General features: G+C 40.3%; 1 protein-coding gene across 1 annotated transcript; it reads right to left on the reverse strand.

Annotated features, from left to right (window-relative positions):
* Window positions 1–270: 270 nt before the first annotated feature.
* Window positions 271–57,775, reverse strand: LOC146636238 (Fc receptor-like protein 5). The gene is made up of 17 exons (XM_085350311.1): window positions 57,652–57,775; window positions 55,864–56,133; window positions 54,975–55,241; window positions 53,221–53,485; window positions 51,661–51,929; window positions 51,260–51,538; window positions 39,437–39,700; window positions 39,032–39,314; window positions 37,291–37,550; window positions 36,890–37,168; window positions 10,469–10,735; window positions 8,814–9,113; window positions 8,327–8,584; window positions 7,846–8,094; window positions 7,579–7,698; window positions 7,197–7,247; window positions 271–515 (listed from the first exon to the last, which is right to left on the reverse strand). Exons 1-17 carry the CDS (start codon window positions 57,773–57,775, stop codon window positions 271–273), a joined length of 4,050 nt encoding a protein of 1,349 aa, XP_085206437.1.
* Between the last annotated feature and the right edge of the window lie 14,314 nt (window positions 57,776–72,089).

Consider the following 72,089-nt stretch of genomic DNA (forward strand, 5'->3'; position numbering starts at 1 on the left):
GTTGCAGTGAAGGAAGTTTATTTACAGTGAAAGGCTATATACAGGGAAGGAACGTATTTACAAGACAGGACATGTATGGAAACACGGAGCGAGGACGTGCAGGGTGAACATGCACTGGTGGCGCACTTGATCTCAGGGGGAGGGATAATAGTGTTAGTGGTGTTTTGCCGTAAACCGAAAAGAACACAAACGGGAAAATAAACGAGAACTGGAGAGCTTACTTGATACAGTCTGACATATAGACACTGGGGAAGTTATTAGAAGCCAGACTTAAGAGGCACGGAGGGAGACTGAGAGGTGAGGTGCTGGGACATGAACTGAATCTCCGTATAGACTCGGAGAAGATGATCTCCACAAGCTCCGGTAGGCGGGCGAACAGTTACACAGACACCCCTGAAAAGGACAATACTCCGACACTAGACGACCATCGTGCAGCTCCTTAGGAACGCTTCTGATGAAAGCGTCTGACGAGTAGCAGGTGTGCCAGAGGCTCAGTGAATTGGTGCCCTGCCTACCTGTGCCATAAAAAAGGAGACAAAAAAAACAAAACAAAAAACACAACAATAATCCAGCTCCACAGTTGACATTATCCTGCAGTTTCTGTAGTCCCTGATCCAGCCTGATCCAGAAGTGAGAACACTACAGGAGTCTTTTACACCACCCACCAGGACTACTAATCCTTCTGCTGGTGGCTGTTGGCCTCCTGGTGTGGTCCACCAGCTGGACCCCCACAGTTGACATGATCCTGCAGTTTCTGCAGTCCCAGCTGGAGGTGATAAATGTGCAGTTACCCTGCGAGGCATGGTGGCAGCAATCAAGGCTGTTCTCTTGGGTCATTTAGCACTTAATGAGGCCGACTCCTCCTTAATTTCCCAGTTTCAGATGGACACCCAGTGACGTACAAGTAGAAGGACTGGAATATTTAACAGTCAGCCAAGCAGATTAATTCATTGCAATAAATAACTCAATTGCGCCCTCTGTTGAATACCAGCTCTAAACACAACCCAGTGTTTATATTGGAGAGGTGTTTTTGCATGAGAAAGATGGAGAATGACAAGGATCTGACTGTCTGAAGTTACACAAAGATCTGGTTTTGTGGGCAAAGAGAGTGACAGATTCTCTTGAGATTTCTTATTTCAAATATAATTACACTGTTGCAGTGACATGATGTAACCCAGGGACAGGGACCCTAGAAACAGTACAACAGTAAATTATTTCATTTTTATTTTTAATGAAAATTATTAACCTATGCCCATAAATGTGAAAGAGAGATCTATATGTGCATGCAGCTAAATTTGTGCAGGTCCACCACGACAAACAGTCACGTGTTAGAGAGCACAGCTCATGCAGTGAGAACTATGCGCTGTCCATGGTGCTGAAATTGTAACAGTTTAATAAATTTAATATTTCACTATTTCTGGACGTGTGCAATAAGATGTGTGTGCAAGATTTGATATTAATCTGATACCAAGTAAAATACAAGGCCTGTATCACTGATACTGATACCAGTACCAATACTTTTTAAGTATTAACTACATCATCAGATTGCTAATTCTGAATGAAGGAGTTTTCATGACCATTAAGTTTTTTTCTTTTGTCCTTTGGATTATTAATTAGTTAAAACCTGGGACTGAAATAAAAAACAATAATCTAGCACATCTAATAGTATTTTAACTACAGTAATCAGACAGTATCTTTTTCACATTTAGCACAACAGGGTAATTATATTGAATTAAATCTGAGTCATACTATGTTTGGTATATTTGTTTCAATTCCTGTAATTGTTTTCATTTAAATGTTTCAGTCAGATAAATGTATTATATCAATGTTTTAGCATAAATGACACTTTATGAGTAAGAATCAGCCAGTCCCACTTTGAAAATTAAAGTAATATAACTGAATTATCACTATTACCACAGTTATCTACATAGATATTCTCTGCTTACTGCGTTGCTGGATGGTCCTGGTTAGCTGAGCACACTCGGTTACTTGTTTGCCTGGCACTGCTGAGTCAGTGACAGTAAAACATAAAACACAAGAGAGGAGAAGCAAACTGTGGCTGCTCTGTGACACCTGAAAGTAGCAGCATTTACACAGACAGCCAGGTTGCCTCTTTGATGAAACTGCAGCGGTGCACACAGGAGAACAGAAACTGAAGCATCAAGCTCATTACACTCGTATTGATCAACACTGATACAAATGCTGGTATCAAAATTATCAATATTTGAATCAATCTGCACATGATTACTATTTATTTGAGTCCAATAAAACTTTATTAATGAAACTGTATTTTTAAAGTTTGTTAATGTAAATGCTTTGATCACTATGACATCCATCCAAGGCCTGATTATTTTCATGATAGGGTCCAAAGTCAATATCATTCCTCTGTTCTGTCTGTTCTTCAGTCATATCAACATGTTCTCATTCCTTACAATAAATTATAAATGGATTAATGTCTCCCTCTATTGGCCACCAGCTGTAAGCACAGTCCAGTGATTGGACTTGGAAGCTGTGTTCAGAGTTTGACATGGGAAATATGGGACAAGGAGCTATAACTTTATATCCACACTGACACTTAAAGCCCGTCACAGGACTGACCTTGAACACTGATGTCTCTCTGATGTGGAGAATAGATGACTTCAAATGTTCTGTTCGCAAGATTTCGGGGAGCAATGAAGTGAAAACAGAATATCTAAATGAACATATCATAAATAATGATAAGAACAGCTGTTAGGAAGCTGGAGTTCATGGAGGAAACCCACACAGATGCAAACTAAAATGAATGTGCATCTAAAAAGTAAAATATGAGAACTTACATTAAACAACGACTTGAGAGCTTCAAATGTTTGAGTACATTAACCGACTTGATGGTTCTTTGACAATAAATAAATAGCTTCAAATGTTCGAGTAACACATGTAGCAGTAAAGTGAACACAGAAGCACTAAACGAACAAATCAAACAGCTGCTCATGAAATTCCCGCTGTGCTCCTTGTCTGAACTCCTTGTTTCCTCTCTGCTGTGTGAAGTTTGATGAGAACATGAATCAATCATAAATCTGCTGAAAGGAAGACTTGTGGCTCAAACCACAGGCTGTGTTTCCTCTTCTCTATGTGGCTCAGTCAGAAATCAGGAGGTCCTTTAATTTCAGTGCATAAAAAAGTCATGAAGCAGGAGAGAAAGTTAGAAACTATATTGTAAGTAGTTTAAAAGCGATTTGATTTTGATTTATGTGTCACACACAGAGTTATCATGGTCTTGCTGAACATGTGATTGACACTGTCAAAATGAATCTGTATTACATGAAAGTACAGGCCGGACCACCTCGAGAAAACTGGAAAAACTGCTACACAGTAAAAAGGCTGCTGAGCATCATCAGAGCAGTTGTTACTTCCCATCATGTTGATAGCTTTAGTTCATTTTGGAGGGTTTGAAGCTGTTTTAAATGACAATGAGTGATTTTAAATGAAAGCTCTCTTTCAGTGGATTCATGCACAACACTGAACAGCTGTAACATGTACTCTCAGTCTGACACACAACAACAACAACACACTTTATTTATAACACACTTTTATTAACAAAGTTGCAACGTGCTTCACAGAAAGACATTTATAATATATTACAAATAAAATAAACAATTAAAAAGATAAAAAAAGATCTACAGTACATTAAAGTAAATAAAAATTATTATCTAAGGGGAGAGAAACAAGTGAAACACACTAAACGATTCTTTCTGAAGGAAATATAAACTCAGGCATCAGGATCATTGCTTTGAATTCAAAATCTTCTCCTTTTCACTCAAAGTGACTTAAAGTATTTAAGAGACTTTAAAGAGAAAAAACAGCTAAAGAGCTGCTGTTAAGACTTTAGAGCTGTGGCTGAATTTGGATTTTGTCACAATCTGTGGCTGCAGACTCTGTGGCTCTTTGTAAGGATCCAAATGCAGACAACGAGAGGCAAAATCAAAATTTTAACAAAAAAACGTTTTTCATGGCCAACAAACATGAACCAAATCAGGTTAACCAAAAATAAATAAAGAAAAAAAAAACTAAGCTGGGAAAGCTAAAACTTAAACTAACAGAAAATGTGGAACACTGGGAATACCTTGAAACACCTTGGAAGGATTGAGAGATGATCAGTGAAGTGGAAACACATTGGAAAACAGCTCTGATGAATTGAATATAACGAGACAGGGAAGCCAAACCAAACACACTGAACACAGGATGAAATGCTTTCAAACTAAAACAGGAAGTACACGAACGCACGAGCTTGATGCAGAAACGGGGATAAACAAACAGAGAGACAAAAGACAAAACACAAGGAGAAGACAAAACACACTGACACAACTAAGACACACGGAGGGCGAGTGAGCAGAGGCATGGATGACACGACAGACTCTCACAAGCGACACAGGGATGAGACAAACACACAAGTGGAACCTCACAGACAACAAACCATAAACTGGAAATACAAGAAAACTCAGAAACACAGAAAGAACTAAACTCCTGCTTAAACTGTATAAACTTAAACCATCTTCACACTTTCACAGAGAGACTCACAAAAGCAAAATAACCTCAGAATCTTTGGTCAACGACCCAGCACCCTGACAGATTGACATTATTGTAGTCAGAGCTCTCCTCTGCGTCACCACGTTGCCCTGTTGAGGTGATCAAATGAAAGCATTTCAAAACAAACACCTTCTGTTCTCTGCTTAAATGCATTTATTATCAGTGAGAATAATTACCAATAGGGATGGGTATCGAAAACCGGTTCTTGTTGAGAACCGGTTCCCACTGTTTCAATTCCTTGGAATCGTTTGCCATTTTTGCAAACGATTCCCTTATCGATTCCAGTCGCCCCGAATGGCGTCACCACGTTGCGGAGCGTCATTTACCTGGCAGGAAACGGCGCCTAAGCGGCTTAAACGCTCAAAAGTTTGATTATACTTTATGAGAACGGATGACAACAGGGCAACTTGCAATACTTGCAAAGTAGATATTTCATTTAAGGGAGGAAACACTACGAATATGCAAAAGCATTTGCTCACAAAACATGCGATGACCTTAGTCGTGATTTTAATTCCGCTACGGACTCGTGAATCTCAACCCAGCAGCAGCGGTAACGTTTGCACGTCCTCTCCCGTTAACACGGCAGGTAAATAATCAACTAACAGTGCATATTATGTTAGCGCGATCTGCCTTATTACAAAACCTGCTATTACTGTTCATTTAGGTGACCATGATGAGAGAGACAGACAGAGTCTGGCTGGCTCAGATGCTTGCAGTTCTCGCTGCAGTCTACCGGTAGCGTCTCCTTTCAGGCCAGGATAGACGAATGTCACCGAGCAGTGACTAAGTTTGTGGTAAGAGAGAGGTAGCACAGTGGCTAGCACTGTTGCTGCACAGCATGAAGGTCCTGAGTTCAATTCCAACATCAGGCCGGGGTCTTTCTGTGTGGAGTTTGCATGTTCTCCCCGTGTTTGCGTGGGTTCCCTCCGGGTACTCCGGCTTCCTCCCACCGTCCAAAGACAGGCAGTTTGTGGGGATAGGTTAATTGGATAATCCAAATTGCCACTAGGTGTGAATGTGCGAATGAATGTGAGTGTGAATGGTTGTCTGTCCCTGTGTGTTGGCCCTGCGACCTGTCCCGGGTGTACCCCGCCTCTCGCCCTATGACAGCTGGGATAGGCTCCAGCGCCCCCCGCGACCCTGAAAAGGAGAAGCGAATGGATGGATGGATGGCTTGCACCCATTTACCACAGCAGATGTCCCTGATTTTCGGTAAGTGACTGTATTTAATTGTAGGAAGGGACATTACTGGATATTCTTGTGTAATTGCTACAGAAGAATGTTTATTTTATTATTTTACATTTTTTTTCCCCGGGGACCCTGTGACACCCCATTGAAGAGCCATAGACTGGATCTCTTAAGATCTCACTGTTGGGTTTGTAAGGCCATGCTACTCCTAAATTTCTATCTTGTTCAAAGAGAAGATATAAAACAAAGTTCTAAGCTAATCGACCTTAGTGTTCTCCTTTTTTTAAAAAAAGAATCAATAAGAGAATCGATAAAGAATCGAATCGTTAAACAGAATCGAAAATGGAATCGGAATCGTGAAAATCTTATCAATACCCATCCCTAATTACCAATGTACATTTTGCATTTAAAATCTCACATTTTGTGCACTCACTTGTCTTGTTAATGACTTTGAGCTGAATCACAGATGCGACATTGGCAGCAATGAAATAATAATCTTACTGATGTTAATGTTCCCTTCCGTGAATCTCTAAATTATTATGTTGGAGGGGTTTGTGTGTCCCATGGATCCCAGGGGCTGTGTTGTTGTTGGAGGAGGGGGGAGGGGGGGAGGTGCCTCCTGGTAGGGTCTCCCATGGCAAATTTTATCCGGTCCCTCACCCAGGACCAGACAAACAATAATAAAAAAAAAACCTGAATGAAAGGAACAGTTCACTCTGCCCTTGAAAGGGTTAATGGGGTCCCATGAAGCAAGGTCTGGGGAGGGTGCCTAAGAGCAAGCACCTGGTGGCCAGGCATTGGTCCATGGGCATTTTTTGGGCATAGCCCAAAAAAAGGACATGGGTCCACCCTCCTATAGGCCCACCACTCGCAGGAGGAGAGGGGAGTAGATTGGTGCTACATCCACTGTACCGGTACGTCAAGATGAAGAGAGAACTGACCGTAAAAGTGAAGCTCTCAGTTTACATCTCTACCCTCACTTATGGTCACAAGCTCTGGGTTAGTGACCCCAAAGAACAAGATCGTGGATATAAGCAGTGGAAATCAGCTTACTTCAAAGTTTGGCTTGCATCACCTTTAGAGATAGCGTTAGGTGTTTGGCCATGTGGGAGGGGCTCAGAGTAGAACCACATTTGAGGTGGTTCAGGCATCTGACAAGGATGCCTCATGTGTGATGTTTTTCAGGCATGTCCCACTGTGAGGAGACCCTGGGGCAAAACAAGGAAATGCTGAAGAGATTATATCTCTCGGCTGGTGTGGGAAGCCTTGGTGTTCCCCCAGACAAGCTGGAGGATGTGGCCTCTCTGTTTAGGATGCTGCCCCCACGACCTGGTCCCAAGTGTAAGAAAATAGTTGGACGCATGGACTTCAATGTTAAACACAGTTATTATATAATCATCCAGCGTCCACAAGCTCAATATTAATGAAAGTTTATACTTTACCATTTTCAGAGTTTTCAGACCTTCTGATTATCTCATAGCCACAACGATCACCTGCAGGTCAGAGAAAATCAGTCACCTCATGTCTGTGATGTTATTTTAAACACAAATATTATTGAAAATAACATTTATATTAAAAGCTGCAGCAGATTTAATAAGTACAGTCTTGTTGCAAACAGCAGCATAATATTATAACTGGATGAAAAACTAACCAGCAAGAAGAGAGGAGTACACTTGCTGCTGATGGTGTTGATTAAACGTCTGCTCATTAACAGCACCTTTATTAAAAATGTAAAATAAGACTTTTGCTTTTAAATGAACCTCGTGATGGATTTGTGTCTTTGAAGGATAAAGAGTTTGTGTTAAGTAAAGGAAAAGGTCTCACTGTTGGTTGTTGTGCAGCGATACAACAAGAGCAGGAGAATAATAATGAGAGAGACTCCACAAACCAGTCGAACAATCAACCACACAGGAGATGAAGAGCTGTCAGCTCCTGACACAGTTACTGTGACAACAAACAATAAAGTTTAATTATACTTTATAATTCATAAAATCATTTTAGGAAACTTCTCAGAAAATAAAGCGAGGTGACTTCAAGCCTTAAAACAAAATTCATTTATAAAAATCCATCACATGTTTTGATCCTGCTCACCTTTAACTGACATCCAGCTCTGTGCTGACTCTCTTCCTGAGTACTGACACTTGTAGAAACCTTCATCAGACTTTGACACTGCAGAGATCTTCAGCTCCCCTCGGGGATCATTTTCAATAAGTTTGTCATTGTGATAGAAAAACACATTGGAAAGTATTTTTTGTGTTCTCAAACTGCAGCTCAGACTAACAGAAGCTCCCTCAGTCACAGGATGAACAGGACTCACCAGGATAGGACCATTACCATCATCTGTGACACAATCACAAATATTGTTCCAGTCACATCAGCTGATGCACACTTTTAGAAAAAGCTGACAAACAATAATAAGAACAGATTGTACAAATGCTCATCATGAAGATCTGATCTTGTACATTTAAAGACTACGGTACAAATACTGTATGCCACAAAAAAAATAATGGGAGAAATACACATTTGATGTCTAACTCATTAAAATCCAAGTAGTAAATGTATAATAACATACTCTGTACAGTGATGTTGACTACACTGCTGAACTCTCCTGATCCAGACTCACACCAGTACACTGCAGTATCTGACTTTGATGTGTTGATGTCACATGTGGATCCAGTCATTCTCCTACAGTCAGAGAGTCGGCCGTCCTCAGAGAACTTCCTCACTCTCCACTCAGTGAAGTTTCCCTCACAGGTCAGTGAGACAGAGTCAGAGGTGAAGTGTTGCACTCTGTCAGGACTCACGGTGAGACACACTGCTGAATGAACATCTGGAAACGACATGCAGTGAAGACACAAAGCTCACAGATGTTAGCATTCAAAATATCACTGTGAAAATATTCCTTTGCTTTAATGTTTAAAGGTCAGTGTTAAAAGCAATGTTCGTATAATTTTCACCTTCAATGCTACCCCCCCCCCCCCCCCAAAAAAAAACCCCCATCAATTTACATTTTTTTGCTGTTGCATTACTTGAAAAAAGATAAACAGAATCAAACTGACCTGCAGACCAGACAAACTTTGGTTGACTGTGATCAGTGTGATACTCTGGGTCTCCTCTTCCAGCTCTGCACACATATCCTGCTGTGTGTGTCTGTCCATGAATGATGTAGGAGTCCTGTGCAGTCCCACTGCCATCAGGTAGCAGCTCATAACTGGAGGATTTCTCTGATAGATCAGGAACAGCTTTATACCAGTAGAAGCTCCATCCTGCAGACGGATGTTCAACCTCACAGTTCAGAGTTACTGAGGCTCCAGGACTCAGCCATGATGGAGACACAGTGAGGACAGGACGGGGTTCATCTGTTCAACAAAGATTTTCTCTCAATCTTTCGTCTCTTAACTCTGAATTCAATGTCACTAAAATGTTGACTCACAAATATTTATGATGAACTTTAAGAGTGAGACTATCTAAACATGTCAAATATCTCAACATGTACTAATATAAACACATTTTTACAAACTGTTTCTATTTCCAGGTTAAATGAACTATGACTCTACTTACTGTCAGAAACTGTCAGTGTGACTGAATCACTCCACTCTGTTGTTTCATGCTGTGAACTTTTCATTCTGCCCTTACAGCGATAGTTTCCACTGTTGGATGATGAAGCAGATCTAATCCTGTATTCATTTTGATTTGGAGCTTTTATCATGCTGTTTGTTTCCCACTCATAATCCCACTCAGTGTCTCCTCCATGGATCTCACATCTGACAGTGATCGTCTCTCCTCTGTATATCTCAGACCAGTTTGGATACAGAGTCACAACAGGCCAGTTTGAGGCTGTTACTGTTCAAGAAAGTACAATAAAAACACATGAATGTCAAAAATGTTAATGCCTTTTGTTCTTCATCTTCCTCCTTAATCAGGAATTTATCTGACTTCATGTTAAACTCACCAGTTTTCCCAATCCTGACTGACTGGCTGTCCTCTGTGTAGTAAACTGGGTTTCCTCTTCCTCCTCTGCACCTGTAGAGTCCTTCCTGTGAGACACTGATTTGTCCATTTGAGTGGAAAACTGCATCTTGTGTGGTCAGGGCTTCAGAGGATTTCTCATCTCTGTACCAGTAGTATTTCCATCCAGATGATGATGATGGGTTCACAGAGCAGGTCAGGGTCACACTGCCCCCTACTGGAACAGCTGTGTTATCAGCTCTCAGTTTGGCCTTTGGTTTATCTGCAGTTCAGTTTAGAAAAAGAACAAAAGTCAATGACTGAATCAAACCAGTTGAAATAACTTGGTGGAAATATGGAAATAATAAATATCACATAACTTTAATGGTGAAGCTACAACAAACTGTACAACTATCACACAAACACAACACTAATCTTTCATATTTAATTTGCTGCATTTCTAAGTTAAAAACACACATGAGGAACAATCAGTGGATTTAATGTTTCTTAGTGGATGTGGTGGAGCAGCTGAGACAGATTCAGCATTTGTTCTGCATTTCATCTTTCATGTATTAGAGCTGCACAGCAGAGAAGTTACTCTCATATGTTTTGTTCTCTTCACGGTGAATAAAAAGCTGCTGTTCAGGTTTTTGTTGTTGGAATAAAAACTAAACATTTTACTGACCAACATGAAAGACAGTTATAAAGCTGTAAGAAAGAAGAAGTGCTTTTTCCTTATTTAGATACTCTGGATGAAAGATCTTACATGATACAGTCAGTGTGATGATATCACTCCACTCTGAGAAGAAATAGTCCCTCCTGCCCCGGCAGCTGTATCCTCCACTGTCAGACTCAGTAGCTCTGATGATTCTGTATTCATTGGATGTTGGATGTGTGTTTAACTTGGCTGCTCTCCATTCATACGTCCACTGAGCTCCTTCACCTCCCTGAATCTCACATCTAACAGTGACTGTCTCACCGCTGTATATCTGAGTCCAGGATGGCTGCAGGGTCACAGTGGGCTTACTGGGAACTGTTCACAGAAAAATATCCAGTTAGAGACAAATAGAAACATAAAAATTCAGCTGTTTAAAACATGAGAGTAACGTGAGTGAAAAACAAATCAACCTCAAACAGGCTACAGGGTTAAACCACACCTCGGGCTAGTCTGACCACTGATAACTGTTTTTGATCACGGCCACATCCCACTTTGTAAAATAGCTCTAAACAGCACAAAGACAGTCAAAACCTGTCCAGAGGCAGGACGGCTTCATCAGGATGCACTGAGATATTCTCAAACACCCTGACCTGTAGCTGGTTTTTGATAGCATACTGTGCTACATGAAGAACTGTATAGCACAGCTGCACAGTAGCACAGAGGAAATAGCTCCACAGGGTTATACAGGTCACCCAGAGGATAGTCGGCCATCCTTTGCCCTCACTTGAAGAACTGCACAGCTCCCGCAGTCTCAGGAACACGAAGAAAATCCTTCAGGATCCATCTCACCCAGGTCATGCACTGTGTGAACGTCTACCTTCAGGCAGACATTTCAGAGCCATAAAGACAAGAACTAACAAACTAAGGAACAGCTTTGATCCCTCAGCCATCACCATGCTGAACACTGAACAATCAGATCCAACACAACTCTCATATACAGTGTTTACATTGTTACAGCACAGTCTCATGTTTACACCTGCAGGTACGGCTGGTATTTACATCAACACTGTAACAAAGAAACAATTGTTTTGTTGTTTGTTATTAAAACAAAATATGAAATTTTTCTCCTCAATTTGAGGTTTTGTAGCTAAAACACATTTTTTAAAGGTCTGAATTATTTTGTTGATGTTTTTTGGAGAACACATTCTCTGTGAGGGTGAGTCCTTAATCTCACAATTTTGGACTTAAATCAAAAACAAAGTTGAATAAATGTTTCTATTTTCCCACCTCTCCAAGTAATCTTAATGAGCAGAAAACGTATCTGAGGGTTAATAAACTCACAGCTATTAGATAAAGTTGTTAGCACACATTACATAATGACCTCTTAGTGTTGTAGAAATAAAATAATTAAACTCACAAGTTTCTGTAACTGTGACATCACTGCTGTCCTCTGTGTAGTAAACTGGATCTCCTCTCCCTCCTCTGCAGTGGTACAGACCTCCTTGTGAGACACTAATAACTCTGTTTGCTTCATTTCCTCTCATGAGCTGAGCTTTAGAAGAGACTGAATCACGTCTGAACCAGTCAAACTTCCAGCCAGCAGAGCCCTCCACAGAGCAGCTCAGTGTCACACTGCCCCCTGCTGGTAGGATTGAACTTTGTGCTGTCAGTGTGGCTCTGGGTTTACTTGCTGTTGAAGAAACAAAATAAGTAAAACATTAAAACATCATGAAGAATAAACTTGCTACAATACTGATCACACTTTAACCATTCACTGATTAATTTATCTACAAACACAAACAGTAATTAGTAATCCTGCATGTAGGGATGGGAGTAGAGAACTGGATTACAGCATACAGGATGAGAGTGATGGTAAAGTGGAAACTGTTCTAGGACAGAAACAACTGCATTCAAATAATCACCTGTTAACACAACTTTGGCTCTTTAAAGCACAGCATGCTAACGCTAAGCTAGCCAAGAACCCAGAGTGACGTTAAAGCTGAGTGAATGCTGACCCCAGACCAGCACTGTGAGAAATGAGTTGTGATTTACAGTAAAGCTGCTGCTGAAATTCAACAGGTAACAAACTGATGAGCAGTCAGGCTGCAGCTCCGTTTCTACCTGTTCAAGTTTCTACAGTAAAATCACCATGACGACCGCTTTAAAGTCTCTTTGTGCTGATTTTGTGTAAGAACTTTTTTGCTTTAATTTTTTTGAGAAATGATCCCAACACTGCTCCCAACAAAGAGGGGAAATACCTCCAACATGCACAAACATTTGACCACGAAGCCTCTAACTAATCTGCATGAATGTCTTTGATATTCTGCTTAGAGATGGTGGCGACTCTCAAAGTGGAGCCAATGAGAATCAATAAATTCTTATCAATTACCATCCCTACCTGCATGTGACACATTAGACTGTTTAACAAACTAAAGATTTCACTGATTTATCATTCTCTTATCAAACTGTCATCTCTGTACATTCCTCTTTAAATTGCTGATATTTTAAGAGCCTCCATGGTGTCTCTCCTTTCTGTTTGCACAGTGAGAAAAACTGTTGTCCTGAGCTGCCTGCAGACAGCTGGATCATTGTTGGAGTTCTCCTGTTAAGACAGATGTAAACATGAAAACATGAAATGTCAGCATGAATCATGGTCCAACTCACATGAAACTGTCAGTCTGAAGGCATCACTCCATCCTGTTAAGAGATAGTCACTGCTACCCCGACATCTGTAGTCTCCACTGTGGGACACTGAAACTCTGCTGATCCTGTATTCACTGGATGTTGGAGGGCTGTTTGTGTTGGGTGCTGTCCATTCATATTTCCACACCTTTCCTTCACCTCCCTGAATCTCACATCTGAGAGTGATTGTCTCACCAGTGAATATCTGAGACCAGCTGTGCTGCAGTTTCACAGCAGCCAAAACTTTCCCTAACAAATAAATAAACACAAATATTAAATTGAAAAAAATCATAAATCAATTGTTACTTCAGTTTAATCATGATGTTTCGTTTTATTTCACAACACAATTTCACCCTCACCTTGTTTCTGAATTGTAACTGCCGCACTGTCCTCTGTGGAGAAAACTGGATCTCCTCTCCCTCCTCTGCAGTAATAGATGCCTCCTTCTGAAATACTGATTGTGTGCTCTGATGTTCCAGCTCCTATTTTCTGAGCTCCAGAAAACTCTGAATCACGTCTGAACCAGTCAAACTTCCAGCCAGCAGAGCCCTCCACAGAGCAGCTCAGTGTCACACTGCCCCCTGCTGGTATGACTGAACTTTGTGCTGTCAGTGTGGCTCTGGGTTTACTTGCTGTTGATGTTACAGGAAAGACAAACATCAGACTGTCAGTTACTTCAGGAAAAACTTTGTTATATAACAAATAAAGATTTCAACATAAAAACTCAATAGTAATTTTTAATTTTATTAATTTATGTATTTTTTTTTTTTTTTTTATTCAATAAGTGCTTAATATGTCACAACCCTTGGTAACCTTCCGATTACTCCCAACTCTTGAGCCACGATCGCCTAATGTGCATAACCAACGGTCAGTCAGCAGCATTTATCAGTCATCATAATTTACACAGATGTTTTTCATACTGTATGCTATCCCCGACCCCAACCAGGGCCGTGATGTGATAACAGAACTCTTCTCTGTTGATGATCAACCTCAGTCAAGTTGAATTACAAACACCACCAAGTGCGGCACATTTCCTTACTCTTAAATCCCCCAAATTATTATCTAAAATATACAGAACACTTTCTAAATTAGATGAATCAATATCCCTTCCTATTGCAAAGTGGGAAGCAGATTTATCAGTCAGTTTAGACCAAAACTTCTGGTCTCAGACTTGCTTAAAAACGTTTAAATTGATTAAAAATCCCAGTCTGCAATTAATACAATACAAAATACTACATAGAGTGCACTATACAGGTCATCGGATGTTCAAGATGGGCTTTACATCTTCCAACAACTGCTCACACTGTCAAAGCAATACACCAGACAATTACATTCATGCTCTTTGGTTCTGTCCACCAGTGCAGAAGTTTTGGCGCGAGATATGTGAAGACTTATCAAAGTGTCTGAAATGTAACATTCCAACTTCCCCCTTAGTGTGTTTGTTGGGCAGCTTAGATAATGTCACTTCAGAAAAGAATATAGCCCATATGGTTTTCACTGCCCTATGCATAGCCAAGAAAACTGTCCTCATGAACTGGAAAAATAAAAACAATCTTAATTCTAACCAATATAGAAATTATCTATTAGATTACATTAGTTTTGATACAGCCTCGGCCACCACATCAGATCAATTGCTCTGGGCTCCTTTGATCGGCTCCATCACCTGGTGAGGGTGGGGGGTCATAGTTTGGTCCCGCCTTTAATGTTGTGATTGGTGTGGGGGTAGGGACAGGCTTAGGGCGTCGGGGGGTTCCCCGGAGGCATCTTCCTTGGGGGGCTCAACCCGGGGTAGCGATCATGTCCGGTTGGGGGCTCTTTTCTGACTATTTCCTCGTGGCTGCGTGCAGCGGGGCTAGGGGAGGGTCTGTGATGATGGACGTGGGTTACTGACCTGGTAGCCTGTCTGCCCCTGGGTGGGTCCGGGATGGGTGTGGGGGTCTGGGGGCGCTCCATCTCTGGGCCGGGGCCCTGGCTGGGCCTCGGGGCCTTGGGTCCTGATTTGTGTGTTGCCGGGGTTGTGGGCGGGTGGGTGCATGGGGGCCCATCCCTGGCGCAGGGTGCCGCCGGTGTGTCGAGTCGCCCGTGGGGCTCTTCAACCGGTGGGGGAGATTGTCACACCTTGCAGGAGCTTTCCTCCCCTCAGGAACTCTCCGCAGGAGGGGGAGATATAGGAGAGGTGGAGGAAGATCTCAGCCTGGGCGTCTATTGTCTCATGCAGTCTGGAAGACGAGTGGATGGTGGGGTGGGTGCAGTTTTCTCTGTGGTGGGGTTGGGTGGACTGTCCCGGGCTCTGTGGGGCCGGGGGGCGCTGCTGCGCTGGGCCCCGGTCTGGATGGGCCTGGGCCCCCTTTTCCCTGGCGGGTCGCGGAGTATGGGAGTGCCTACTGGGGTCAGCGGGGGAGCTGGCCCCAGGGAGGGGTCACCTGCCCCTCCCTTCCTTCCCTCCCCATCTCCAGCTGCCTCCCTCCTCCCACTCCACCACAACCACCCACACATGCTGGGCCTTGGAGTAGGGGTATGTCACCAGGGTGCAGAGGAGGCTACCCCCCCCCCCCCCCCCCCCCCTCTGTCCCCTCCTGGCTGCCTCTGCCTCAATTTTATCCCACAACTTAGACATTCACATTACTCACACCCTCATTACACATACATATAGGATCTTGGGGGTGGGCACAATACACGGAGCCCAAGTTACCATCAGGGTGTACACCTCACCCCTGGCATCGTTGCCCACCTCTCAATTTTAAATACACATAGACATTGAGGGCTAACAGGAGGGACTATGCGCTTGCCTGCTGCTCTCTGGCAGGTAGCTCCATGCCCTCCTGGGTTTTAATTGCACCTTAGAACACACATGCATCAACACTACAATGAGCGGGTGGAGGGAGGTTTGGAGTCTTCTCTCACCCCCGTTCTCTGCGGCCTGCTGGAGCAGGGGGGCTAGGAGGAGTTGGCCGTCCGGCTGCGGTCTGGGGTGTGGGGCCTCCCTGCTGCTGCGGAGTCGGGGCGGTCTGCCTCTCCCCACCGCAGGGAAAAGGGTAACACCACCTGGGTCTGGGTGCGGTTCCCCCCTCCAGGGGCAAGGGTACCTAGACCCGGTTTATAGAGTATGCTTGGGGAGTGTGATCGTGTATACAGCGTCTCTTTATGTCTGTCTCCACGTCGGTTGAGTGTGAAGTGCACATGAGAGCATGAGGGTGGGAATGGATGTTTGTGTCTGTGTGTGCCTGTATGTTTGTGTCTATATGTCAGGTTGGGTATCAGACGCCACCTCTCTGGGGACATCTCGGGCCTTCCAAGGTTTGGAGGCCTATCTCCACCCACCACCACTTCCCCTGCCGGTGGCGGACTCCCTCAGGTGTCGGTGCGTTGGTGGTTCTTTGTATCTGGGGGTGGGCGTCCGGGTACACACCGGCTCACTCCTTGGCGGCCGCTTATTGGGGCTCGCTCGGGCCATTTCGGAGGTGGGGTGCCCCCGGCCTCTCGGCCTGGGGCTCGGTCACTCAGCCACAGCTGGCTGCCGGCGGAGCTCACGGGCGCGTCACTGCAACTCCCCCTGGCTTCTGCTCCGCGGCTGCTGAATGAGCCCTCATCTGGGACTCTCCTTAGCTCTTACTGGGACAGTGGCGCAGCTGCCCCTCTGTGGGTCTTCCTTGGTCTCTTGTGTTCTGGGGGCCTCTGGATGTCTGGAGTTTTGATCTCCTCCATACCTGCTTGATACCATAAAGGACAGGGCTGTGGCTCCCCACACTCCCTAGCAGATCATTTCATGGAGAAACCTTTGGAATGCAAGCATGCTGATCCACACAGGTATGCACACAGGTGTACACATGGGTATTCACAGACGCGGACTACAGCTTTCTTGGCTGCTGCCTCAAAGCACACTGTGCGCTGTCTATCTTGCATGTTGCACAATATCGTTTATTATTTAGTAACTATTGATATCTATGGCTAGCTAGTTTATTATGATGATGCTTTTTTTTTCTACTATTATGTTGCTCTTTGTTGTTTGCTGTCTCCTCTGTTTTGTTTTTTTCTCCATACAGGTGACCCAGGAGTTGTTTGTTTGTTTTTTCTCTCTTCCCCCCCTTCTCACCGTCTCTTCTCCCCTTTGGTTTTCTTTCTTTCTCTCCCCCTCTTTCTTTCATTCTTTTCCCCTGTCCTATCCCACAGTTATGTCTGTCCCGTTTGAAACTGAAAATAAAATAAATTCATAATTATAATAAAGGTCAATCAAATGGACCAATATGGCAAGGCCATGATGATCCACTTGGTAAAATAAATCTGCTTGGCATCTTTCTTGGCCTCAAGACAACAATTCTGATGGCTATAGATCCAAACGGGACAAAAAAAACAAACCAAAAAAAACTGAGTCATGCAGTATCACAATGATCCCAAGCACAGCAGCCAGTCTACATCAGACCGGCTGGAAAAGGAAAGAAACAAGGTGTAAGAATGGCCAAACCTCACCCTGCTTGAAATGCTGTTGTTTAGAGTTGTGCATGAACATATGCCCACAAAGATCAATGAACTGAGGCAATATTATAAAGATGAGTGGACCAAAACTTTTAGAGACCGATAAAGTCATACTAAAAATGATTACTGCTAAAGGTGTTAGCAGCTGCTACAAGCTGCGAAAAGAAAAAAAAAAAAAAAAAAAAAAAAGATGATCAGCCTTTTTTTTTTTCAGCATCTGTATTTCCATCGTCAGACAGCAGCTCTGCTCATTCTGTGTTTATTGATCATGTTTGATCCACAACTTCAAATAAATTATAAAAACAAAATAATTGTGTCATAATTCTGAGCTGCAGTGGTGGAAACTACACATGTGCAGGTACTGAAGAAACTGAGATCATCACATCTGTGTTTAATATTTGTTACGATTTTCTCTGATTTTGTTACTAAACTAAAACAAAGAACAATATGACTCAATGAAATGTGTCCAACTTACATGATACAGTCAGTGTGATGAAGTCACTGCACTTTATATCAGCTATGGTGCAGCAGCTGTATTCTCCACTGTCAGACTCAGTAGCTCTGCTGATTCTGTATTCAGATGTTCGAGGTCTGATTAATGTGCCATCTCTCCATACAAACAGCGACTGACTTCCTTCACATCTGACAGTGACTGTCTCACTGCTGTATATCTGAGGCCAGGATGGTTCGAGGATCACGGTGGGCTTATTGGGAACTGTTCACATAAACACATCAAGTTAGAGATTGATGGAAGCATAAAGTCATTTTGAAGCTGAACTGATTTTTATTGCTGCTGTTAAGAGTCAAAAGATTTACTGCATCCTGGTGACATTTGGACTTGAAAACAATAAGATGTGTTTTTATGAAACAAAGTAAAGCAGTTAATTAATATTCTGAGTAAAACCACAGAGTGACTGCACAGACCTGCAGGTTTTAACTCACTCACTGTTTATAAACCCATTTAGTATCTTAAATAAAACGATGCACAAACAGAGAAACAGGATGTGATTTAAAATGGAGCATGAAATATGAAATATCAGATTAAAATTATACATATTTGATAAATGTGAAGAAAAGAAAGAAACATTTCTCACCTTCAGCATTAATGTAGAAGAGAGAACCGAGCACTAAAGTAAAGATTAAACATCATCAGGATCAACTCAAAACTCAAAATGAACAAAAGTGTTTTTTAAAGATTAATTTTCACATGACGCAGTTACTGCTCATCACAATCTTTCTGTGCATAAAACACTATTAATACAGGGAGTGCAGAATTATTAGGCAAATGAGTATTTTGTCCACATCATCCTCTTCATGCATGTTGTCTTACTCCAAGCTGTATAGGCTCGAAAGCCTACTACCAATTAAGCATATTAGGTGATGTGCATCTCTGTAATGAGAAGGGGTGTGGTCTAATGACATCAACACCCTATATCAGGTGTGCATAATTATTAGGCAACGTCCTTTCCTTTGGCAAAATGGGTCAAAAGAAGGACTTGACAGGCTCAGAAAAGTCAAAAATAGTGAGATATCTTGCAGAGGGATGCAGCAGTCTCAAAATTGCAAAGCTTCTGAAGCGTGATCATCGAACAATCAAGTGTTTCATTCAAAATAGTCAACAGGGTCGCAAGAAGCGTGTGGAAAAACCAAGGCGCAAAATAACTGCCCATGAACTGAGAAAAGTCAAGCGTGCAGCTGCCAAGATGCCACTTGCCACCAGTTTGGCCATATTTCAGAGCTGCAACATCACTGGAGTGCCCAAAAGCACAAGGTGTGCAATACTCAGAGACATGGCCAAGGTAAGAAAGGCTGAAAGACGACCACCACTGAACAAGACACACAAGCTGAAACGTCAAGACCGGGCCAAGAAATATCTCAAGACTGGTTTTTCTAAGGTTTTATGGACTGATGAAATGAGAGTGAGTCTTGATGGGCCAGATGGATGGGCCCGTGGCTGGATTGGTAAAGGGCAGAGAGCTCCAGTCCGACTCAGACGCCAGCAAGGTGGAGGTGGAGTACTGGTTTGGGCTGGTATCATCAAAGATGAGCTTGTGGGGCCTTTTCGGGTTGAGGATGGAGTCAAGCTCAACTCCCAGTCCTACTGCCAGTTTCTGGAAGACACCTTCTTCAAGCAGTGGTACAGGAAGAAGTCTGCATCCTTCAAGAAAAACATGATTTTCATGCAGGACAATGCTCCATCACACGCGTCCAAGTACTCCACAGCGTGGCTGGCAAGAAAGGGTATAAAAGAAGAAAAACGAATGACATGGCCGCCTTGTTCACCTGATCTGAACCCCATTGAGAACCTGTGGTCCATCATCAAATGTGAGATTTACAAGGAGGGAAAACAGTACACCTCTCTGAACAGTGTCTGGGAGGCTGTGGTTGCTGCTGCACGCAATGTTGATGGTGAACAGATCAAAACACTGACAGAATCCATGGATGGCAGGCTTTTGAGTGTCCTTGCAAAGAAAGGTGGCTATATTGGTCGCTGATTTGTTTTTGTTTTGTTTTTGAATGTCAGAAATGTATATTTGTGAATGTGGAGATGTTATATTGGTGTCACTGGTAAAAATAAATAATTGAAATGGGTATATATTTGTTTTTTGTTAAGTTGCCTAATAATTATGCACAGTAATAGTCACCTGCACACACAGATATCCCCCTAAAATAGCTAAAACTAAAAACAAACTAAAAACTACTTCCAAAAACATTCAGCTTTGATATTAATGAGTTTTTTGGGTTCATTGAGAACATGGTTGTTGTTCAATAATAAAATTATTCCTCAAAAATACAACTTGCCTAATAAATCTGCACTCCCTGTATATGAACTTGTACACAACAGTGAGTCAAGTGCAACAAGCAGCGATGTATCCAACACGATACTCAGACTAAACTGAACCAAGGAACCAGCCAACATTTGTCTGTAACTTTCATAAACATCACAAATATGCTTTGTTCAAACTCTCACATAAACACTTCAAACCAGTGATACACTCTAATTCTCACACATGAGAAACACTTTCATTAATCAGTGCCATTCAAACAATGTCACAAATGTACTTACACAATAACCCCGTCATGCAGAGCAAAGAGTGCCCCATCCTCACATCCAGCCCTGCTGCACTCTGATCCTCAGCTGATCTCAAACACTTTGACTTTACATCAATAATAAAAAGAGAAGCTGCATTTAATACAGATAAGACCAGAGTGTTTCTTCTGACTGTGGCCTCTCTGTGCTTCCTTTCCTTTTATACAAACCTCAAACAGCTCCTGTAGCTTTGACCACAGCAGTTGTGTGACGTGTTCACATTTCCTGTCCACTGCAAACATGCAGGCTTGCTTCTTGTGTTTGCTTCTTACCTTCTGTTGTTTCAGGTCAGGTGACATATTTACCAGCTCATAGTCATGTTTTATTATTATTTATTTTTATTCTTTTATGTGATTTGTGCAGTGCGCTGTGTGGTCATCATAAAGCTGAAATATTTTTTCTCGAGTCATCTTATCAGTCAATGTTTGTGTAGATCCACAGACATTTATTGTGCGATACATGAATGCTGTCTTCCCAAAATGTGTTGTTTTCAGTTTCTGGCCACCACACTCACTCACTCTCCAGGATTATGCACAGACAATGATCTCAAAATATTTATTTGGTTTCATCTGCTTCCAATATCATATCAAATATCACTCATACGAAGGTGCCAGTGTTCACATTTTGAAAGAGGAGTGAAAAAGTACATCTATGTCCACTGTGGATGACCAGAGGTGGTGCCTTATGGCATCAGCTGTCAGTCACCTACAATGTAGTTTTGAGATCCCTTCCTTGTGCCACAACCCCTCCATGGTACTTTCCTCAGGTGACCTCAGTAGGTTACATGATGGGTGGAGGCAAGGTCTCAAAGTGTTCTTACCCCAAATCTCTGGTGATAGTTTTTGAATAAGACAGAAGTTGGAAATTCTGAGTTACCAGTCGAAAGGTTTTTTTGTGGAACACAACTCACATTTACCGCTTGGAAAGTCTGAGCAGACACACAGACTGTGAGTTAGCAATCCAAGATGGCAGCACTGAACCTAAAACAACAGTCAAACTGTAAACTTTTATTTGTACTGCCACTCTTTTGTATTTTTGAATCACTAAATAAGCCAAACACAGAGCACTGATTAGGTTTGATTCATGAATGTGTTTTTTAACTCCAAAAACTTATAGGTCCATAATGACCCACACCTTTTTTCACAGCTTGGCTCATGTGATGACTCACGTCATTAATTGTGGGTCTATGACCCACTTAAAGTAAAACCCTCACTGAGGTTAAAATACCTGAGACTCTCTACTGTTTGCTTTTAGAAATGAAAAAGCCTCTTAGATGAGAGGTGACACATCTTCAAGAAAGTTAAAGAAGTTTAGTCACTTTCCTTCCAAACTTCTTAGACCACCATGAGCTGAATGACTGTGGTTCATACTGTTGCCTCAAAGGAAGAAAGTTGTTGGTTTGAATCCACCAGCTGGGCTGTTTGTGTGAAGTTTGCACCTTCTCCCTCCACCTATCTGACTTCTCCCCAGAGTCCAAAGTCATATATTATTATGTTAACTGGTGATTCAGGTGATTGCCTGCAGGTGTGAATGTGAACATGAATGGTTGTCTGTCTCTCCATAACCTGTCTAGGTGGACCTCATCTGTCACACTATGAAAGCTACTATAGGCTCCGCCCACATTAGAGTCCAAAAGGACAGCAGAGCACTGAATGCTTTGTGTGGTAACTTTGTGATTGGCTAATCCCCTCCATATAAGAATGCAGTGTACCTCAGTTTCTCACTTCTCATTCTCAAGATACAGTCTATAATATTAATAATAGTTAAAGCATGTAAACACAGCATCTATCCTTATTCTGTCAAACACTTTCTTACAAAGGTTACAGTTAAGGTTTGTTGCAGTATCATCTACACACACTCACAAACATGTTGATATCCAAGTGTTTTAGATTGTTTTACAGCAGGTGTGTTTTTCCTTCCCTCCACTTTTCTGTCGGAAAGGAAAAATACATTAAGATGTTACTTCTTGTTTTTTTGTTATTTGCAGTTTATATGTTAACACAAGTGCAAAAGTTTCAGTACATATCAATATGTTATGAGGCTTGAAGACAGCAAGTCTCTGTGATACTGCAGAGTCCAGCAGACAGTTTGGAGTCAAACACTGACGTCATCATCACAGGTGTAGGAACCATTTCTGTAACAGCAGCCAAACAGACACATTAGTATCAGTAGGTTTAGATGATTTACTGGCTCCTCTGCTGGTTACAAAGCAGTGATTATACTTTGGAGTTTTGTGTTATACTGTGAGGAACTGGCCTGTTTGGAAGTTGCAGTAAGAAGAAAAACATGTCTGTATATGATGTTGTGGACAGAGAGAGTGATGGATGATTTTATTTATTTCAGAGATAAATGAACATTTACAGCACGTCCATGCAGAGACTCTTAAAGACATGAGCGTGAGAAACAAGCTTTTCACCGTTTCTCTTGATGCCCACATGCTTTATTTATCCTTTAGTCCAGCATGTGTCATCACCACAATAAAGCTACTTTTAACCTGTTTTCACACATTGTCATACCTGCACATTTCCACTGTGCTGTGTTGAGATTAAAGAAGACAAACGTTAGACTTCAGGCTGAAACCACAGGCTGCATTTCCTCTTTTCTTGGAGGCCCAGACAGAAATTTTGTGGTATCAGATTTTCAACAGATAAAAATAAACCAACAACAGTCTTTTACACACATGAAGTCTGTTATATTTCCACTGTAGTGTCAATACACTATTAGAGCTTATGCCGAGTCAGACTGCACACACAATAGTTTGTTTACAAGTTGACTTCTTCTTTTTATTGGGAACACAGAAGTAGCACACACACACAACTGAGCGTGGTGCCCCCTACTGGCGATGGCTTTCATAGCACACAATAATTCTTGGCTCATACATAACATCTCCTCCCCAGTAAGCTATGTGACCGTGGCACCACCCGCAGAAACATTTCCCATAACAAAAGTAGTACCCTTTTTTTTATTACAACATTCATGAAAACTGGAACTAATGTTGCTTTCCGTATGAATTTCTTTTTAGTTGAGAATAATGTCTCTGAACGCCAACATTCTCACTGAACTACTCAATACGCTCACCCATCACGATAACGAGCGGGTGGCTTGGTGACTCTCACTGGGTAACGTCTTACAGACTCTGTAACCTGTGTACAGTCAGTCGGTGATGATTTAAGAGACTGGGGTGTTTCTGGAGGTACGGTGGTCCCCATAACTTGTTCAACAGTCTCTTCCAGCAGAGTTGTACAAGGGTGAAGCATGGTGTCACTACCACTCTGGGCTGGTGACATCTGAGAGCTTGTCGGAGGATCCACTGTGACCTGCTGAGATACTGACTCAGGTCGTGTCAGCATCTGATCCACATGATGTTTCCACACTCCTTGGGCTCCCACATTCACCTTGTATGACACTGGCCCAGTCTTCTCCAGTACGACACCGTGCGTCCACTTGTCCTCTCCCTTCCTATAATCGCGCACCAGGACAGGCTCGCCAACAGTGAACTGTCTGTCCCTGGAGTGTTGCTGTCGGCATTGTTGTTGTGCATCTTGTGATCGACGCACTGCTCCGGCCACACTGGGCTTCAAAAAATCCAGTCGAGAGCGCAGCTTGCGTCCAATGAACAATATAGCTGGCGTTTCTCTAGTTGTTGCATGGGGAGTGTTGCGATATGTCAAGAGGAACGTGTCAAGGCGTTGTTGCACAGGTGCTGTACCCCTGGAAGCTTTCAGTGCATGCTTGAATGTCTGCACAAAACGCTCAGCCAAACCATTAGTGGCAGGATGGTACGGCGCGGAGCGGATGTGTTTGACTCCATTCGCTTTCAGGAACACCCTGAATTCCTCAGAACAGAACTGCGGTCCGTTATCACTCACCAGGACGTGGGGAATGCCATGGCGACTAAAGAGACCCCGTAGCACTTGTATGGTTTTACCAGCTGTGGTGCTATCCATAATATGCACTTCAGGCCACTTGGAATGTGCATCTACCACCACCAGGTACATGTGACTTTCAAATGGACCCGCAAAATCCACATGGATCCGTTCCCACGGACAGGAAGGCCACAGCCAAGGGTGTAAAGGTGCTAACCCAGGCTCTTTTTGCATACGCTGACAAGAGTGGCAGGCTTTAGCTTGAAGCTCAATTTGAGAATCAATGCCAGGCCACCAAACATAGCTGCAAGCTAAGCTCTTCATCCTCACCATCCCTGGATGTGCAGTGTGTAGCTCTTTCAGGACATGAGAGCGCAGCTTAGGTGGCACAACCACCCTCACGCCCCACATAAGGCATCCCTGCTGTATTGTGAGTTCATGTCTGCGCATCAGATAGGGTGACAGCTCTTGATCTGTGTCCTTTGTTGCTGGAAAACATCCAGTTGTTACCATTTCCAGCACACGAGACAAAGTGACATCAGACAAGGTGTCACGTCTGATCTCGGCGACACTGACTGGTAACGTGTCCAGCTGAGATGCGTAGAATACCTCAACCGCTCCCTGTTTCTCTTTCTGTGCAAGGGGCAGAGGTAAACGTGACAGACCGTCAGCATTGGCGTGATGTGCCCCCTTCCGATACTATAAGGTGTAATTATGTGCTGACAGAAGGAGCGCCCAACGCTGCATTCGCGCAGCTGCCATTGATGGTGTACCTTTTACTGGACTCAGAATTGAGGTCAGTGGGCGATGATCAGTGAGCAAGGTGAACTTGTTACCATGGAGATACTGGTGAAACTTGCGCACTCCAAAAACAATTGCCAACGCCTCCCTCTCGATCTGAGCATAGTTTTGTTCTGCTTTGCTGAGGGTTCGTGAAGCATGAGCAATTGGCCGTTCTTGGCCATCAGGCATGACATGTGAGAGCACGGCTCCAACGCCATATGGTGAAGCGTCACATGCCAAACGGAGAGGCAGTTCAGGATTGTAGTGGGTGAGTATTTTTGGTGAGGCCAGACGTTCTTTAGCTTTCTGGAAAGCTGACTCGCAGGCTGATGTCTACTGCCATTTCTTCTCTTTACTGAGTAGCTCATTCAGCGGCTTCAGGACTGTAGCTAAATCAGGTATGAAACGTCCATAATAGTTGAGCATTCCCAGAAAAGAACGTAACTGGCTGACATCAGCTGGTGCTGGAGCTTCCATAACAGCACGCACCTTTTCTGGTGATTTGTGTAACCCTGCCGCATCAATTATGTGGCCCAGGTATTCCACCGATTCTTGGAAAAACAGGCACTTCTCCTGTTTGAGACGCAGGCCATAGTCCTCCAGCCTGCCCAAAACTGCCTTAAGGGTTCTCAGGTGTGTCTCTTTATCTGGACCACTGACGAGGATGTCATCCAGATAACAATGGGTGTATGGTAGGCCGAGAAGCACTTGATCCATAGCCTTCTGAAACAATGCAGGTGAAGACGCCACTCCAAAAGGCAAGCGATTGAAACGGAACAGCCCTTTTTGTGTCGAAATAGTCAGCAGCTTCTTAGACTCCTCTTCTACCTCCATCTGTAAGTAGGCATTTGCTAAGTCTAGCTTACTGAAATGCTGACCTCCTGCTAGAGAAGCAAACAGGTCCTCAATGCGTGGAAGTGGGTACTTATCCACACAGAGCTGCGAATTAAGAGTGACCTTGAAATCACCACAGAGTGTCACTGAGCCATCCTTCTTGTTGACAGGGACCACGGGCGTAGCCCAATCACTATGCTCCACTGGTGTGATCACCCCAAGCTCAGTCAGGCGTTTCAGTTCTGCCTCCACCCGAGGGCGGAGAGCATAAGGCACGTTACGTGGTGGACAGAATTTGGGGACACTATCAGGCCTAAGAGTCAATCTGGCTTTAATTCCTTTCATTGTGCCCAGCTCCTTAGAGAAAACGGCAGAGTGTTTCTTTAGCACAGCCTCCAGATTGTCATTTCCGCTTTGCTCTCTGGCATGGACCATCTTTAAGTCTTTCCAGTTCAGCTTAATCACTCTCAGCCGCTCCCTACCAAACAGTGGTGGAGCATCCACCTTTACCACGTACAAGGGTAGAGTTGCACGCTGCTTATTCAGTTCAACTTGCACCTTGATGACCCCTTCTGGTGCCAGCGGCTCCCCAATGTACGTTTTCAGCATGATGTCAGTGGGTTGCACCGGCAACTGACTCAGCATACTTTTATATTGTTCCCATGGGATCAAAGACACAGCAGCCCCTGTATCCATCTCCATCTCCATTTTCTTCCCGTTAACTACAGGCATTAGGGAGATACGTGAATATTTCTCTTTTCGTGACAAAGAATACAGCTCCAACTCACTATCAGTGTCGGGTCTGGTTCCTTCACTTTCTCTCTCCTCTGCAGCAACATGATGAATTCTCCTCTTTTTGTCCTTTGCTCTGTTTTTAACTGCATTGCCTTTCAGCTCATGTTTCCCCTCTTTCTCTTTCCTGTTCCAATCTTGGCTGCTTCTGGCTCTACCTTTGCACATGCGTTTCGTGTGGCCCTTCCTTCCACACTGGTGACAGTCACGGTCTTTGTACCAGCAGTTATTATCAGTATGATTCATTTTCCCGCAGCGGCGGCATTTATCACCTTTTTGTGACAGCACCGCATTCACTTTAAGGGAACCACTCAACTGCTGCACTTCACGTGTTGCTGTCTCTGCCGACACAGCATAATCAACTGCTTTGCGAAACGTGAGATCCGTTTCAGTCAAAAGACGCTTCTGCACAGTTTCACACTTTAATCCACACACAAATCTGTCTCGTAGAGCATCTTCCAGATACGCACCAAACTCGAAATGTTCTGACAGTCTTTTCAGCACCGCCACATACTGTGCGACCGTTTCTTCTTCCCCCTGATTCCTCTTGTGGAACCGGAACCTTTCAGCTATTACCAGCGGTTTGGGAGCAAAATGATCTTGCAAAACACCCACAATATTGTCATACTGCATTGTCCCAGGCTTGCTTGGCGCCACTAGATTACGCAGCAGACCGTAAGTCTTGGGACCCATCACACTCAGCAGCACCGGGACCCGTTTCTCAGGCTGAATGTCATTAGCAAGGATGTAATGCTCAAAACGTTCAATATACGTCGCCCATTGCTCACCAGCATCATCAAAGGGGTCCATCTGCCCAATCATTCCAGCCATGATGTATCCGCTGTCCACAGCCAACACTGTCGTTTCTGACTCGTCGGCGAAAAAGCAGCTAGCAGCTAGCTCCGATGCTAATTCACCACGCGATTGTCCGTTTTCTGTCCAAACTCGGCCACGCAGTCAGTTCATGCTCAGTAGACGGCCAAGTCTTCTAGACGTCACAACTCGTCGCCAATTTATGTTATATTTCCACTGTAGTGTCAATACACTATTAGAGCTTATGCCGAGTCAGACTGCACACACAATAGTTTGTTTACAAGTTGACTTCTTCTTTTTATTGGGAACACAGAAGTAGCACACACACACAACTGGGCGTGGTGCCCCCTACTGGCGATGGCTTGCATAGCACACAATAATTCTTGGCTCATACATAACAAAGTCATCACAGTCTGCTCAGAGAAACAAAGGGGGTCAGAAAAGAATTAAAGGGTGACCTGAACCACTAGACTCACATGTCATATGTACTCTTGTCTACACGCTGAGGCATCTGTCAATTAATATTAATCTGAAACATCATCACCCTCCTTTTTTCTTCTTTGTGTGTGTGTTTGTATTCAGATTTGTGAAGTTGTGCCCTTAATCTTCATAACATCAAAATCAATAATCAAAAACACCAGCAAAGTGCATCATGATGAGACCCAGAATCAAAACATTACAGCAAGCTGAATACACTAGTGTATATAACACCCAGCAGTGTGGTAAATTGTGCTGAGAGAGTATCTGCACCCCATAAGACCAAGAAGCCAAGAGCACCAGCATGCTGTGTGAGAAACATGCATGAAAGTCAGAACACCTCTGTCAGTGCGTTCACGTGGCTAGTGGGTCCTCTCTGTGGCTGACTGGCTGTTAACCCAGTGAGTGAGAGTTTCTCCCACTGCATTGGGCCGTATCCTTCTGCTGCACTAAAGGACAGTTTTGCAGCCATGTAGCTCTGCTCATGTCATGTGCAGCCTTCCCACATCACATAATTTCTGGGCATGACTGTGGAGTCCATCAGAGCCTCCCTGTCCCTCACCCCGAATTGACAGCAGACCTTCGGGGTGTGCCTAGACCCATTTGGGCTTCACTCGCGGGTCAGCTCCTGAGGGTGAGGGCTCTACAGTCTACAGCTGTTATATCAGTCATTGGGCATCTCTTTTTTTTTTTTTTTTTTTTAGCAGTTATGAAAAGTTTATTGCCTTTTTCCTCACTTCTTTTAACCTGATGTGTACACGTTTTTTTTTTTTTTTTGGTATGACCACCTTTATTCTTCAAAGCTGTCTGAACTTTCAAGCTTTCTCAAAATTTCTACAAGTAGTCTTCTCGAATAGTTCTCCAAGCTTCCTGAACTACATTCAAAGCTTTTCTTTGGATGTCAGCTGCCTTTTATTCTGTTCGTTGTTAAGATGATCCCACACCGCTTCAATAATGTTGAGGTCCAGGATCTCAGGAGGCCAGTCCATGACTGATAGCTTTCCACTTTGTATTTTCAATACAAATATACTGTGCTGCATTGGCCTTGAGTTTGGGATCATCACACCGCTGAAAAATTAAGCTGTTACCAATCAGATGCTTTCCAGATGGTATTAAATGGTGGATCAAAATCTGATGGTATTTTTCTGCATTTACAATTCCAATAATTTGAAAAGATAGGGTTAAGTAGAGACCCACTCTTGTATCCCTCTTCTAAACTCCTCCATACGTATTGATGAAACTTTGAATTTGTATTCATCACTCTATTAGACCTGTTGTCACTTATTTTCAGCTCAGTTCTTGTATAATTGGCATACCTCAGCTTTGTCTCTCATGTTATCCTCCCTAAGAATTGCTTCTTGACGCCACTATTCTGTTAAGATAATTTATTTCGCTTCAGCAAATAGTGTGATGGAATAACTCTGAGGCATTGGGCGTCTCTGACATAAATATGCTGGAGCTGCAAGCTGTCATCCTGGCACTCAAGCAGTTTCTGTCGTGACTGTTAGGGTGCCATGTTATCATCAAGACAGAAAGCATGGTCACAGTAGCCTACATCAACAGGTAAGGGGGCCGAGGGTCTCCCCTCCTCTGCATGATAGCTACCAGACTGTGGCAGTGGGATCACCCCGTTCTACTCACTGAAAGCAGTTTATGTGCCAGGGCCACTGAACATGAAAGTGGACATAACAATATGTTGAGGGGGAGCCCAATCCAACAGGAGTGGAGACTCCATCCAGATGTGGTCCACCAGATCTGGAGTCCCTTCAGAGGAGCAGAAGTTTTTTTACCCCAGAGAATCGACACATTGTCATCTGTTCTTCTCCCTGCAGACAACTTGGTGCACTCCTCACCACAGGCTCTTCTCTGTGCCTTCCCTCCATACCCCTCCTCCAGTTATTCCTTCACCAGGTCCAGACCGAGGAGTTGATCCTGGTGACCCCTCTTTGGCCACACATGCTAGTTTTCAGCTATCATGCCACTCATGGCCAGGACACCCCTGGAGCTCCCTGTTCTGAGAGACCTCCTATCCCAGGTGAGGGGGTCACTGTTCCATCTTTTCCCAGTAGGGCTCAGGGTGACAGCCTGTACCCTGAGAGGGAGAGGCTCCATGCCTGGCCTGATCTAAAAGTGAGAATGCTGCAGGAGTTTTGTGCGCCATCCACCAGGACTGCCTACTGCTTCCTTCGGGGGCTGTTTGCCTCCTGGTGTGCGGCCCACCAGCTGGACCCCCACCAGACCACAGTTAACATGATTCTTTTTGAGCTGCACACTCTGTCGGTCCAAAGGCAATGATGAAGGTGACACAGGGGTTATCCTCCAGCCTAACCCTGGGTTGCTGCTGACGACCCCATCTGAATTTCACCTGTCCAAGTCAGTGGAGTTATGAATATTCCTCACAGGGGACCTGCACAAGGAGGCAGCTGGGAGCCAGGTTGCCCTGTGCCATCTCTGTGCTTTGGCACAGAACTTCTTGCTTATCCGGCCGTTCAGGAAGTCAGACCAGCCGTTTGTGAGCTTCCACTATGGAATTCTGGTCAGACCCTTGTCTAAGTCTCGATTGTCCCACAGGGTTGTGGAGGCCATTCAGCAGGCATATGTCTCTTCGGATGTTCCCCTCGCTTCCAGAGTGCGGACCCACTGTGTCACAATATTAAAAATTTTAATCACTTTCAGCCAATAATCAATATACATATATTTTTAATTAAAATTATTAACCTATCACAGAGAGAGCTATGTGTGCATGCAGCTAAATTTGTCCACCACTACAAACAGTCACGTGTTAGAGAGCACAGCTCATGCAGTGAAAACCTTGTGTGCTGTCCATGGTGCTGAAATTATATCAGTTTAATGAATTTAATATGACTACTTATTAGTCGTGTGCAATACTGCAAGATTTGGTATCAATCTGATACCAAGTAAATACCAGGCCTATATCGCTGATACTGATACCAGTACCAATACTTTTTAATAATTACCATCATCAGTGTTGCTAATTCTGAATGAATTTTCATGACCTTTAAGACAGCCAGGTTGCTTCTTAGATGGAACTGCAGCAGTGCGTACAGGAAAGAAACAGAAAGTAAAGTATCGAGTTCATTACGTGTTGGTTGACCAGGAGGACTGGGAGACTATGACAGATACAATAAATTATAAATGGATTATGTCTCCCTCTATTGGCCACCAGCTGTAAACACAGTCCAGTGATTGTACTTGGAAGATGTGTTCAGAGTCTGACATGAGAAATATGGGAGAGGAACTATATCTGTATGTCCACACTGACACTTACTCTTATTTACCATGGGCCCACCAGCGGAGAATGTGCTTTAGAAAAGAAGAGAAGCTGAGATTTACAGGGATATTTGGTGTATTACGGTACAATCACAATAGTGTAAGCATAGTTTGATTTCCAAAACACTTCGCCCAGTCATGAAGAATTTTCTTAATACTGTTTGTATAAAGAAAAATTTAACATATTTAAACGATGCCTTCTCTGTGAAATTGGTGAAATAAAAAATGTGATATAGGCTTTTAGGCAAGAAGTGCAAAACAAAAAATAACTTAAAAACCTCTGGAATTAAAAAAATGGTACAGAAAGAAGGCCTTATCTGTATAAGAAAAATTACCTGTACCGCGAGGGTACGAGGGAAATTTCTTTTGCAGTTCATCTGAAAAGCTGCACTTACGCTTTGGCATCTTTTAAAGATCATCTGTTCCATCTGTGAGGCAGAACAACCACTCACAAAGCAGCAGCTCGGCATGTGACATCACACATATGACCCATATGTGTGATGTCACACCTGTAGGCCTACAGAAAAACCCGGACATTTTCATCAGTCTCGAAAATCCCCTTGGACAGAACGTGAAAAGAGGACATGTCCGGGGGAAAGAGGACGGTTGGTTACCCTAGATCACACGCTATCGCTGTCTTAACACAGAAAAGTCAACTCCGGCTGGTTTTACCAGGGTGACTCGCACTACTGTATCTCTCGACCAGTTGGGCTCGAGAGAAACGGTTACTGAAAGATGAGAAGAAAAACATTACGAAACTTTACGGTGCATCATTAGAATGCACGGTCCAATCACAGGTAAGTAATGATGACACGTGGAGCATTTGGCTCTCCACAATAGAGAGAGATTTGCAATATAAAAAGAAGGATATACAAAAAATTGAGTGGGCTAGGCTCAAATACTTTTTTGTATTAGTATAGTTCATATTCAAAGTTGATGTTGTATTACATTTCATTTATGTTAAATCTGTTTCCACTTAACTATAAATCTAAAAAAACAGAGTCTGTTTTTTCCCCACTGTTGTTCCACTGTCATACGGATACAATAAAGTATAACGACTGCCAGGTATTGAAAGCTGAGGATTTTCTGGGGAAAAAAGGGCAAAAGCTGTCACTTACAGTATGATTTCTGACACTTTTACAGCCAAGATTATGATACCTGGTAAAGGGTCTTTTAAAGGACCTACCTTTGAACAATGATATCTGCTGTTTTCTGTCTGTACCGTTCGGCACTGTATTTTTGTCTGACATTTTTCTAAATGAGAGTTTTCATCAGTTGTCACAGTGTGGTATTTTTCCTAGTACAGGTAGATCATATAAAATGTGCAGAACTCAGAAGAACAAAGACGTTTTGTCGTGATATTATTTGATTATTTTTAAAAGCACCACAATTATTTTACACACATCAAACTGTAAACAGCATAAAAGACACAAACATCACCTACAGAAAACAATTTGATCACACACAAAATGTTCTCTGTCATGGCCTCAGTGATGACATGAATAACATTATAAAATCTGAACATTGACAATAAGTTTTTGTGCATCACAATTTGGAAACATGTATAGTAACATAATTCGTATTATTTATTGTTACTTATATGAAAAATATGCAATAAACATCTCCATACAGCAAGCTTTTGTTAAATTCCCCAATTCTTTGATCTTTGCGCTGAAGGAAGAACAACACTCGGTGTATAAATGCTCAATCAACAATCTCTTTAATCGATACAATTCTCTTTATTCCATACAACACTTTGAGCATTACAAACGGCCAGACGGGAGATGTGGACAGGAGGGTGTCTGGCAAAATCTCGAAGTGTCTGACCGTTTCTCACACTCTTGTAGCTTCAGCCTCCCTCTAAACTAAGCATTTACATTTTTTCTCTCTCTCAGTAAGTGTAAGTTATGACCTTGGCTTCCTGTGCAGTATGTTTTGTTCTTTCTAATCAGACAAATAAGGCTTTGATTCTCTGCAAACAGCATTTCTTATAAATCAGCACTATAATGCATCATAAGACAGTGTAATATTTCATTCCTGCTTTTTCTCAGAACAAATAATCAACTAATTTTATTACATGTACATGGGGATTTTCACAGTTCAGCATCAATCATCAAAATCTGCTGGGGCAGTCCCAACAGCACACAGAGGTCAACAACCTTTGTCTTCTCAAAACTAGGCGCCTGCTAATGTCTCTCTATCTGCTGTCTCCCTTTCTCGTGTCCTTGCTGCCCATTTCTTCGCACACTGTGTTCTCCTTTCTGTCGCCTCTGCTTCTCACATACACCTCTGACTTATTCTCCCAATTCTGTGTGTCTGCTCTATGTGTGAGTGTTTAGCAGCTTGACCTATGGCCTACTTAAATGAATAACGGATATAATGCTTTACTATCGTTAATACAACTAAATCCCTAATACTAAAATAATCTATTCTTACACTTTAAAGATAACATGTAAAATTCAGCAGGAAGTGAGTGAACATCTTATAGAAATAAAACAAAGAGACTGAAACAAACTCACAGAACCAAATCATGAAATTGTGTCTTGATGGAAACAATGTCCCACACCATCCACCCTCCACTTATTACAACAGAAATAAACACAATAGGATTTTAATACAAAGATGAACCATATAATCAGTCTTCCAGTGTTGATATTAAACCAAGAGCATGTCATTGTTTACACTGACGTTGTTGACGTTGTTCGTGAGTCTTGAGTTTTGTTGAAATAATCTTTTTATGGACCTGAAACAAAATCAGAACAAATACGAGTTTGAAAGTGAAAAACAAAGAAATAATGTTGCCAAAGATGTGATGATGCTTTCTGACCTTTTACACGTTCATGCTTTAATCACACAGAACTGATCTCATCTATTTTATTCAGACATCACAACAGCAGCAGAACACAACTAAAGCCAATCGTATAAAAAGTGATTCAGCTCATCAGCTCCACAAACTTTAGCAATGATGTCACACATTTAACTGCACATGTAATCTGATTACTAATGATTCAGTGTGTGTAGAGTTCACATTTGTACCTGAGGCTGATTCAGGATTCACATTATTGTAGTCAGAGCTCTCCTCTGTGCCATCATGTCTGCCTGTTGTGATGATGGATTATTGTGTTTAATAACATGGAGACTGTCTTCCTCTAAAATGACACAAGTTACAAAAACATTCGACCAATTATTACATTTCATGTTTCTTGTACTCACTCCTTTTATCAAGACCTTCAAGCTGAAATCCAGATGTGACGTTGTTGTATTCATCTGCTGAAATAATGAAGTTTGATCAGTCAGAATAAATATTTACATTTCTTACAGCTCTGCTATTATCAAAGTTTATACTGTTTGTACCACTTCCAGTGTTTCCAGAGCCTCTGATTGATTCATAGACTGAAAGATCACCTACAAGTCATTGAAAATAAGAAAGAAGGAAGAAAAATATTATTTCTTTTTGTTTTTGTCACTGTTTGCTGGAAAACTGAGTGTTGAAAACTGTATTAAAGAGAAAAGTAATAATTTCTGGTCTCACCATGAAGAAGAGAGGAGTAAACCTGAGTTTCATTCTGGTTGGATGTTTGTTGTGAAGCAGAGCTTTGATTGGTGCTCTGAGACTGAGTGAGACTGAAACAAAAAAATGTAAGTTTAATGAGGAATAATTCAAAGTTAGTTTCATTTAAAGTTATATAAATGAAACTAAACTGCTGCACCAACCTGTTACAACAGGGTTCTGTAAAAAGCACAAAGATTATTACATCAGTTTGTTTAAAAGTGTCACAGCATTAAAAAAACATTTTTCTTGTAAATTTTCAAACAGAAAGTCTCTCACCCTTTATCTGTTTATAGCAACACATCAGCAGCAGCACGACAATAATTCCACTAACAAGTCCGATGATGAACGGAACGATAAATGAACTTCTTTCACGTCCAAAACCTGAAACTAGAAAATGTCAGATTTTGGATCTGAAATCTTAATATAACGAAACAAAAACTGATGTTTACATTGAGATTTTCTGTTTCCTGCCAGAAACTGTCAGCATGACTCTGCTCTGTGGTTTCATGTTGTGACTCCTGTTCTACACTACTTGCAGTCTTACTTGTAGAATTGTTACAGAACTAATTGTGAATTTATGTTGATTTGGAGATTTGCTGAAAATGATTGTTTCACATTCATAATCCCACCTAGTCTCCCCTCCTTGGATCACATTCCTGACACTGATTCTCTAGACTCCACATTTTACATGACTATTCATATTCAACCATTTCCAATAAGAACATTTTTACAATGCCAAAGAGGTTACCATGAGATATAATGCTGTTTGACCTTCATAGTAATCCTCAATCATCAATCTATTCAATATTGCTGAATCCAAACTCACCAGTTGTGTTAATCTGAATTTCTTGGCTGTCCTCTGTGTAGTAAACTGGGTTTCCTCTTCCTCCTCTGCACCTGTAGAGTCCTTCCTGTGAGACACTGATTTGTCCATTTGATGTGGGGACAACATCCACTGTGGTATTATCTCTGTACCAGTAGTATTTCCATCCAGATGATGATGATGGGTTCACAGAGCAGGTCAGGGTCACACTGCCCCCTACTGGAACAGTTGTGTTATCAGCTCTCAGTTTGGCCTTTGGTTTATCTGCAGTTCAGTTTAGAAAAAGAACAAAAGTCAATGACTGAATCGTGTACATACGGATGTTCACTGTTCATAGACACAAACTACATCTTTCTTGGCTGCTACCTCAAAGCAGATTGTGCGCTGTCAGTCCTGTGTGCTGCATGTGACTGAATCAAAACCGTTTAAATAACTAGATGTAAATGGTGAACATCAACAAATCTTGGTGATCTTGAAGAGATACAAATTGTACAATCGTTTTGATCAAAGCTGTGAAAGTTTTATATTATCTTTGCTGTATTTAAAAAGTACTTGAAGATTGATTAATAAGCTGGTCCGTCTTTAGGACCTGGGAGTTTAAAGGGATCAATCTCAATCAGCCTCCTGCTAAAGGTGAGTGGCAGTGACTCAGAGTTATGAGACTGTTAATCATAGAAACAGTACCACTATTTTTGGTGGTATGTCTGTCTGTGTGTGTTTATTTATTTGATCAGATGATAGTTCAGAATTACTTTTATTCTTTTTATAGAAATTGTAGATCAATTGTTATTTGTTTGAATATATTATTTATTTATCCTGTTTATATCATTATTGTCCTCAGGTGATGGAGCAGCAGGTCAGCATTGGCGTCTCTATACCAGCTGAAAGTTCATGACACAAAGTGGTGACAAACTGTCTACAATGAGGCTACTATCAGCTGCAGCTCTTTGTCTTACTAACAATGTAACATGCTTTGTAGACCATTGAATTCATCCTGTGCTGACCATTATGACATTTGTCAAATGGAGATCACACAACAAACATGACTTACTTGATGCTGACAATGTGAAGGCTTCACTCCACTCTGTTGAAGAATATGAGTCATCTCTGCGTCGACTCTTACACATGTAGTCTCCACTGCTGGACTCAGAAACACTGAATGTCACATCATTATTGTGAGTCCACTGTGTGGGTGTCCTGGGTCCTCTCCATTCATACTCCCACTCAGTGGTTTCACCTCCTTCCTGCACCTCACATGTCAGAGTGATCGTCTCACCTCTGAATATCTGAGGCCAGTTGGGTTGTTGTTTTACAACAACTTTATTGGAAACTGTTCACACATATTAACAGTTGAGATACAAACAGAAACATGAAATCAACACAGAAAACTCAACATTGTATGTTTGATAATCATGAGTGAATGTATATTTCAAACTAAATGACTGAACTCACTGGTTTTCTCAATGTTGACATGATCACTTATATAAGTGTAGTAAACTGGGTTTCCTCTTGTTCCTCTGCAGCGGTAGATTCCTCCTTGAGATACTCTGATATCTCTGTTTTGTTGATCTCTGATTTGACCTTCAGAGGTTGTTTGGGTTCGTCTGAACCACTCATATTTCCATCCATCAGAGCTCTGCACAGAGCAGGTCAGTGTCACACTGCCCCCTACTGGTATGATTGTTGTTCCTGCTGTCAGTGTGGCCCTGGGTCTATATGCTGTTATGAAAAAGGAAACATATACATTTTTCATCCTCTTGACTAAAAATACAAGAAAATACATTTAAACTTTAAAAACTCCCCAGATGAAAGAACAAACTTTTTTCTCTGCACTTTAAGACAGTTTGATTTTCTGTTGCTGAATTGTGTCTATGTCAACATGATGCCAGAGCTGCAGTAACTCTTACATCACAAAGTAAGGATAGTAAAACTATTTGTCCATTTTCTGGCCTGAAGAAGTTACACTGAATGTAAACTAATGGAGTTCACTGCTGAAGGAAACACAATGATGTGTTAAGAGGGAAATGTTTGGTGTTTGTTTTATACTGTATAATAGAAAGAAGTCACCTTTTGTGAAGGTTTAAATGTTTCTTTTCCTTTTTAAAACTATATTTTTATCTGCTGTTGCTGTTATTATACATTAAAACACATACATGTAGTAATGATCGATTACAGCATTTGTGCGCAAAGTAACAGGTAAAATACAGCAGTCCTGGTTAAAGTTTCAAATTTCACAGCATGAAAAAAGTTTCCATAACAAAATTAATTAAAGATACTCTGTATTTTATACTATTTCTGAATATTTGAACACACATTATGAATAAATGCTACTGGTTACAGTGATAAAGCAGGGAGGTCTTCACTGATACAGTCAGAGACAGTAACTAACATCAAATATCAAAAATCACATCATTAATAATATCAGTAAATCAAACATATCCATCACTTATGTGATTCTACATTCACACACACACACACACTGAACTGGACCATCTTCAGGTTCTGTGAGTGACTTTAAAGGGCTCAATCTCAGTATCCTCCTGCTGGAGGTGACTAGTGGTGGAGATTATGGTAGTCATAGTAACAGTAACAATATTTTTATGTTTATGTTATATTTTTAACTTCCCTCCCTCGATTCTCCTCCATCTGCTGCTTTGCTCTGGTGTCTTTTTTGGAGTGAAGCTGGTGTGGCTCCAACCATAAATGTTTTCAATTGAGCTCTAAATCTAATTGGTCATCATTGCTTTTTGTATTAAACACAGTCATGTGTGTGTTTTATTTTAACAAATGGCAGTGTTTTATGAGAGGACAGGCCAGAATGACTTAAAAAAAAATACAAACTGTAGATTTATTGTTATTTGTTGTAAACTACTACTACTACTATTATTATTATTATTATTATTATTATTATTATTATTATTATTATTATTATTATTATTATTATTATTATTATTATGTCTGTTTATTTCTGTCATTATTGTCCTCAGGTGATGGAGCAGCAGGTCAGCATTGGCGTCTCTATACCAGCTGAAAGTTCATGACACAAAGTGGTGACAAACTGTCTACAATGAGGCTACTATCAGCTGCAGCTCTTTGTCTGACTAACAATGTAACATGCTTTGTAGACCATTGAATTCATCCTGTGCTGACCATTATGACATTTGTCAAATGGAGATCACACAACAAACATGACTTACTTGATGCTGACAATGTGAAGGCTTCACTCCACTCTGTTGAAGAATATGAGTCATCTCTGCGTCGACTCTTACACATGTAGTCTCCACTGCTGGACTCAGAAACACTGAATGTCACATCATTATTGTGTGTCCACTGTGTGGGTGTCCCGCGTTCTCTCCATTCATACTCCCACTCAGTGGTTTCACCTCCTTCCTGCACCTCACATGTCAGAGTGATCGTCTCACCTCTGAATATCTGAGGCCAGTTGGGTTGTTGTTTTACAACAACTTTATTGGAAACTGTTTACACATATTAACAGTTGAGATACAAACAGAAACATGAAATCAACACAGAAAACTTTACATTGTATGTTTGATAATCATGAGTGAATGTATATTTCAAACTAAATGACTGAACTCACAGGTTATCTCAATGGTGACATCATCACTTCTATCAGTGTAGTAAACTGGGTTTCCTCTTTTTCCTCTGCAGCTGTAGATTCCTCCTTCAGATACTCTGATATCTCTGTTTTGTTGATCTCTGATTTGAACTTCAGAGGTTGTTTGGGTTCGTCTGAACCACTCATATTTCCATCCATCAGAGCTCTGCACAGAGCAGGTCAGTGTCACACTGCCCCCTACTGGTATGATTGTAGTTCCTGCTGTCAGTGTGGCCCTGGGTTTATCTGATGTTATGAAAAAGGAGGAAAATTATATAAATATGCAGATGATTCATTAAAATTGCATAAAAACAATCAATCATACCTAAAACAGATCTGAAGATTTTCAGTTAGTGACTCTGGGTAAATGGATATGGCCCTGGGTCTATATGCTGTTATGAAAAAGCAGGTAAGAAAATATACACCTGATACAATGTAAATGTAAAATATCCTAAATTTTAAAAGATTTCTTCAAGTGACTCAAATTCCAACAAAACAAAATCTACACAAATATTTTCTTTATATTGTTTTTTTCTTTCCTTGCAGTTTAAGACATTTCAAATTTTCTCTGATTTCTGTCTCAACATGGTAACAGAGCTGCAGTATAATGAAGGGAATGAGACACAGAAGGAGAGCACAGCTGGGAGTAATAGACTATGTGCACATTAGCATATGCTACTTCCGGTGGGGAAACTCCTGTAGGGCGCTTCGTTTCCGGTGTTATATTCGCTCCTTGTTTACTGCCGCTTTTTCCAAAACAAGTCAACCAAATTGATGAATCGAGGTGAGATTTACATTTCTCGAGATGTCTTGGGCATTTACGGAATATGTATGTAGATGCTGTTCATAGACCTGTCGATATTTTTCCCCCTCGCCTCAGAGCAGAACAGAGAAAGGATTTAAATTCTATATTTCTCAGTATTTGTAAACAGCGGTCCCTCGTTTATCGCGGGTGTTATGTTCTAAAAATAACCAGCGATAGGTGAAATCAAGTAGCCAATTTTATTTTTTTGATGGTGGTAAACGTTTCGTCGACATTGTTGTGTTTGTTGGGGAAAAAGCAGTGTGACTGCACTTCAGAGTCACACTGCTAGCCATCGATGCAGCGATTGTGTACTGTGCAGCAGAGACGGCACGGAGGAGATCGTCTGCAGCGATCAGGACGCAGGACACAATGTGATGTAAAAAAAAAAACGTGCAAACTTGCACTAACAAATCTGCTAAACAGCGAGTTGAAAGGTGAACCGCGTCATAGCGAAGGACCACTGTAATTTTGAAGGTAAGTCACAACATACCCTTCATAAATACTAATGTATAGAAACCCTTACCAGCAATCATTCATTTTTTGTGTGGCTTTTTTCACGGTTTGTTAACATGCTGTGTAGGTGTGTGCTTGACTAGCTGATATCGACATAACAGGGAAACATCTGGTTTGACTATTCTTCACCTGTAGTTTGAATGCTGAACATTTGCCTGTTTAAATCATGAGACCAGTCACTATACAGAGATTTGCTTCTGAATGTGGACGATGTGTCTTCTGCTGCAGTGATGCAGTTCTGCTTGTGTTGAGTGATGTAAACAACTGATTGATCTAAACGCTTAAATGTCAAAATTGATCATTAGATTTTTTTATGACACACAGTGGTGAGTGTTCCCACCTTCTGCTCTTTGTAACTTAACGCGATCTTTCAGTTTTTGAGTTCTGGACATGATTTTGGAGGATATCTTCGCAGTAGCGATTGACCACAAAGTAAAGCTACCAGAAATGTACAACCCCAGATCCTGTCTCAAACCAGGAAGTTATCATTTTCTCGTGCACAGGGTCTATTAGGGGGACGAGACAAGGGAAACAAAACTAGAAACACTGACATGAGACGCAGACCTTCAAAGTAAAACAGGAAACACACCGACTGAACTCTAGACATGTAAACTTAACAGAGACTGAGACAGAACATAGAGACCTGAAACGTGGGACAGAAATGCACAGAGTAAACACAACATGAACACATAAAACAAAACCTAAGAACTAAAACCATAACAGCCATAACTGATCCTGGGGTAATAATAATAATAACTGCAATAATCAAAACAGCAAAGGACTCAGAACATAAAACATATTATAAAATACCAAAACACACGAGACTCAAAATGCTGAACCGTGACAACTGGAGCATCAGGGGCCAAATCACAAAACACGTTTATGAACGACTGAGCCACACATTTAATTTCTGACTGATTAACATATTATCATTAAAAATAAAAACAGTATTATCAAATATTATAACCCCATTATTGTTTATTATTTTTTAACTTTATAACACTTTATATATTCAGAAATAACTTGGCAGGTTGGGGCCGTAAATCACTTTGTAACATAAGTTTTTGTCATAATATTATCCCCCTCTGATCTCCAAACTTTGGGGAATCCATGTTGTTTTATTTCTTATGACATTTTTAAACTCACCAGTTTCCTGAATGATGACTGGATCACTTTCTACTGTGAGTAAATTTGTCCCTTTTATACATCCTCTGCAGGCGTAGATGCCGCCTTTAGAGGTCACAAGTTCTCCCTTTGATTCACCAGCTACTTTGGTCTTCTGGTTAGAGTAAACACTGGGTTCTCTGAACCAGTCATATTCAAAGTCAGCAGAGTTCTTCACATCACAGGTCAGTGTGATGTGAAGAACAGCAAAACTCAGTGAGATAATCTGCACTACACACACTGTTGATGTTTTCAGATCAGATAAACATGAAAAGAAAATCCACATGTATGAAACCACAGCTCTTCAGTAAATGTACAGTTTGTATCGTGGGTGTGTGCTTGAGTGCTCACACAGTTAACATGGTTATATTAACATTTTAACCAATAAATCAATGAAATGTTTGGTTCATGATACAAAATATAACACAGAGGACGTCATTTAGAGCAACACAAGAAGAAGAAAACAGTTTCTCACCTTCAGTGTTTCCATGTCTGACTGTACTGAGCACTAAAATAATGAATGAAACATCATCAGACATTATACAACTGACAAAATCACAATAAATATTTTTTTAAAATCTTCACATGGCACAGTTATTACTCATCACCAAATATATGTGTTTCTATTAGCTGTGAAACTAGCTGGAAACATCTAGTCTGCTGTGTTGAAGCTGTCAGGTAAACAGGTTAAAGCAGTGATACACTGTAATTGTCACCAATGAGAAACATTTTCCTTCATCACTGCCATTCAAACAGTAAAGGTGTGTATTGTACTCACAGAATAATCCCAGCAAACAGAGCAAAGAGTGCCCCATCCTCACGTCCAGCCCTGCACGCTGATCTGCATCTAATCTCAAAGGTTTCGACTTTGCCTTGATAAAGAGAAGCTGCACTTAATGTAGATAAGACCAGAGTTTATATTCAGCTCCTCCTTCTATCACCTCTCTGTGCTTCCTTCCTTTTACACCAACCTCAAACAGCTCCTGTAGCTTTGACCACAGCAGTTGTGTGACGTGTTCACATTTCCTGTCCACTGCAAACATTTAAGTTTCTTTCCTGTTTAGTGTTCCTACCTTTCTCTGTGATATACAAAGGTGCTCTGTTGCTTAGTTACTGACACACTTTGCAGGTCATAGTTTTATCTTTGTTGTCGTGTCCTGCCTCCACCCTCCAGTATCACAACTACAGACTCACTGATCTGTCTGACTGAATGTGAACAAATTTATCTTTGTCTCCTCTGACAGAAGAATATCCGACCAACATTCATCAAGTTTCTTTTCATCCTCTTTAACAAAGTTTGTTGCTTGGCCTTTTCTGCTCACGTTAAAGAACCTGATGTCTACAGACACACATGCAGTGCACAGATTAACCAGCGGGGATCAGCAACTCATGCAGAGCCCTCAGCTGAGACATCCAACATGGCTGACATCAGTCAACGAACCTTCAACGATTCCTCAAAGACATTTTTACCAGTTTTCTAAAAGATTTGTGAACATTGTGAAAGGAAACTCAAAGTTTAATGTGTTAAAAAGAAACTTTAATGTTTTTATTTGAAGATAAACTGAGAAACAAATTGTACAAAAAATGCCAGATGCAGCTAAAAAAGATTTTTTCCACCTCATGTGAAAAATATTTATTTTTTAGAAGGTTCAAATAAACACACCAGCTTTTAAAAAGTTTTCATTTTATTTATGATTCAGGCTTTAGAGGGTTAATATCGGAGCTTCTAATAAACAAATAAACAGAGGTCTGATATCAGGACTGTAATAAAATAATTATTAGATTTTTGCCTTTTTTCATTGATGTTGCCACAGTCTGTCACAGCTCCACAGCTCTTCCTTGTCAGTGGGATGTGTTAGTCATCTTCCTCACCTGCTCCAGTCAGCTCAGGTTGGCACATTTGTTCTCCATCCTCAAATAGCTGCACATAAAAGGACCGACTGTTCATCCACTCACTGAGTTACAGCACACTGAGGAAACTAGCCTGACTGCAGAGAATCACCCTTGTAGTTTATCCACTTAATCCAGTCTTCTTCTGTCTCTGATCTTCTCCAGTGTTCAACCTGCAAACCTTCAGTTGTGCAAACACACACCTGCTGTGGAAACACACACCTGCCTGTTCACTCTCTACTCATCTGAGCTCTGTGTGATTACATTTAGAGAAAGTTGGCCCTGTTTTAGCATCTTGTTTTAGATTTTAGATTCTTATGGTTTTCTTTTTCAGATAATAATAATAAATATTAACTATTAACAGTAAATTAGCAATCAAGGCAATTTACACACCGAGGTGTTATTTATAGTAAAATGAAGATCAGTAAATATTTTCTCATGTTTTAAGGAGTGTGAAAGACAACAAACCAGAACGTGTAAAACTCTGAGCTCTGTATTCTGCCTGTTTAACGTCTCACAGTCTCCTCATCATCTGTCTGTGCTGTCAGAGCTAAAGCATGTGATCTGGAAGGCAGCTCATATTTAGCTTCAATTGTTCTTCCTCATTTTAGTTCTGCAGGCTGATGGAAATAATGAAGTCACTGTAATGTTTAAGTGCAGAGATGGTGCAGATAAGCCTGCAGCTATGAGGTCACCAACAGTTACAGAAATATTCACACGTTAAAGAAAAAACTTTTCTTAAAGTGCAAAAAATGAACAAAAATATGAAGAAATTTCATTTTGTTTTCAATTATTAGCTTTGAATAAATTAACTTTGGTGCAAATGATTGTTTGATTTACGGATTTATTACATTGATTAATGAAAAATGATGAAGAAGAGGCACTATTTTATAAAGATAACTGAATATTTGATGATCAGTACTGTTATTCCAGTACAGGCACATCATGTAAACATGTGTCATGCACACAGAGGTCAAAGTGAAATTCATACTGTGCTCTTTGTCTGTGCTCCTTGTTAACTCTTTGCTGTGAGCTGATAACATAAAACTAAACATCAGCTACACCGAAGACTTGAGGCTGAAACCACAGGCTGCATTTCCTCTGTTCATGGTGACCCAGAAACCATGAGGCCTGTCAGTGGATAAAAATAAGCCTGTGGCAGAAAAGATGGTGACCACCAACAGTCTTTCACACACATGTAAGCCAGTCAGAAGAGTAAAGACGTTATTCTTTGCAGTTTGATCTTGTGATACTGTTTGATATTGATTCTTGAATAAAACATAATCAATGCATTTCTTTGCAGATCTGAATTTATTTAAAATTTCTTTCAGTGTTTTAAAAGTTTTACATCCGTCAGAAATATACAACATTTTTAATTTGCAAAAACTTCAAGAGATTTATTCAAAAACACAAACACAGGTCAAAAATAACCTGCACTGGTGCTCAACAGCTTTAAATGTTATCAAATCTTTAACTGAGGTTGTTGAGTTTGACTGTACGCTGTGTATTCAGACACATGATGGCAGTGCTGAGAAGTAAAACAGAAAGACTGTAACAGCAGCACAATAATCACACACTCAGAGTAAATGCATAAAACAACAAGAACAAAAAACACTTTCAGCTGTGATTCAGTCATTCAATTTATTTCAAACACATAACAAACTGAATTATTGCTGATCAAATAAACAAAAATACACTAATATAATAATCAAAAACACAGGAGCACTGAGGCCTCGATCCTGTAGGATAATATTTTAACTGGTAATTTAAAGATTAATTTAAATTAATCTAATTTAAAGGCTTAAAGAAAGATAACTTAAAAACATTCAGTCTATACCTTGAATCTCTGCTAAAGGGCAGTATGCTCACTTATATGGTGACACGATCTCCTCAGCACACTCTGTTCACACTCCAAAACTTTGCAGCATCCCACAAACACCACAGTCCACAGCCTCACATCACAACAAAGGAGAGAAGAAGAAGAAGAGCACCTGCTGCTACTTCCTTTTTTATACCCTCTGTTTGATCCCCTGGGCCCTAAAGCCATTACACTAATCACAGTAATAATAATGAGCAATAACACTAATAACATTTCAAACACTTTAACGACCTGAATTATTGCTGATCAGATAAAATAAAAATACAATAATAACAGTAAGTTATGAAGAGCTGTAAGAAGCTCACTTCTTTTTCATTAGTAGCTGAGAACCAGCATAAAGTTGTATTACTGCCACCTACACAGCTGTGATGGTAACAGCAGACTCCAAACACTGTTCGTCTTTCAGACTCAGAGTCTGTGCAGAATTTCTCTCACACCACCATTTATTAACCCTGCAATAAAACCTCTAAACTCTCTGCTTCTGCATCCTAATTCACAGATTTAATTAAATCAGGGAACACAGGACTGCATGACATTTTATTAGAAACTAAAATGACATAAAGTCAACAAATTAGTTACAAATGGTAACAGGACAAAATGAAAAGTCACCAGTGTAGTTGTAGTTGCTCTCCCACTTTATAGGACAAAGACATGATTGATAGTGAAGAGGGAAACCCATCTACAGCACAGCTGAGCTATTAGAGTAAGGTGACCACTTGTTGACTTGTAAAAGACTATATGACATTTTTTATTTCACCATTCATTAACTGCACAGAGATGTTATTGTTTAAATATGTTTTCTTCATGTAAACAGTATTATAAAGGTTCTTCATGACTGGCACAAGTGTCCTCTTTTTTGGAAATCAAATTATGGTCACCCTGTATTAGAGGATATGATCAGCACTGTTTATCACCGTCATGCTGATTTTGCAGAAAAATGCCAACCAGGCTCAACCCAGCTGGTTAAGTTTAGACCTGACTGACCTGTGCCTCCTCCTCACTGTGACTACACAATCAGACTCTGCAGGGTCAAAGAGATGTTTTGTTTCTGTCTTGGTTTCGACAGAACCGTTTGGATTTTTAGCTCTGAGGTTTGTGTCGTATTAATGAATTATAATACTGCTACTTCTCTGAGTCGTGCTGACAGTGATTGATGCAGAGCTTTAATTCTCTGTGATGTTCTGTCTCCATGCAATCTGTCATATGAGATTTAGCCCATGTACAAGTTATCTTTTCATTTAACTATCAGCATATAGAGAGATGATCTGATTAGTTTGTGGATAATTTCATACAGGAAACAAAAATCAAACATAAACATGAAATGTTCAAATGTAAAAAGATTTTATTTCTACCTTCTAACTAAAAGATGCAAAAAATGATCAGAAACACAAAAATATACATGAAATACATTCAAATGTATTCACTGCCTATGATATAATTCTTATTTATATAATGTAAACAAACACAGTTAAAGTATTTGTTGGTGCCCATATCAGTATTTACACTGCAAACACTGACTGTAAATTGTGCTGTCAGATACTAAACATCACATATTTCTCACTGCTGTTGGAACATGTTAGATACAGTCAAGGTTTATTACAATTTTTTTTATAAAAGTAACCGAAGATAAAGAGCATGATTATTGAATATGAATACACCTCCATTTGGTTTATACTGAATTATATGATGTTATGATGTAATATTGTAACTGCACATAAAGCTGAGCATGTCTGATATTTGGGCAGCAGAGGAGCAAGAGTGGCTTCATAAAAAGCTTCTTCTTGGCTTTGCTGCTACAGCTCTCCTCACTGACCTGTAAGACAAGCACAAAGAGACAAAGTGATTTCCAACATGTAAAGATATTATGAGCTGAAGACATTTAATAATGTGAAGAATAAATCAGCCTGCATGGCAGCAGAATTACTGAGAGAGCTTCCTGATGTGACTTCAGAATAAACTGCTGCATCAGCTGCAGGACTTGATGTTCCTGTGAATGAAGAGAAGATCATTGAAAACAATAATATCATTAACCAGGAGGAAACTGGATGTCTCCACTAATGCAAAGAGTAAGATAGATTTTATAATCCAAGTAATGAATACTTGTGAATACATAAATATAAATATTAAAATAAACAGATTTACATTGTAAGAGCAGATAAACATGTTAAACAATATTCAGTGGAGATGATGGCAGACTTTGCTCACCTTTGTTTTTCTTGGCTTTTTCTTTTTTGGGCTGTTTGACCTCAGCATACATCAGACTGTCCTCTAAAAGAGACGTCAGAGCTCAGGACACATTTGTTCAGCACAGATATGATGACAAGAACATTACAGAGTAAAAACATGAGAGAAACTATTTAGTTTGGGGACATATAGATGGACAATACCATACTGTACAATAACAATATCATTCTGTATATGAAGCAGACAAACTTACACTAAACTCTGAACGGCCCTCGATGTGTATAAGATTCAGTCTGGTGATGTGTAGTGGTCGTATGTAGTAGCTAAGCTTGGTCAGTGAATAACTAAACTCCATGTTGACCTATAATTACCTGCAATATAATGATGTGATGACACGTTCAAGTACAAACACTGAATGAGACTGTTGTGACTGTACCTGCAGCTCCCGTCTTCACCTCAGAGTAAACAGCACTCTGCTCTGCTTTATGATGCTTCTCTGTGAAGATGATCAGATTAATGAAAATAATGAAAACATTTTAAATATTGTAAAAACTTTCCAGGCTTTTTTCTACACTGTGTGTTTTGTGTACTCACTCTTCTTTCCAAAGTTTTGAAGTGTAATAAGAGAGTATGTGACGTCTCTGGGTTCATCTGCACCTGAAATGTAAAAATGTTTGTAAACACATCAAATGCAGTTTGTCTGCTTAAATCAGAAGCTTCTTGCATCTCTAGCTGCTCTGAGCTTTTCTAAATATGAACTGTACCAGTTCCAGTGTCTTCCACTGGTGTGATGAATTCATAGAGGTTAGCATCACCTTCATGAAAATGAAAAGAAACCAGAGTCAGAGTTTCATTTTAATGTCATCAGTCAAAGAAAGATTTTCATTAGTTGTGTTTAAGTCAAATCCAGGACTGTCAGATATTTTCAGAGCATGAACCCATCATGGTGTTACTGTTTGTGTTGTTCTGATATGAAACAATAACATTTGTGGATTCTTTCAGTCGAGTTAAAGATACAATCAGGTTGTAAAATCCTGTTTGTTTCTGATCTTTTGTGCATGTAGTCAGTTGGTTATTTGGATGTTTGTCCAGCTGGATTTTTATAAATGTTCTTTAAAGCTGCTGAACACAAACTGAACCTAAGAAATGTTCCTGTTAATGGAGACTGAATGAAAAGTCAATATTAATAATGATAATAAAGATCGGTTTAAGTGCTGACCAGGATGAACAGAGTTGTATTCATGAGTTTCATTCTGGTTGACTCCATGATTTGTGGAGGAGCCCGGACTGTGACTCTCAGACTGGATCGACCTGAAATAGGAAATAAACACAATAAACTCAAAAGTAACTGATGTTTGTTTAAAATAATAATAAAAAGTATTTTACCAACCTGGTGAAGCAGGAATCTGTGAAAGAGACAAATGTTATTACACATGTTTGTCATGTAAATTTTTATTTTGTGTCATGAGATCAGAATACATGTATATGTATGAATAATTAAAGTGTGTGTAGTAAATAAACTCTGTAATACAGCATGAAAAGAAAAGAGGCTCTTACACATGGACTGTCTGCAGCGATACAACAAGAGCAGGAGAATAATAATGAGAGAGACTCCACAAACCAGTCCAACAATCAACCACACAGGAGATGAAAATTCTGCCAAAGATAGTGACAACAAATAATAAAGTTTAATTATATTTGATATTTTATAAGATAATTTTATAATAAATCCAGTTCATCGATTTTCCTTGACTTGAAACCACTTTGAGTCAACTCCTGCTGTGTTTAAATGACTTGACTCCCCACAATGAACACATCAACACAAGTCCAGTCTCTTAAATTTCCTCTTAAATGTTGACTTCAGTAAATCTGCGTTACAAACTTTTACTATATAAATATGTCAAAGAGTCAACTCTTAATATAAAGAAACAAAAACTGATGTTTACATTGAGATTTTCTGTTTCCTGTCAGAAACTGTCAGCATGACTCTGCTCTGTGGTTTCATGTTGTGACTCCTGTTCTACACTACTTGCAGTCTTACTTGTAGAATTGTTACAGAACTAATTGTGAATTTATGTTGATTTGGAGATTTGCTGAAAATGATTGTTTCACATTCACAATCCCACCTAGTCTCCCCTCCTTGGATCACATTCCTGACACTGATTCTCTAGACTCCACATTTTACATGACTATTCATATTCAACCATTTCCAATAAGAACATTTTTACAATGCCAAAGAGGTTACCATGAGATATAATGCTGTTTGACCTTCATAGTAATCCTCAATCATCAATCTATTCAATATTGTTGCTGAATCCAAACTCACCAGTTGTGTTAATCTGAATTTCTTGGCTGTCCTCTGTGTAGTAAACTGGGTTTCCTCTTCCTCCTCTGCACCTGTAGAGTCCTTCCTGTGAGACACTGATTTGTCCATTTGATGTGGGGACAACATCCACTGTGGTATTATCTCTGTACCAGTAGTATTTCCATCCAGATGATGATGATGGGTTCACAGAGCAGGTCAGGGTCACACTGCCCCCTACTGGAACAGCTGTGTTATCAGCTCTCAGTTTGGCCTTTGGTTTATCTGCAGTTCAGTTTAGAAAAAGAACAAAAGTCAATGACTGAATCGTGTACATACGGATGTTCACTGTTCATAGACACAAACTACATCTTTCTTGGCTGCTACCTCAAAGCAGATTGTGCGCTGTCAGTCCTGTGTGCTGCATGTGACTGAATCAAAACCGTTTAAATAACTAGATGTAAATGGTGAACATCAACAAATCTTGGTGATCTTGAAGAGATACAAATTGTACAATCGTTTTGATCAAAGCTGTGAAAGTTTTATATTTTCTTTGCTGTATTTAAAAAGTACTTGAAGATTGATTAATAAGCTGGTCCGTCTTTAGGACCTGGGAGTTTAAAGGGATCAATCTCAATCAGCCTCCTGCTAAAGGTGAGTGGCAGTGACTCAGAATTATGAGACTGTTAATCATAGAAACAGTACCACTATTTTTGGTGGTATGTCTGTGTGTGTTTATTTATTTGATCAGATGATAGTTCAGAATTACTTTTATTCTTTTTATAGAAATTGTAGATCAATTGTTATTTGTTTGAATATATTATTTATTTATCCTGTTTATATCATTATTGTCCTCAGGTGATGGAGCAGCAGGTCAGCATTGGCGTCTCTATACCAGCTGAAAGTTCGTGACACAAAGTGGTGACAAACTGTCTACAATGAGGCTACTATCAGCTGCAGCTCTTTGTCTTACTAACAATGTAACATGCTTTGTAGACCATTGAATCCATCCTGTGCTGACCATTATGACATTTGTCAAATGGAGATCACACAACAAACATGACTTACTTGATGCTGACAATGTGAAGGCTTCACTCCACTCTGTTGAAGAATATGAGTCATCTCTGCGTCGACTCTTACACATGTAGTCTCCACTGCTGGACTCAGACACTCTGAATGTCACATCATTATTGTGTGTCCACAGTGTGGGTGTCCTGGGTCCTCTCCATTCATACTCCCACTCAGTGGTTTCACCTCCTTCCTGCACCTCACATGTCAGAGTGATCGTCTCACCTCTGAATATCTGAGGCCAGTTGGGTTGTTGTTTTACAACAACTTTATTGGAAACTGTTCACACATATTAACAGTTGAGATACAAACAGAAACATGAAATCAACACAGAAAACTTCACATTGTATGTTTGATAATCATGAGTGAATGTATATTTCAAACTAAATGACTGAACTCACAGGTTATCTCAATGGTGACATCATCACTTCTATCAGTGTAGTAAACTGGGTTTCCTCTTGTTCCTCTGCAGCTGTAGATTCCTCCTTGAGATACTCTGATATCTCTGTTTTGTTGATCTCTGATTTTACCTTCATAGGTTCTTTGGGTTCGTCTGAACCACTCATATTTCCATCCATCAGAGCTCTGCACAGAGCAGGTCAGTGTCACACTGCCCCCTACTGGTATGATTGTTGTTCCTGCTGTCAGTGTGGCCCTGGGTTTATCTGATGTTATGAAAAAGGAGGGAAATTAAATAAATATGCAGATGATTCATTAAAAATGCATAAAAACAATCAATCATACCTAAAACAGATCTGAAGATTTTCAGTCAGTGACTCTGGGTAAATGGATTTGCTCTACTTATATTATTGTATTTAGCCACTTAGAGCCTTTTTGTCTGAGGTATCAAACTGTGGCATTGTTTAGACACAACATTGAAGGATGAACCAAACACTCAAGACTGGAGAATGTGATACATTAGACATAAAATATTTGTTTTCCGTCCGCCTGAGTGCTTCCTGAGAGGAAAACTTTGTAATGAGAAAGATTACTGTGATAATGTGTCTGTAATGAACTGAGGCCATTTTCTGCTCTTTGGTTCGGCTTCTATGACCTGCATCCACATGTAAGACGTGCAGAAGACATTTATTTATATTTCACAGAGAATCCATCCTCTGTTATTTGGTTTTGTCATTATTTTTCATACCCAAGTCATACATATGTATCTAGTTATTTATTTATTTATTTTATATTTGAAAGCTTTAATTTTCTTTGTGACCTTCCCACACGTGTCACTTCCTGTAGTTTTGAAGGAGGCCCTGCTGGGGAGAGATGAGATTATGCTAATGATCCTGTTACAGAGGTTAAGCACAGTAAAAGTGCTAAAATGGTTCAAATCTTGGTTGCTGTATTCAAAGACACTGTTTCTTTTAAAGCTGTGGGTGTAGAAGCCCAATCACATAAAGTTGCTGAACTGAATTGATTTTTATTTAAACAGTGTTGGAGAATAAACTCAGCAGGCAAAGCAACAGCTGACTCATCTCCTCGTTGACACAACACAGTTTGCAGCAACAGTGTGAGGCCAGACCAGCTACACACAGTGAAATGAAATGGCTTCTTTCTTTGGCCTTGATCCCCCAAATTTCATAAACTGTGTCCTGGTGGTTTTAATGTGACCTCACTGAAAGACAAACAGACTGAAGAACTGCTGGTATCACTGCTGTGATTGTGCTTTCTGCACTCAGTGTGACTCTGACTCTGACTGGCACCAAACACAAGGTTATAATCTCACACAGGCGATCTGTCTTAGCTCAAAACTACACAACAGACGCACCTGATTTGTTATTTTTTCCTTAAAACTGTCATCTCTTTATATTCCCCTTTAAATGAATCATTGTAGAGTCACAGTGCACTCAGCTGTGTGTCTGTTTTCACAGTGAGTTTCTTGGAGGGTCTGAATTGCTTTTTGATGTCAAGTTTAAAAAAGGAAACTTCAGTTTGATTCATAGACCAACTCACATGAAACTGTCAGTCTGAAGGCATCACTCCATCCTGTTAAGAGATAGTCACTGCTACCCCGACATCTGTAGTCTCCACTGTGGGACACTGAAACTCTGCTGGTCCTGTATTCACTGGATGTTGGAGGGCTGTTTGTGTTGGGTGCTGTCCATTCATATTTCCACACCTTTCCTTCACCTCCCTGAATCTCACATCTGAGAGTGATTGTCTCACCAGTGAATATCTGAGACCAGCTGTGCTGCAGCTTCACATCGATCCTGTTGGAAACTTTCCACAGCAAAATTCCTCAGTTAGGACACAAAAGGAATTAATTAACATTTTCATAATTTCTGTAACTGAATCTCGTCCTGCTGGATGATGGAAAAAAAAAAATTTCTAAGAAAAGGCTCATTAACCAGAGTGAGAAGTTTGCAGTTTGAAATCCTAACAGAATAAAATCAGATGCAGAAATCTGGAACAAATGTTTTATGTTCACTTTTCTGTTCAGATCAATAATTTTAAAACAGCTGAAGTCATTTCAAGCATTTATCCTCTGATTCAAATATATAAAAGAGGATGGAGTGGTTTCCAGTAAAAAGGAAAAGTGAGCAAACACTGCATCATCAAAAACATCATTCACTGTTATTTCCATCTACATATAAATTAATGTTGAGCTGTGTGTGCGCGTGTGGTTTGTGGATCAGCTGGGAGAGAGGAGTCTGGAGGACTGAGGATGTCACAAATTTTTTTAATGTGTGTGTGTGTGTGTGTGTGTGTGTGTGTGTGTGTGTGTGTGTGTGTGTGTGTGTGTGTGTGTGTGTGTGTGTGTGTGCGTGCGTGTTCATATTTAGTATGTTAATCAGAATTTAACACCAAAGGGCCGTAGTCCGTGACAAACATAACAAAACTCTGTTTGTATTTTTATTCCAGAACCAGTATATCATTAATAATTCAAACACATTGGTACCAGTTCAGCTCAGTAGGTGAGCAGTCTGGCCAGGTTCGAGTCCCAGCACGCACCCCTTTCTTCATTTCTATTCTCTCACTCGGCTTTCCTGTCTATCTACATTGTCTCTATCCAATAAAAGCTAAAAGGCCTGAAAAGATCATCTTTAAAAAAGTTAGGAGCATTGATGGTTCACACATTTCATGTGTAATTAATGCTTCACAGGTCATGATGATGTCGATGACTGTAGCCGTGCTTCTAGGTCACACGTATGTCTACAGAGCCACAATGGGAGGTGTTTGGACGCTGCATACGTGCATCATCCGTTATTATAGCTTTGATTTGCACAGAGGAGGAGCTCCAGGTCACTGAAAGTCGAGCAGGTGAGAATTTCTGTTCACTCGCTCTGGGCGGTCAGACTCCCACAGAGAAGAATGTCTAAGTCTCAGTTTTTACCATTTAAACATGTATAAATAAAATGAAATGCAGACTTCTGGTGAAGCCTGCATCTCCCAGCCTTCATTGTTACCTTTCTGTTGTAAGGACAAGTCACAAAGTCTGTCCCACTCAGTGTTCAGTTATGATTTAAATACAAATAAATATAATATTAAATTTGGTTTTTTTTAGTGACATAAAAACATGCTTAGGAATGACTGAGCCATACATTTATTTTCTAACTGGTTATGTATTATTATTATTATTATTATTATTATTATTATTATTATTATTATTTTTATTATTATTATATCATAAAATTATAACAGTTTTATTAGCCCTTATTAGATGCTTGACAGGTCCATAATTACTTTCAGATTAAATGTTTAAACTCACCAGTTTCCTGAATGATGACTGGATCACTTTGTGCTATGAGTGAAGTTGTGTCTGTTGTCCATCCTCTGCATTGGTATTTTCCTCCTTTAGAGATCCTGATCACTTTATCTGATCCAACAGCTTCTGTGGACTTCACTGCAGATGAGGTTTCTCTGACCCACTCATATTTTAAGTCAGCAGAGTGTTTCACATCACAGGTCAGTGTCACACTGCCCCCTGCTGGTATGGTTGTGCTGTCTGCTGTTACAGTGATATTCACTCCATGTCCTGTAATTAAGAAATAAAAAGAAATGAAAAAAAAAGTGAAAGTATTTCATGTAAATGAAGTAAAAAAAAAAAATATCACAACAAAACTGAAAGTTAGTGGAGCTACATATTAGTGAGCTTGTAATTTCAATTTGTTCCATCAAAACATCAAACATGGATGTAGAAATCTGGAGTGTGTCATGATCCCGGGTCTGACTTTGTGTTTCTGAATTTTTAGAGGTTAAATTCTTTGTTTGTTCGTGTTTGTACTTTTGTTTATTGATCTAATTTATTCTTGAGTATTTTGAGGCACCTTTAGTTCTTCTTATAATTTAGTCTTAGAGTTTAATTTTTTCCTTCAGTGTTGCCAGTCTCACCCTCCTGTGCATTTAGGTCCTCATCTTTCATCACATGACAGGATGAAGAAGTTTGATGTTTTCTTTTCTGCAGTTCAGGTCGATAACTTTAATCAGCTGTATTAGGTTTAATAATTTATCCAGTAATTAAATATAAAACATAGCACTACATTTTCAGTGACAATCAAAGGTCACAAACTCTGCATTAAGAGGTTTCACATATTTAGAAATGGAGAAACTTTGGATAATTCAAGCTGTTTTATTCCAGATTAAAATTTTAAACTCACCAGTTTCCTGAATGGTGACAGAGTTACTTTCTTCTGTGACTGAATTTGTCCCTTTTATACGTCCCCTGCAGCTGTAGATGCCGGCGTCAGAGGTCACCAGTTCTCTCTTTGATTCACCAGCTACTGTGGTCTTCTCAGAGTTAAAACGGGGTTCTCTGAACCACTCATATTCAAAGTCAGCAGAGTACTTCACATGACAGGTCAGTGTCACACTGCCCCCTGCTGGTATAGTTAATCTGTCTGCTGTCAGAGTGGCCTTCACTCCAAGGTCTGTAATTTAGGAAAAGATCAAAAGAATAAAATTGTTGCTCTGAATGTTTGAAGCAAACTTAAATAATGTGAATCATCTTTTGCAGCCACACAATTCAACACACTGAACATCTACAGAGACTTTGGAGAGACGTGTTAGACAGCTTCTAATCAAAACACCAAATGAGGGATGAAGGTAACAAACTCTATGCTGAGCTCAGAGCAGCATTTGGTTACCATGTGCATGTTGGTTTTTCCTTTAATTTGTCATCAGTGTGGAGCTTTTGATAATTAGCATTTGTACAACTCCAATATGTAATCCATATATATATATATATATATATACACATATAATCCAGCATACGATCCAACAGCATCACTCAGTGAGATAATCTGCAGTACACACACTATCTGCACTATCTGATATTTTCAGATCAGATAAAAATGAAAAGAAAATCCACATGTATGAAACCACAGCTCTTCAGTAAATATACAGTTTGTATTGTGGGTGTGTGTTTGAGTGCTCACACACTTAACATGGTTATATTAACATTTTAACCAATAATCTCAATGAAATGTTTGGTTTATGATACAAAATATAACACAGAGGACATCATTTAGAGCAACACAAGAAGAAAAAAACAGTTTCTCACCTTCAGTGTTTCCATGTCTGACTGTACTGAGCACTAAAATAAAGAATGAAACATCATCAGACATTATACAACTGACAAAATCACAATAAATATATAAACTGAGGCTTTTTAAAAGGTAAATCTTCAGATGGCAGAGTTATTGCTCATCACCTAATTTATGTGTTTATTAGCTCTCAGACAGGCTGGAAACATGAAGAAATCTAAAAAAAAAATAAATTTAAAACTTAAACAATGTTTTTAAAGTGTGGACAGTAAATGTAAGATAAGATAAGATAACCTTTATTAGTCCCACGCGTGGGAAATTTGTTTTGTTACAGCAGTGGACAGTGCAAAGTTACATATAAAATTAGAAAAAAGAAAAACACTGGAATAATATATCAATAGATACTGTACACATGTATGCAATGTATACATGTGTAATGTATGCAAACAGCAGCAGTGTCTCTAACAGTTTAAACAGTCACTAGTCTGCTGTGTTGAAGCTGTCAGGTAAACAGGTTAAAGCAGTGATACACTGTAATTGTCACCAGTGAGAAACATTTTCCTTCATTGCTGCCATTCAAACAGTAAAGGTGTGTATTGTACTCACAGAATAACCCCAGCAAACAGAGCAAAGAGTGCCCCATCCTCACGTCCAGCCCTGCACGCTGATCTGCATCTAATCTCAAAGTGTTCGACTTTGCATTGATAATAAATGCAGAACAAAGAGAAGCTGCACTTAATGTAGATAAGACCAGAGTTTATATTCAGCTCCTCCTTCTATCGCCTCTCTGTGCTTCCTTCCTTTTACACCAACCTCAAACAGCTCCTGTAGCTTTGACCACAGTCCTGTTTTGTGTTCCTACCTTTCTCTGTGATATACAAAGGTGCTCTGTTGCTTAGCGACACACGTTGCAGGTCATAGTTTTGTCGTTGTTGTCGTGTCCTGTGGATCCTGCTGGAGTTTTCTTCTTCTGCAGACTGGGAGTCATCGTTTCAGCAAGTGTTTTGGTGTATTCATCTTTATTCATGGTGACATAGATTGACCAGATTGGCGCACAGTTCTGACTTGTGGTTGTAAAAGTTGTTCTGTACCTCCAGACATCCTTTTTTATTTTTATTTGACCACAGATCTTCTCCATCGTTATGAATCTGTTGTAATCCTTATGTTGTTGAACTTCATCCTCCACACTTTTAGCTCAAATATCATCAGGCAGTATTACAGTCACAGTGTTTCTTTAAGCTCAGCACAGATGTGTGAATGTTCTCACGATGTGCTGAAATTCTACTTTTAAGTTTGGTTGTGACCCCAAACACAGGAAGTGACTCACTGTGTAGTTCTTCTAAAGACGTGTGTGACTCACAAACTAAAGTAAAATGAGAACATTTGAATTCATAGTAAAGTTTATGATTTGATCAAAGAAAAACACTAACACTCATCTGAAGACAGCTTGATAATCTCACTCAATATTTAATAACAATACAAAAAACAAACAGATTGCAAATAAAGATGAAACACTGTGATAACAACATGTGTTTAGAAAACTCAATGCAACGTAGTGCATGCGTGTGTGTGTGTGTGTGTGTGTGCGTGCGTGCGTGCGTGCGTGTGTGTGTGTGTGTGTGTGTGGTTTCCATTTACAATGTTTTGTATCTAGAAAACATGCCGCTAGTTAAAGGTCTGTCAGCAGATTAAATCTGGTCCTGAAAAAACAGGTGAATAATGAGATGGACGACAGGTAGTGTGTTGTCCTCTGTTAATAACGATCTGGTTATGCCAGATCTTTATTTATTCACATTCATTTATTCTAAACACACCATAAATACATCACAGTCTGAGAGTCTCACATTTCACATTCCAATCAGAATCATAATATATAAAAAAAAATCCATACAACCATATCTAATGTTATTTGTGCACGAATTAATTAAATGTAATGCTGTCACCAAGCATAATATGTTACTCAGAGATAATAATTACACTCTTGTTTTCCACATAGTTCAACAGAACAAACATTCCTGACAAACTAAGGCCGTATGTAGTGGAAAACTTCACACAAACAAAGCAGAGCTAACAGGATTAATACGACAATCACTTCAGAGGCACTCAAAATAGTCTCTGTAAAGTCAAATGTTAAGGCAGTGTGTTGTATAATTGTTACAAAAAGGAGCTTTAAGTTTGAAAACACACACACACACAGCTGCTACAGGCAGGGCAGGCTTGTGTGGTGAGCTAAGTTCACTCCTACTGTCTCAGCAGCACCATGTTACATTTCAAAGTGCAAAATAAACAAACAAACCAATAAACACAAATCCCAACAAAACAAAGTTCTGGTCTGGTTTCAGCTTTACTTGTCACACATATGGACCATATATGTGATTTTCTTTCCTTTTTTTTATTTCCTAGACTAAAAAAAGACTCCCCAAAAAATCCAGTAAATGATGAGATAAAGGCAGGTACTGTGTTTTACTCTTTGGCTTCTTCCAAATCTGAAGATGCAACACTAATTCTTACTTGGAAGAAGGTGCTCCCTTGTTGTGTAACTTAGAATCACAAAACACAAAACAAAAATCAGAAAATTAAGGCCATGATTTGATAAAATTACACTTGAAAGACTTACACAATATGGAAAATTAAATCACATGAATCACAAAATGGTATTGTCATACTTATCTCAGCTATGGTAAATGGCCTGTATTTGTATAGCGCTTTACTTAGTCCCTATGGACCCCAAAGCGCTTTAAAGATATGTACTGTGTTCATCTACAGAGCTGAAATCCTCCCCTCTGTCCAAAGTATTCAATTATGTGTAGAATACTTAATCAAAAATACTGCAGTGACTGATTTAAGTGTAAAGATTAATAACATATGGCCCTTGTTTACAATTTTACTAAAATCTTTAATTATTTATTAAAACCAGAAATAAATTAATTATCAAATTTATTCTAAAACAGAAGCCCGATATCATGACTTACTAATAAACACTGTATATCTAACACTATCGTAATAAATATTCCCAAAGTGTTTTTATATATTTATACACAACTGATTCCATACAAAGGAAATATGCAAAGTACTGTAAAATATTGCATTAACTACCAAATTTACAATAAAGCTATTGTGGGTTTTTTTTTTTTTAAATAAATCAAATTTCATACGTTATTGAGGTGGTATTTACAGTAAAAAGAAGCTTTCATTCCAGCTTTCTGCCATGTTGCTCTGTATTCTGTCAGTTTTATATCCTTATAATCTGCCTGTGCTGTCAGCTATCAGGGGTAAAGCATGATGTCATCTGGTGGGCTGGACATATTTAACTGTCCTTCCTCATTTTATTTCTGCAGGCTGATGGAAAAACTGAGATCATTGTTATTTTTAAGTGCAGATATGGTGCAGATGAGCCTGCAGCTATGTCATCATTTCAGTTATACCACAGAGAAATTTTCACACAAGGTTTTCCACCAATCATTTGTCTTTATTGCGAAGTGAACCGTAATGTGAAAATAAAGCCAAGGTTAAACACACTTAATTTGAACTTCATACCAAACAATAATACAAACTCAATACAACCAAACAATGGCTGGTGGTGGTGAAGCCTCTCGTTGAAGTCTGATTGTATTGAAGCTATGAGAAAACAACCCTGATGTTCAGGTGATGTAAAACAGCAGCAAACACTCTGTGGACACATTAATGGTGTCAGTCACTGTGGTTTCAGGTCTTACTGAATGCAGCATCATGTTTAATGACAAGGATGTTCTGTATGTTTCAGGGTGGGGACAGCTGCTGACTAACAAGTCTCTTCCACATGAGCACACGGTGTGGGTCAGTTTCTCATTCAGATTCAAAACTTCATCAGCTACAAAACGATGGTGATAACCAGTTTGTTCTCAGTTTGGTGCTTTTTCCTTAAACTTCAGTTGTGCAAACACAGCCTTCCTGCTTCATTCTGTCAAAAGTCTTCTGGAAGCATCAAAACCAAAGTTTGCTGCGATGAAATGAATACAAACCCAATTTCTTATATTTTGTAACTTTGTAATAAATTGTATTATTTACTTTCGTTTAGTCAGTTATTGTTCTTACTGTCATGGAACAACTGAAACCACATAATTTCCTCAAGGATTAATAAAGTGTTCTGATTCTGATTTTCCCTCATTTTCAGTCTGTTCCTTGTATCTGACCATTTTCACAGGACTGCCTACAACGTTTTAAGCCATTTAACACTGATCTGTGAATAAAGGGATGAACCAGTGATGCGTCTACACACTACAGACAACCTATCAAAGAGCCTGTATTTTTAGGCACTTGGTTACGAGCATTCTCACTTCATGTTTTATTTTGATAGTTACTTGTCTCTACTGTCTTGTGTTTAGTTTTACTTCCTCTCCTCTCTAGTTTTCTGATTATTTTCATCCTGCATCTTGTTATCCAACTGTGCCTGGTTCCCCTGATTATGTTCATGTGTATGCCGTGTTTTTACTTCCCATCAGTCCTTGTCTCTGTTAGGTTTATATGGTTGATCGTCATTTATGCTTAGAAATATTTACTCATTTATGCTTAGAGTTTTATAATCAATTGCATATTGGTAGAGGTTTGATCCTTAGCAGTCTGTGTTCTGGCATACACACTCACATCCTGGGGTCACGAGAAGAGGTCGTACCTTCTTTTATTGTTTTATGGTATCCGATTGTTAAGTGATGACGTGACGAATCCTACTTCCGGGCCTAAAGTAGTCTGCGTTTAATATGGCTTTTGTGTTGTTAACATGTTTAATGTTTTGTATTTTCTTCTATTTAATCTCAAAAAGCTCCTAAAACAGTCAGTGATCACTGTTGACCTCCCTCGGCTTTTATTACCACTAATCATTTATTTAAGCTCAGTTTTTAAAACCTTAGGATGTAACTACAGCCCAGCCCATGCAGCAGTATATGAATGACTAACCTCGTACTGTGGATGGATTATCTCAGTTGTTGTCCTGGCTGAAGTTTGGTCCTTTTACAGCATCCTGCCATGCGATTACATTTGTTCCTGACCACCGAGAACACTCACGTTAACTTTTATAGAGTGGAAAAAAAATTAGCTTGTTTATATTATGCTAACATAGCTGTGTCGCTAGCGGTCACGTAGCACATCATTATATACCAGCTAGCCCAACTTCAGTAACCCTACAAACATCACTGCTGTTTAGTTTTCTGTCTTCATTTATGCTGGAAGTGATAACAGAGCTGTACGTTTTAATTTGTTTCCAAAACCCTGCAGTCAGGACATGCTATATTGTATTTAGATAGAAGCTAGCGAGCTAACTCCCTGCTAACTTCTAACTCCGTTAAATGTCATAAATTCCGTTTTCATGGATGCCTGGATGTTAAACTCAATTGTTACACCTGGTAGAGCAGAACGCTGATCATTTTATTAAAGATGAAAGACTTTAGACAGTTTTTCAACTCTCAGTAATGCCATAGTGATCGTTTGATATATGGACCTGCAGCGGAGTTTAGGTCCAGACACGGCTAGTGACGTCAGACTGAACAACCGGATAGCAAACACAAGTATATCTGTTTTAGTCTAAGTGCCACATCTTGACCACACACACACACACGGTACTCTCTGGTTAAATGTATATCTATGTAAGACTCATATGTTAATGAACCTATGCATACTCATGTAACCTCAATAAAAGAGCAGAGGGAGCAGACGAGAGCAACTGGGGTCAAGTGAAGGAACGGCGTTTGTCCAGTTCTCTCCCGTGCACGAGAAACATAAAGAACTTTGTCTGCTTGGTGTTCAATGCTTTTTGCTGTGTAGTTGAATTGTCTTGAACGTTCCAGCGAATAGGTTTATGCTACGAGCCTATCAGTCTCAGTGTCTGTTAACCTCCTCTGTGAGTTCTGGATACTGTGGATTTTTCTGTTGGACTTTGCTTTAAGGACTTTTCTCCAGTTGTAATAACAGTTTGCCTTTGGTTTACTCTGCCTGTCTCCATGTGTCTATATGTGTCCTAAACTCTGCAATCATGACAGATTACAAACCACTGATTATACTTTAGAGTTATGTCTTATAAGTTATTAATATGGGAAGAGAAACTGGCCTGTTTGGAGTTTCAATAAAAAGAAAATCACATCAACAAGATAGAAATATGGCTAATTTTATATAATTTACACATCTACAGAGAAACAACTCTGACAAGGATAATTGTAAGAGAATGGATGGGTGGATGGATGAGCAGCTACAACATTTACATACAGAGACTCATAAAGGCAGCTGCTTTTCAGCATGAGAAACCACCTTTCACAGTTTCTCTTGATGCACACAAACATTGTTTCTCTTTAGTATGTGATCACCACCATGGCTCCACTTTTACCTGTTTTCACACAGCGGCATGTATATTTAGATACCACAGTTGGAACTACAGTTTGACTTTTGTATGCAAGGCACATTTTTATATGTTTGTACTACGATAACAGTAATAATTATCACTGTCACATGTATTTTAGTTCCTTGTTAACTATCTGCTGTTAGCTGATAACATAAAACAAGTCATCTGCTAAACAGAAGACCTCAGACTGAAACCACAGGCTGCATTTCCTCTTTTCTCGGTGACCTGAACTATCAGCAGACGAAAATAAGCCTGTGGCAGAGCAGACGGTAACCACCAACAGTCCTCTACACACATGTAGACATTACAGCAGGATCAATTAAAAACGTTTTAAAATTTTTAATTGATCCCCCCAAAAAAGCCACACAGTATTCTCAATTTCTCTCTGTTTTTTGTTTTGGTGTGTGTGTGTGTGTGTGTGTGTGTGTGTGTGTGTGTGTGTGTGTGTGTGTGTGTGTGTGTGTGTGTGTGTGTCTGGAGAGAGGGGGGTACTTATGGAGGGGCCATTTTTGCTGTGGTTGAGAGGAAGCTACAGTCTGCAGTCTTGACAGCAGCCAGTCACTCCTTTGAGAGTGGGTGCTGGGTGGATCTCAGTAACAGCCAACAAAGCATCGTCCCCACAGTAAGCCTGGCGTCTTACAGACCAACCAAAGCAGTTACTCCATTACAGTTGCAGGACTCTAGTGCCAGACTTGTATCTTGCAGACAGATAGCCCCTCTGCTCTCTCATCTGGCAGGGCCCTAATCTGTTGTGCATGTAATGTGCTTAAGGTATTGGACTGCACCATCTTCTCACGGAGTGAGTTACTCTGTGCAGATGGAATATGTAACATTGTGGAGAGATAGTCTCTTAATTGGAGAAGTAAGGTTATAAAGTAACTGTATGAAAAAAGGGATCAGGCTAAAGAGAAATTGCAGGTCATCTTTGTTAAATTCAAATTCAAATTTTTATTTGTCACGTACACAGTCACACACAGTACGATATGCAGTGAAATGCTTAGACAACTGCTCGTGACCTAAAGAGAAAAAAAAAGGAAAGGGCTATGAATAAAATAGGAATAAAATATAAAAAATTAAGGTTAAAAATGAAATAACTGTACAACACAAATTAGAATGAAGGGTAAATTTAACTGGGAAAGAATAAGATAAAATATATAAATTAAAGTTGAAAATAAAATAACTGTACAACAAAATACACAATACACAGTATAGAACTATATAAGAATGTATGAAGAAATCTAAATAAATAAATAAATATATATATACACACACACAATAACAGCAGCTGTACAAGTATTAACTGGAAATGAAGAATATAGTGACCAGTGTTGTACAATCCACATTATGTCTTGTGCAGTGCAAATATGCTTAAAGTGATTTAAGTGATAACAATGTCCAGAAAGTCCAGTGTGTGTGTAAGAACCATATGTGTGGGTCAGTACTGTGTGGTGGTGTGATTGAGAGACCGTATCGCCTGCGGGAAGAAGCTCCTCCTCAGTCTCTCTGTGTTGGTCTTCAGGGAGCGGAATCGCTTTCCTGACCTCAACAGAGAGAACAGTCTGTTGTTGGGATGGCTGAGGTCCTTCACGATCTTCCTGGCCTTGGTCCAGCACCGCCTGCTGTAGATTGAGTGCAGGTCAGGGAGCTCGGAGCGGATGGTGCGCTCAGCTGACCGCACAACCCAGAGCTCGTCTGTCTTGCATGGTGCTGTTCCCGAACCAGGTTAAGATGTTTCCCGTCAGGATGCTCTCTATGGTGCACGAGTAAAAGTTCCTGAGCACCTTGGAGGGCAGTTGGAAGTCTCTCAAGCATCTGAGGTGGTAGAGACGCTGACAGGCCTATTTTTCACCACGGTGTTGATGTGACAGGACCATGACAGGTCCTGCGTGATGTGAACTCCGAGGTATTTGAAGCTGTCCACTCTCTCCACTGGGCACTCGTTGATGACAGGGGTCTGGTAGTTCCTCTCCTGCTTAGTGCTGAAGTCCAGACTGTTAAGACTGTTCAGCATTTCCTGGGGACAGGAAGAGACTGAACAGGCTGATCAGAAGGGCCAGCTACACTCAACAAAAATATAAACGCAACACCTTTGTTACTGCTCCCATTCCCCATGGGATGGACGTAGAGACCTAAAATTCATTCCAGATACACAATATAACCATCCCTCCCAAACAGTGGTCACAAATCAGTCCAAATGTGTGGTAGTGGGCACATCTGCCATATTGAGATAATCCATCCCACCTCACAGGTGTGCCACATCAGGATGCTGATCTGACATCATGAGTAGTGCACAGGTGCACCTCAGACTGCCCACAACAAAAGGCCACCCTGGAATGTGCAGTTTTTTGCGCTATTGGGGGTCTGGGGACCCAGAACCGGTCAGTATCTGGTGTGACCACCATTTGCCTCATGCAGTGCAACACATCGTCGCATGGAGTCTATCAGATTGTCACTTGTGGCCTGTGGAATGTTGGTCCACTCCACTTCAATGGCTGTGCGAGGTTGTTGGATATTCGTGGGAACTGGTACACGCTGTCGTATACGCCGGTCAAGCACATCCCGAACATGCTCAATGGGTGACATGTCCGGTGAGTATGCTGGCCATGCAAGAACTGGGACATTCTCAGCTGCCATCTGCCCTGAACAATGTGAACCATGATTCATCCGTGAAGCGCACACCTCTCCAACGTGCCAGACGCCATCGAATGTGAGCATTTGCCCACACAAGTCTGTTACGGCGACGAGCTGGAGTCAGGTCAAGACCCCGATGAGGACGACGGGCATGCAGTTGAGCGTCCCTGAGACGGTTTCTGACAGTTTGTGCAGAAATTGTTTGGTTGTGCAAACCAATTGTTCCAGCAGCTGTCTGGGTGGCTGGTCTCAGACGATCTTGGAGATGAACCTGCTGGATGTGGAGGTCCTGGGCTGGTGTGGTTACACGAGGTCTGCGGTTGTGAGGCCGGTTGGATGTGCTGCCATATTCTCTGAAACGCCTGTGGAGACGGCTTATGGTTGAGAAATGAACATTCAATGCACAGGCGACAGATCTGGTTGACATTCCTGCTGTCAGCATGCCAATTGCACGCTCCCTCATTGCTTGTGGCATCTGTGGCATTTTGCTGTGAGACAAAACTGCACATTCCAGGGTGGCCTTTTGTTGTGGGCAGTCTGAGGTACACCTGTGCACTACTCATGATGTCAGATCAGCATCCTGATGTGGCACACCTGTGAGGTGGGATGGATTATCTCAATATGGCAGATGTGCCCACTACCACACATTTGGACTGATTTGTGACCACTGTTTGGGAGGGATGGTTATATTGTGTATCTGGAATGAATTTTAGGTCTCTACGTCCATCCCATGGGGAATGGGAGCAAAAACAAAAGTGTTGCATTTATATTTTTGTTGAGTGTAGGTTCTAGGATGCCCTCTGGACCCAGTGGAGGTGGTGAGTGACAGGAGAATGGTGGCTAAGCTGTCATCCGTGTTGGACAACATCTCCCACCACATGCAGGAGACTCTGACAGCACCGAGCAGCTCCTTCAGTGGCCGGCTGCGGCACCCACGGTGTGGGACAGAGAGACTCCGCAGGTGTTTCCTTCCTGCTGCTGTCAGACTCCACAACAAAGACTTCAACTGATCAAACACACACATCCACACATGTGCAATAGCAATAACACTAAGTGCAATACTCATTTCTGGCAGCTTTGTATTATACTCAATTGTACTGTATATAGCATTTGTATTCAAGGTTCAAGGTTCTTTATTTGTCACATGCATAGTTATACAAGTATAACACACAGTGAAATGTAGCCTGACACGCTCCTCGACATGTGCAAAAATTGTGGGGGTGGGGGGGTGTAGAGGAAGAACATTATATATATATATATAGTATATACATTGGGTGAATGTGCAGTAGTAGCAGCAAGCAGGTGAATTCTGTACATTAATATGAATAGACATCTGACTATTTTACAGGATAGACAATATAAACATATTTAAAATTAAAGGAATTTGGAATGTACATTGTGCCTTGGTTTAGTGTCTGGAAGAGAGTCCTGTCTCAGTCAGTTATAGATGATGTGAGAGGGCGGGTGTGTGTGTTTAGGGCCCGGATGGCTTGGGGATAGAAGCTCCTCTTGAGTCTCTCTGTCCTTGCCCGGAAGATGCGGAACCTTCTTCCAGCCATCTTCTCTCTATTCTATGTTATTCGATTGTACATAGTATTTTATTTTATTTTATTCTATTCTATTGTGTTCAGTATCTTATTGATATATTATTCCAGTGTTTTTTATATGTTATAACACATATTCCTTAAACATTTGCCTTTATTTTTACTAATGTTGCCATAGTAATTTTATAAACTAAATCCTTACTGAGGAAATATAGCGCTACAATGAAACATTGCCGTAAACACAGCATTCACAGAACTAATGTGAGTTTTAGAAGAAATCTAGTTTCATACTCTCTATAAGATGTGGAATCAGATTTCTTTTTCCAGTTTCATAACTTTAAGTAGTAACTATAACAATTAAAGCACAGTTTATATATTAGTGTGGTATTTATAGTAAAATGAAGGTCTTTCATTAGATAATGGACAGTAAATATTTTCTCATGCTTTAAGGCAGGGGTCTCAAACTCACGGTGTGTGAGTGTGAGGGAGGGAGAAAAACAAAAGTCGAAAAGTAGGAGTTTCTACTGAGCAGAAACGGGAGCTGAAAGCATGTAAATATAAAAATAACCACTGCGGCCAAGAAGAGTGTCTGACGAGCCCAGTTGTAAGTAAGCTATTAAGACTCGACTGTACACTGTGTTCGTGTTTTCCTCCTAAACAATAAGCTCCGTTGGAGCAGCCTTTCAACGCCTCTCTCTGTCTCTCGCAAGCAAAGTTGACCCAGACAACAAAGTAAAGCTAGTTTTTGGCTACGAGCCCGACACAGAACCCGTATTAGCCAGAGGTCCCTTTACCACGGTTCGGAGCCACGGACCTGGCAGAGGCAAACGCGTTGAGGGATTGGCTACTTTAGTTCAGTGAAAGATTCATTTGGAGAGAAAACAATTTTCACTTGCAGTCGAAAACGAATGTGTACGCTTATGCCTACATTTTTATTTTGTTAAATACAAACAAAATTGTAGCAAACATGCTGCCACGTGTCTGGCCAGAAAGAGCTGTTTATTTGATAGTTCAATGAAACTACTGTACTATACTACTGAGTGACACTCTTCTGCTCGTCAAATACATTTCATTGCAATGTTGACCCTGTGCTAACTTGCATATGACAAATGAAACTGAAACTGAAAGGCTTCAGATGGTTAAGAGTGAGAAAAAAAATTGCGTTCATGTTCGCAATTTTGTCTTGTTACACAATATTTGGAATTAAATAAAACAAACAAAACACTACATTTTAGGAAATATTAGTGGTTTTTTTCATGTTTGTTTGTTTTTTTTTTTTGTACTACTTAGACACTAAAGTGGCCCTCCAATGAGATGACGGTGCCAGAAGTGGCCCGTGGCTCATTTCAGTTTGAGTTTGAGTTTGAGACCCCTGTTTTAATGAGTAAGAGAACAACAAACCAGACAGCTGACCTCTGACACAGAGTCCTTATAATCTACCTGTGCTGTCAGCTAGCAGAGCTAAAGCTGCTAAAGGAGAGCAGCACACATTTAGCTTCAACTGTTCTTCCTCATTTTAGTTCTGCAGGCTGATGGTGGGAATAAAATGAGATCATTGTTATATTCTAAGTGCAGAGATGGAACAGATGAGCTTCCAGCTATGTGGTCACCTACAGTTATACCACACAGAAATATTCACACAATATTTTCCACCAATCATAAGTCTTTACTGACAAGTGAGACTTCCTGTGAAACTAAAACCCAAGGTCCTCATTACACACAGTTAATATGAACTTCATTCAATTTCATATAAAAAAACAACACAAACTTGATACAACCAAACAGATGTTTTACACTGTGTTAACAGTCCTTAAAGTTCTAATGGATTAATAATGATGGTTTTTAATTCTACATTGGTTTTATTGGTCAGCAGGTGGTGACTCCTCTGGTTAAAGTCTGATTGTATTGAAGTGTATGAGAAAAACAACTCTGATGTTCAGCTGATTTTTGACACCAGTAAATATATTCTGGTTACATTAATGGTCTCAGTCACTGCAGTTTCAAGTGATACTGAATGCAGCATCATGTTTAAGGACAATAAAGTACTGAAGGTTTTAGGGTGGGGACACTTCCTCATTGACAAGCCCATATGAGTATACAGTGTAGCTCAGTTTCTCAGGGAGGTCCAAAATCAGCTTCAAAGACTAAGATACCAATGACTTAAATTCACAGTTTTGGCAGACAGTGTCAGTCTTCCTAATAGTCTGTTATTTGATATACTCTGCTTAACACATACTTTAAAATTAGCCTGTTTTAAAGTTGCAGTTAGAAGAAAAACATATCGGTATAAGATTTAGTGGGCAGAGTGCGAGGCAGAGTATTTTTTTTAATTCACACATATATTAACTTTTACAGCATGTACATGCACAGACTCTCAGAGGAAGCAGCTTTTCAGGGTGAGAAACAAATAGTTCACAGCTTCTCTTGGTGCCCACATACATCTTTTTTCTTTAGTGTGTCATCACCACAATGACACATTGTATAAAATTGCAGACAGAAATTAAAGTGAACATTTACACTTTGCATTTTTCTGGATTCCTTTTTAACTCTCTGCTGTGAGCTGATAACATAAAACAAGACATTTGCAACAAAGGAAACTTCAGGCTGAAACCACAGGCTGCGTTTCCTCTTATCTTAGTGGCCCAGTCTATCATTAGATTAAAAATAACTGCCTGTGACAGTAACCAACAACAGTGTTTTACAAACATGTGGTTATTGCAGGTTGTTCAAAAGAACAAATATGTCATTCATTATTGTGAGGTTTGCAGTGTGATCTTGTATTTCTTTGCAACTCAGAATTTTTTTAAATTTTGTTTCAGTGTTTTAAAACTTGTACATACATCAGAAATCAACAAAACACTCTCCAGTTGGATATGCTTTTTAAGAGATTTGTGCAAATACACAGACATGGGTCATGATTATTTAATAATACTAATATTGTTCCAGCTTTATCTGAGAAAGTTCGTTTCCATTTGACAAACAGCTTGTAAGGCAGGCAGACAAAAAGTGATCATGCCAAAGAGAAATCGCAGGTCATCTGTCAATCCTGGACTCAGAGACACACAATTAATAATTTATTCAAATCATGTCAGCCCAAAATACACAAACCCAAAGATCAGGAAACAAAACATGAGGAAGGCACAGAAAAGCAGAATGTACGGTTACGTTGTAATCTTGGTTCTCTGAATGAGACAGTATGCATCTACTACATTACATATTCCACATGTACCAGAAATTATTTCACTATTAGTCAGGGCAGGTAGAAACTTATTTAGGTCCTAAAACCAGAGCGATAATCTCTCATTGACTGTAGACTCTCTACTAAATGTCTCCACTACATTACACATTCTTTATGTACAGGGTCACTCTTTAAGAGATCCCAAGAGGAGACAGTGCAACCCAATATCGGAAGTAAACAAGCTATTTAAGGAGCTGCCTGCAAGATGAAGACTGGAACCAAGAAGACCATGCAAGACATTAAAATAATATGTAAAAAGAGTATACGCTTTCATTACAAGACTCTAGACTGACTGTGGAGACCAGTTGACTACCCCCGAGACACAACCACCTGCTCTCCAAATGACTGACTGGTTGCTGCATTAAGACAATCTGGAAAAAATGAACTCAACAACAACATAATGGAATATGTGAGAGAGTGGGAAAATAGTCTTGATTTGATCGGGAACATCAGGAATAAAAACAAAAGGACAAAGTTAAACAAAAGACAGACAGGAAGTCACATTAGAGTCAAGCCATAACTACAAAATAAAACAGGAACTGGAACACTGAACGTGGGAGAAAGTGACACAGGAAGATGAAGGGAGGGAACTAATAACTCAAAGGAGACTAAACTATCCAGAAGCCTAACATGAACAAAGAGCTCGGTGCACTAACTGATTAACCAAATATAAACAAACTAAGAACCAAACAAGGAACTTATAATAAACAAGAATTTAAAAGCTCAGAGTCAAAGACGCAGGACTACGACATGAGCAAGTAGTGGTCAAAAACAAGTAAAAGCAACAATCAAACTAACTTGACAGCTAATGTTTGAAGGCTTTGATAAAAGCTCTTTGAGAGTCTATCAAAGTCCGTTCAGTGTGCACAGTAACAAGCTGCTGAGCAGAGTGGAAGCTGAATAAATGACCAAACTGCGCCCTCTGCTGGCTATCAGCTGTAAGCGCAGAAAGAAGTCCAAGTAGGTCCAATGAACACACTTCAAATTCAGTTGTATTTGATGTAGTGCTGTGGGGCTAGACAGTGTCAACGCGTTAACACGCTAACCGCGCTAACGCGTTGATGGCGTGCAGCCCCACGCACGGGGCAATCTGGTGTAACTCGTTAACTTAGATTTGCTATGTTAATGCGATTATGGTGTTACCGTCATTTTAATGAGATTAATGCCGGCAGCACTAACTTATTGTTTAACTTTATGCTATATCAAGAAACAATGTCTCCATTTTTAAAAACCCACAAAACAAAGGTAAAAGAAAAAAGTAAAGAAACAAATGTGAACAATAAAACTTTAGCAAATAAACTTTCTATTAAAAGACACATTCATAAAGTAAGATAGCTTACGTTTCAAATGCTTTAGTAAAAAAAAGTTCCTTTTTAAACTGTCTGTTTAAATTCTAATATTAGACTTAATAAAAAATAATCGGGCCCTTACAGTGCAGTTAATAAAATACTGACAGTTGCAGAGGTCATGTCTGGTGTATTGATTCAGTCGTAGATCCAAACCTGTAAGAATGAATCCAGTTGCGTGTGAGTTACTCTGGTCGAACTGTCACGCTGTAGCC

The sequence above is a fragment of the Diplotaxodon limnothrissa genome, linkage group LG3 (assembly GCF_057381915.1).
Source record: "Diplotaxodon limnothrissa isolate DT_005_m linkage group LG3, D_limnothrissa_male_GT1.1, whole genome shotgun sequence".
Taxonomy (NCBI): Eukaryota; Metazoa; Chordata; class Actinopteri; order Cichliformes; family Cichlidae; genus Diplotaxodon; species Diplotaxodon limnothrissa.

What these genes read in the sequence shown, in the direction of transcription:
- LOC146636238 (XM_085350311.1), bottom strand. Translation starts at nt 57,775, where the DNA reads ATGAATAAAGATGAATACACCAAAACACTTGCTGAAACGATGACTCCC. An exon ending in TGTCACCATTGAGATAACCT is followed by an intron (nt 51,539 to 51,660) that starts GTGAGTTCAGTC and finishes ATGTGTGAACAG; the next exon opens with TTTCCAATAAAGTTGTTGTA. An exon ending in CATCACACTGACTGTATCAT is followed by an intron (nt 9,114 to 10,468) that starts GTAAGATCTTTC and finishes TTTGTTGAACAG; the next exon opens with ATGAACCCCGTCCTGTCCTC.